This window comes from Marmota monax, unplaced genomic scaffold, assembly GCF_021218885.2.
Source record: "Marmota monax isolate L192 unplaced genomic scaffold, Marmota_monax_Labrador192_F-V1.1 WCK01_AAM20220418_F8-fsc00047, whole genome shotgun sequence".
NCBI classification, from domain to species: Eukaryota; Metazoa; Chordata; class Mammalia; order Rodentia; family Sciuridae; genus Marmota; species Marmota monax.
In genome coordinates, this window is record NW_026692072.1 from 10,554,976 (window position 1) to 10,623,173 (window position 68,198).

The window sequence follows — 68,198 nt, forward strand, 5'->3', positions numbered from 1 at the left end:
CCTAGATCACTTTATACGAAGTGGCAAGGCAGTACAACTGTAGTTGACAACAGCTCAAGAAATGGGTGCCTGGACTTGGCTGCTTTTTAACCAGAAGCGAATCTTATGCCTTGGCTCTGGGAGCCACGCTGTGCCCTGTGGAACAGATAGTGAGGACTGGGTGGATTGTGGGGAAACTGCCCCTGGAGGCTGGAGAATGAGTGACATGGGCTGGGGGGTGGCAGGACACTTAGCAAGGCTGTCACCCCAAGAAGCTGGTAGAATAGAACAAGTACCAAGTGAATTTATGGATCCCACTAACATGGAGAGAGAACTGTCTTCAACAAGGAATTGTGTGGATTTCAGGGCGCTGAGTGGCTACACGTGTGATTCATGGGAAATCCATCACGTTTGAGGGAATTGTATTGGTAAGAGAATCACTAGCTTGCATTCAAAAGGACGGGCAGTTCAGAATGGAGAGTCCCCCGGGCCCATGCATTCATAAGCAGGAATCAGACCAATATTTCTTACGGAAAAGAAGGATCTCAGAGGGCAGGGGCTCAGTGGGTGGAGGCGAGAACGGAAGAGCCATGGACTGGGGGCCTCCAGAAGCAGAGCCAGGCAGGGAACATATCCTATCCCCAGAGTCGGGGACCCCACCAGAGGGGCCTGGCCAGATTTTAGAATTGCTAGGGACCAGCGATTGTCACTGCTGACCTTCCTTTCCCGTGTCACCTCATCGTGGTGCACTCAGCCTGAGGGTTAAGACAGCTTGTCCCTTAGCTCTCAAGTCCTTGGATGAAGGGAAGCCTCATCAATGCCCAGTCCTGACCTAGACGTGACACTGGACGTTGAACCTGGGCTGTAGTTGGAGGAATATTACAGTGGCTTGAGGACAGACTTCACAGAATTTGCTGTGGAAGGAAGGTGAATGATTGGGGACCAAAAGGTAGCTGTGGGAGGATTTTTAATGGCTGCCGATTCCTCCCATCCCAATATCTCCACCCCTTTGCAGGGTGACTGTTGAGTCTCCCATTCAGGGATGGGGTCTGTTTTTTCATCTCCTCAAATCTAAACTGGCCTGAGACTTGCTTTTGCCAAGAGAAATCTGGCAGAAGTGAGCTTATGTGGGTCTTGGAAGCTAGACCTCAGGAGGCTTCTTAACTACGGCCTTCGCCCTCAGAATAGACTTGAGGTTTGGAGCTACAGCAGCTATTTTGTGACCATGAGACCTCAAGCGTCACCATAAAAACCAAAAAGCTAAGAATGTCCAAGAAGACAGATGATGATTCTGGACTCCAGATAGCATTTTTGAGGCCTAAACTACCTCCTTCATCACATACTCTAAGATGAGAAAAATAACTTCCTATTTATTTGGAACCTAAATTTCAGGCCAGTGGTTCTCAAAGCGTGGCACCTACTTGAAGAGCAGCATTAATAGCATGAAGGACCTGTCGGAAAAGCACGCTGTTGGGCCCCACCCAGATGTGTGGACCAGAACCTCTGAGCTATCTGGGCTGAACAAGTCCTCCGGGAGATCTCAGCCCGTGTTGGCATAAGATCCTTGTTAATCTGGAACTTATTTACTTGTATCTGACACGAGCTTCTTGCTGGCACGTCTCGGAGCCTTTGTGGACAGCTGTCTCCCTGCCCAACATGCCCAGTCCCCTCCCTGTCTTTTTCAGGAACTGAATTAATTTCAATCACAGAAACCCAGGATGGCAGAACATTCAGCTGCGGCAGTTTGGCCCCGTGACTGATGATTTCCGGGATCTGGCCTCAGCAGCCTCAATGGCCTGGGTGGGAGCAAAGAGCTGAGAAATTGCTCCATTTAGAGACTGTCCTGGTTCCAATTGAGAAACCCCAGGTCAGTGTCCCCGTCACACCAGACCAGAGCCCCGAGCTGCAGGCTCCAGATCCTTCTCTTGGCAGTCACAAACTGCCCAGGCTCTCCTCTCTCCAGGGCACAAGCGGTGGCTCAGGCACCGGGGGTCACTAATGTTGAGGACCTTTGTTCTCGTTAGATTTTGCAGCATAACCAACCACGCCAAATCACGGTTGCTTCACAGGATGATTTCCTATTTTCCCAATTCTGTAGTTGACTGGAAGTTCCTCTGCTGGTCTAGCCTGGGTAGGTGTGACGCTGAGCCCTTCTCTCTTCATGTCACCTTTCATCCCGGACCTCTGTAGGGCAGCCAGGTCTTGAGCAGAAACTTGAAGGGTGGGGAGGGCAGAAGAGAGCAGTCTGAACTCTCCCAGGAGGGCAGCCCAGTCCCCCCCCCATTGATGTCCTGCTCCCAGCACCTCGCCGAATCAGCTGGCCTGTCCCATACGCATAAGGGCCACCTCTAGCTATGCCGTGGGCTGGTGACATGTGGCATTCTCGCGACCATGTGTGCCGGTGACATCCAGGGCCGCGTGGCCTGGGTACAGTCTTGCTGGAGTCGAGTGGCGCCTGATGAGTGTGTGTGTGCACGTGTGTGAATGAGTGTGGGGGCAGCAGGGGCTGTGCCCGAGGCCCCTGCCCACGCTTGGACCACCTTGGACTCTCCATGGTTCTCAGTCTCCCTTTCTGTGAAGAGGAGCTGATCCCGACGTGAAGCTGAGATACTCCATACGAAAAGGTCCCCCTGGGGCCTGGGACTCAGGGGATGGGGTGGGCGGTGGCCAGCCACCTGCTGCTTTTCCTCGTCTCCTTCCCCCGGTGGCCTCCCATTCATTAGATGGGGAAGCTTTGGATCAGAGACCTCGAAGTCACCGGCCGGTGAGCAGGGAACAGTCCCCGGGCTGCCATGTGTCCCTGGGCACTGCTCTCAGCTGTCACAGAAGCAGCCGACGCAGAGCCCCCAGCTCGAGCAGCGTCCTTGTCCCGCCCTCACTGGGTCAGCCACCAGCGGCAGCCGGGCTCTGGGGACCCACCCACCGCCCCTGCAGTGCCTGATTCTCCCTGGAAGGTGCCTGTGGCATTGTGGCTTAGATGTGACATGTCCCTCAAAGCTCAGGTGTGAGAGGATGCAAGAAAGCCCCGAGGAGAAATGGACCAGGCCAGGGAGTTAACCCCCACCCGGGACTGACTGGGGGGACTGAAGGCGGGCGGGGTGTGGCTGGGGGAGGTGGGTCATCGAGGGTCCTCGGGGACCTGTCTTGTCCGTGCTCAACTGAGCTCACTCATGAGCGCTCTCTCTCCCTCTCTGCTTCCCCGCGTGGTGTCCTGAGCTGCTTCCGTCCACCCCACTCTTCTGCCGCGATGTTCTGCGTCACCTCGGGCCACGAGGAACAGAGCTGGCCTCCTATGGACGAAGGCCTCTGACACTGTGAGCTCCCCAATAGTCCTTAATTGTTACCGCCAGGTCTTTTGGTCACAGCAGTGACAAAGCTGATTAAAGCACAGGCTGTGCCCAGCAGGCGGGCTGCCCACTGGACCCTGTCCTGGCCCAGGCAGGAGGCTGACAGCACGTGGCCCAGCAGGGCGCAGGCAGGTGGAGGGTCATCAGATGTGGCCAGGGACAGCGCCTTAATGAGGAGGCTACTCTGGGCAAGAGACACTCAGGAGACCCCCACTTCAGTCACCTGTTGCTACCAGCCTCCGGCCCTGGGCAGGGTGGGAGGGGAGAAGCCACCCAGAATCCCAGCTTCTCCCGGGGAACTTCCGATTGTAATGACAGCGACACAACACAACCAACACACCCTGGCAGCGTCGCTCCACCTGGGTCTTCCCCAGAGGTGGTGGGCACCCTCCAGCCAGAGGGCTGCTACCCAGGGAGCCCCCAGGGTCCCCTGCCAAGCACCCGCCCCCCCGCACCCAGAGCTGGCACCCACAGCTCAAGACGGTGACTCACGCCTTCTCCCAGGAGCAGGCAAGGGAGGGAACAGAGACTTCCCAGGCGGGAGCAGCCAGCCTCAGGGAAGCCCCCATCTGGCAGAGGCAATCTGTCCATCTGGAGGAGGGCGGAATGTGCCAAGCACTCGAGCAGCTGTGCCCAAAGCCAGTGCTGCAAAGGCGAGCCACTGGCCCAGGGACCAGCTCCGCGGGAAATGGGGCAAGCCCCGCCCACAGAGCCCCAGAGCCCCGCCCCCAGAGTCCCGCCCCCTGAGAGTCCCGCCCCCCCACATTGTAGCACATTGAAGGGCCCAGGATCCCAGGGTGTAAAGGCCCTGGACGTCCCTGGCCTCATGTTTTCCCCGCATTCACACCTGGTTGCTGTTTAACCCCACAGATCTCAGGGGCACGAGTTGACCTCGGGGTGCCGCTTTGGAAACACGTGGATCCCAGCAGCCTGATGTCCCCACGGGGTCAAAGCCCATGCTGACAACGGGTCTGTCCTGCTGGCAAAGAGCGAGTCCATGAGGAGAAAGGGGAGCAAGTCCGCAGGGACAGGCACTGGTGTGCACCCAGGTCCCCAGGAGGGCTCACTGATGGCCCTGGAGGGTGACCAAAGCCCTGCCCCAGGCAGGCTCCAAATCCACCTCGATCTGGAAGAAAGATCAGGGCTACCGCTGAGCCACGAGCTCCAGGAAACAGTCCTGTTGTGAACTACAGGCCTGGTCCCCAGACTTGTGCGCTGTAGCCCTGACCCGGGGGGCATGACGCTGAGGTGGGGTGACGCTGGGTCCCCATGTCTGGATGAGTAGTGATCTTATGAGAAGAGGAAGAGAGACCAGAACTGTTCATTTCTCTCTCTCTCTCTCTCTCTCTCTCTCTCCCCCTCTCTTGGCCACGTGAGAACACAATGAGGACATGGCTGTCTACAAGCCAGGAGGAGAGGCTTACCCGCTGCCAAATTAGTCAGCACCTTCGTCTTGAACTTGCAGCCTGCAGAACAGTGAGAAATAAACTGCTGCTGTTTGAGCCGCCAGCCTGCGGCCCGGGGTCACCGCAGCCGGGCTGTAAGACAAGTCCCCTGGTCTCCAGGGATCTGGACTGGACCCAGATCCACTCCCACCTCAGCGAGTCTCAACCTCTCTGGCCATAACCTTGACTCCCTGGCCATTCTATGAGTGAGGTTTTCTTGTCCCCACTTTGTCAATGAGGTCTCTGGGGCCCAGATTGGTCGAGAGGACTTGCCCAGTCTTCCACAAGTGACAGACCCAAACCCAGGGACTCGGTTCCTGGATCCACGCGGTCACCCACGGCAGAGCCGGCCACATCAAATGTTCAGAGTGGTAACGGCCATTACTGTCCCCTGCTAGGAGGTTCCAGGACACAGAGCTGGGCGGAGCGCTGGGATGAGCCCGTCCGGTGCAGGAAGAGGGACAGGCTGAGCAAAGGCGGCCCCAGGGACCGGCGTCTGCTTGTCGGTAATGTGGTGCTGGGTGCCCCGCAGTCGGGCCTGGTTTCATTTCATAGTGGCCTCCCTGCCGAGGCCTCAGGGCACCGTAGGATGTGCAGCCTCCACCCAGATCCTCCCTCACCTGGAGCGGGGAGCCCACTGCTGGGCGCCAGGGGATGGGAGGTGCGGCGTGTCCGCAGGGCCCCAGAGAAAGGCTGGAGTGCGGCTCCTTAATTGGAGAGCTGACCAAGGGACAGGAGTGCGTGGGGCGGAGGGGCAGAGCCAGGGATGGGTCCCAAGCAGAGTCCCTCCAGCCGGTGGGACTGCCGGGCACTCAGCCTAGGAGGACAGAGGGGGCGTGGCCTCCTGTGGTGAGATTCTTCCGCGGGCGGTCCCCCGCTCCGCACGTCCGGGACGCCCTTCGGGGCAGTGCGTGGGTCTGTGCGGGAGACGTCCCGGGTCAGCAGGGATCCGGCCGAGGCCCAGCCATCCGCGCCAGGTAGGGCGGTCCTGCGCGAATACCGTCCACACCTGCAGGAAACGCACAGAATAAGCTGCAGTGTGCTGAGCGGGCCACCGCAGCTGTGGCTGAACAAGAAGACCGGGAGGGTCGGGGTGGTGCCCGGGGCCGACCGCGGGAGCCATGGAAGGTGTTTGAGCAGCGAAGTGCCCAGATCGCATCTGAATCTTGGACTCGGCAGGCGTGGGAGTGAGGGTGGCCTGCAGGGTGTGCAGGCAGAGGCGGCCAGAGTCGTTGCCCCAGCTGTCGTGTGCACCAGAATCTTCTGGAAGGCGCGCCGCCCTGGATCCCCAGGCCCGGGCCTCTCTAATGCTTCCAGAGGCTGCGGCTGGCGCCTGGAGCCGCTGAGGAGTCCGTGCGCATGCGCTGGTGAGGTGGCCCCCGGACAGCCCCCCCCCCCCCCAGCCTCCTCCCTTGACCTCAGTCTTCCCATCTGTAAGGGGCAGCGCATTGCCCCAGGGGGCTCCACGGCCTCTTCTGCTCCAGGTCCCAGGAGGCTGTGAGCCCAGGACGGCAGGGCGGGGGGACAAGGAGGTCGTCCCCAGTCCTGGACACCCAGAGAGAGGAACCAAGGGAGCCGGGCCCGCCCCAGGGAAGGGAGTCTCTGGAGGAAGTCCGCCCCCCCCCCCCGCACCTGGAGGAGAAGCAGTTCCTCGGGTCGTGGCCCAGGGCTGTCCACGGGCCTGGGCTCCGTCTGGGAGACCCTGGAGATGCAGGACGTGGGAGGGCTGAGAAGGCAGGAGGACCGGGCCTCCAGGGAAGCACAGCCAAGGGGGTCTGGTTGTGTGGCTCTCCACCCGGCTGGGCCCTTGGCTTTATTGCCTCTGTCTGGATTTCAGCCTGGTGTCCCAGGTCCTCCAGGTCCCGCCAAGCTAACTGGTCAGCCTGCCTCAGTCCTAGGGCCACCCAGGGAAAGAGGGCTAGGCGATCATAAAGGCTTGGATCAAGTCCTGTGTGGCCTCGAGAAAGACACTCAACCTCTCTGAGCCTCTGTTTCCCCTGCTGAAAAATGGGAACAATAATTACAACCCAGAATTGTTTCCAGGATTGAATACCATAAAGTTGATCAGCTGTGCCTGACAGGAGGCAGGACGGGAAGACGGTAACAACTGGCAGAATGCCCAGAGGTCTATGTGACACCCTCCTGGGTGTTAAATATCTTGTGTGGACTAATAATCCCCAGGTTTATTCCTCCGACCCTGGTGGGCAGACTGGGAGGGACAGCTACATGCCACGTCACCGCCTGGGTGTCTAATGTGCGCCTCGGACTCTACTGGGGCAGGACAGAGCTCTGGCCTCCTCACCTCCACCCACCCACGGCCTCTCCCCAGCATCCTCTTCGTCTGAATGGCCCCCACCGACCTGGAGGCCCTGCCAGAGCCTGAGGTTGTCCCTGACTCTGTCTTGTTGATGCCTCGAAGCTGATCCGTCAGCAAGACCCCCAGCTCTAGGCCCAAGGGCTTCCAGAATCTGACGGCCACCCCCCCTCCGCCCCCGGCCTCCTCCTCCACCTCCACCCCCACCTCCACCCCCACACCCCCAGCAACCTGGCTATGGCCATCAGGGCAGCTGCCCCTGCCTGCCTCGGCTTCTCTTGACCCTTCACTCTGCCCAGCCTTCAGTGATCCTGCTGACTTGGATCCTGCTGATCAGATCGTGTCCAACTGCAGCGTGACACCACCACTGATTTCCCATCATGCCTCATTCAGCCTCGTGCCCAGCAGGGCCCCAATGATCCTACTGTGGCCACACGTCAAGACTTATTTTGATCACTTTCCCTGGTCACTAGCCTTGCTGTGGTCCCCTCTGCTCAGTGCTCCCAATGTACCAACCACTCTCCCACCTCAGGACCATTGCACGTGCTGTTCCCTTGCCTGGAAGCCCATCCCCTGGTTCCTACAGGGAGCCTTTCCTCCTGGCTTGCCGGCCGCTGCTCGAAGACTTGCTTCCCTGACTTCCAAAGAGCATCGCTGCCTCTACAGCCCCCTGTCCTCACATGCCACCTCTGCCTGAGGGCATTGGCCTCTGCCTGCAGACAGGACCGGAGGGGAGTGAGGTGGCAGGAGTGACGGCCATTGGGACCGGGGATGTGGGGCCCAGAAGGGAAGAGGACATAGGGCTCCCCCCGCCGATGGCATCTTGGACCAAACCCCGGGGACCCAGTGATCACAGATAACGTCACCCGGGGCCGGCAGGCTCTTCCAATTTTGAACAAATGACAGCGTTTACCAGGGCCAGGGCCAGGCCTGTTCTCTGGTGGCCCTGGCACGGCCGGGAGGCTGCCTGGGACTGTGGGCGCCACCCTGACCCAGGTCAGCTGAGCAGGGACGCCCGTGCTCCCCGTGGCCAAGGGCGGCGCGGGCGGGAGGTGGAGCAGGGAAGGACAGGTCAGCCCGAGGCCCAGTGTCTCTGGCCACCTTCGCGATCATCCCAGTGATGAAGTCGCCGCGGGGTGGGGTGGGCCGGCGCATGCTGGGCTGCCAGGAGGTGTGGCGGGCACCTCTGTGGGCGCGGACTGCACCCTCCAGGGAGGCAGAGGGCTGTGCACAGAGGGTCCGGGAAGGAGGGGTGAGCGAGGGGAGGCTGGTGGGGGCGTGGGGTGCGGTCAGCGGAAGAGCTGCCCCTGCAGCCCTAGCCCTGGCCACCTGGAGGGGACATCTGGGCCTCTGCTGGCTCAGGGTCCATGTCCCTTCTTCTGGAAACTTCTTGGTCTTCCTTGAAGGGACTTCCCTGACTCCACTGTCAAAGTCAGAGCATTCGCTCCAGGCAGAGCTGACCCCAAGCCCCAGCCTGGACCACAACCCTGAGCACATGCCCGGCTCAGGGCTGGGTTGGCGCGGGAGCTGGGCCAATCAGAGTCAGCCTGGGAAAGAGATGGTCTTTGCAAACTGAGATTGAAATGGGCGGGGGGAGCCCTGAGGTGTGGACAGACTCTACCCCAGCGTGAAGCCAGTAAGTACAAGTGAAGTGGAAGGAGAAAGATGGAACAAGAAAGAAAGGATATAAATGACATCCCTTGAGCACCTGGATCCAGCTCTACCTGAAGCCCAACGCCCGGCCAGTTCTGAAAGCTGCCTTTCTATCATTGCAACCCAAAGAACTGATTCACTGTTTTCACTCCTACACTCCAGTCACGCAGTCTAGTTGCAAATTCTTAGAAGCGCTTAGACATCTTCCCTCCAGACTGTCCCTTCAGGCAGTAACGTCTCCCAGATCCCAGCCCCCCTCACAGTCTCCTCTTGAAACCCTGTGCTACCTGCTTGCAGGAGCCCCCAAGATGCAGTCACGAGGTGTCGTCCTTCCCGCCGTCACAGCACACTGGGGGAATTGCCATGGGCCCTGCTCTGCATTCAGCCCTTCCCTCCAAGCCCTGGGACACCTGCTCCCGAGGCTGCTCACCATCCCCCGTCCACAGGTGGGATGGACGTGGCCGCTGTGCTCCAGCCCAAGGCCCGGGGCAGTGCAGGCCTGCAGGGCCCCTCTCCGCCCGTGGTGCCTCGGGGCCTGCCGCGTCCTTCTCCCCAACTTCCCGTGAAGTGGTGGATCCTGCGCTGAGGTTCAAGTTCAGACTCTGCTGTGGGCAGCCGTTAGCCTTGGGCAGGTGACTCCGCCGAGCACCACCTGACCCTGTGGGTGACACTGTGATAAAATGCATTTGACATAAAATTTACCACCTCCACCACTGTCAGTGTGCAGTGAGTGACGTGAAGGACACTCTCTGAGGACGTCGCCCAGTGTCCGCTGGGTACCGTGCTGCGCCTCCCGCCTCTGCCTCCGGGCTCTTTGTATCTTGCTAAACTGAAATGACCCCCTGGACGGCCCCCGCCCCGGCCTCCCCCCTCTACCTTCTGTCTCCTGCAGTTAGTGCCCAGGTTCCCCAGAGAAGTGGGATCCCGCAGGGGTGTCCCCTGTGATGGGCTCCGCTCAAGGAACCGTGTCCTCATGGCGGGATCCCCCGCCTTTTTAAGCCTGAATGATATTCCAGGGCGTGTGTCACCCGCCATCTTTAAACTGAGGCTGGAACTGATGTCCTCAAGGAAGGTTAGCCACTCGGGAAGGGCTCACGGCCAGCCCAGTTCCTTCCAGGCCCCAGGAGGGAGGCGCCCGGGTGGAAGAGGAAGTCAAGTTCAAGTTGAGGCCCAGCCTCCACGGCCCCCCCAGGCCGTTGTCTCTAGGGAGAAACGAGAGGCGGGTTGGGGGGTCTGCGGTGGCCCCGTGGAACCGTCCTCCTCCCCAGTCCCTCTGTCGGCTCCGAGGACCTCCTCCGAGGCGGGAGCTAAGCTGGCAGCCACGGTGCCCCCTGACCCCTCTGCCTGCCCAGGACACTGGCCAATGGGTGCAGAGGGGGGGAGGAGAGGGCCCACCAGAAACTGTTGGCGGAGACCCCAGTCACAGGTGACACTGCCACTCCCCCGGGGATCTGCGAGGTGTCAGGACTGTGGGGAAGGGACATCAGGGACCAAGGGGCAGTTCAGGGAGCTGAGCTGGAGACCCAAGGAGGAAAGGCACGGAAGGGTGCCCTGGGCCCCGGGCGGTCCCTGGACTGCGCTGGGCAGGCCAGGCTCCTCCCGCAGGCTGGGACAGGGTCCGCAGGGCAGGAGATGCCCTGCCCACGCCCCGGGCCTGTTGGTGTCAAGGTCAGCAGGCGTCTGATGCCCATGAGCGCCTGTCCCTCCAAGGCCCGTCCCCAGTCCTCCGTCCCCTTCCCAGCACCTGGAAAACGGAATCCACCCCAGACCCAGCCAGCACCCGAGCTGTGAGGGCCAGCGGCTGCCGAGCGTCCTCCCAGGCGCCAGCAGGCAGGACGCCTGTTCTTGCTGCAGGGAGTGAGAAGGCGACCTGGCTAATGCGCCAGGCCAGGCAGCTCTGCCCAGGCCGTGCCCAGTGGGAGGTCACCCCACCACCCCCGAGTTGCTCAGGGCCTCACCAAGCTGCTGAGGCTGGCCTGGGACTTGCCATCCTCCTGCCTCAGCCTCCGGGTCGCTGGGATGACAGGTGCTCAGCACCGCGCCTGGCCTTGATGTCAGGTCCACCCTCCGCCGTGGGAAGAAGGCAGCCAGCCGGGGACAGTGTGACTAAAACCAGGAGACCGGTAGACCTGATGGGAAGCCCCAGCCCCAAGCCACACCTGACACTGCAGCAGAGACCAGGCGACGTCCCCTGCAGGGCCCTCGGTGACCAGCCAAGCCCAGACCAGGAGCGAGAGGCACAGGTCTCCCCCCAGCCCTGGACAGGGCAGTCTTTGCAGGTCACCCTCCTGGGACCTCGTCCCAACCCGGGGCTGGGGACCTGGGCCCTCCTTCCTTCCGGCAGAAGGAAACCCAGGGCAGGGCCGCGCCTGGGTCCCCTCCGTCCCAGCAGGACCCAGCCCGGGGCCTGGCTCTCAACTCAAGTGTCCAGTTGAGGTCCGTGGGACCAGCACAGCCCAATGTGCGCTGGGGATTCTGTCCCTGGAGCTGGGGACTCTTGAGTCCTCTCCAGCTCTGGAATTCTGGGGCTCTCTCGAGTCATGTGGTGTCCACAGGCTGAGGGCAGGCTGGGTGGCAAGGGGGGCACACCAGGAGGGGAGACCCAGTCGTGCCTGGTGCCACAGCGGGCAAGCCTCCCTCTGAGCCACAGGCTGCCAGGGCATGGGGAGCCCCGGGGGACATGCCCACATCCCAGCTGGCCTCATGGTCAGTCTGTTCCAAGAAGGTGAGGGCTTAGCATCTGGAGGTGACGGCCTTGTCCTGCTCCTGGTTGGCTGTGTGACCTTGGGCAAGCTACCTTACCTCTCTGGGCCTGTTTCTTTCTTCCACGTTCAAGGCCAGCCCTCCCTGGAGCCTCACACGACAGCCCCTTTCACCCACTTAAGGCTCCAGCAGCGCTTCCCGCTTCCCTTCCGGTACCACCCACTTCCCTTCTTTCCCAGGCCACCCTTGATGGCATCCGGCATCTGGCCATGTTGATTTCTCCAGCCTTAAAACCAAACAAACTACAACGGACCTCCTCACACCACCCCCTGCACCTGCTTCCTCTGCTGCCTCTCCTAGCAAAATCCCCTTGCAGAGCAGCCAGACCCGTCTGTGAAAAGCAGCTGGCCTCTCTTCCTAGCCTCTCTCCTGGCCTCTCTTCCCAGCCTCTCTCCTAGCCTCTCTCCTGGCCTCTCTTCCCAGCCTCTCTCCTAGCCTCTCTTCCCAGTCTCTCTCCTGGCCTCTCTTCCCAGCCTCTCTTCCTAGCCTCTCTCCTGGCCTCTCTTCCCAGCCTCTCTCCTAGCCTCTCTTCCCAGTCTCTCTCCTGGCCTCTCTTCCCAGCCTCTCTCCTGGCCTCTCTTCCCAGCCTCTCTCCTAGCCTCTCTCCTGGCCTCTCTTCCCAGCCTCTCTCCTGGCCTCTCTTCCCAGCCTCTCTCCTGGCCTCTCTCAGGTTTTCATCCTCATCCCTTCACTAAACAGCACTCTTGTCGGGCTGGGTGACCGTGGTCCATGTCTCCAGATCCAGTGTCACTTCTCAGGTCTCATGTCACTGGCCTTCACCCCAGCCACCACTCCCACGCTGGCAGGGCCTCTGTGGTCCTGCTTCCTGCTGCCTCCTGCTGCGGCTCTGCTCCTCCTCTGGTGGCCCCAGGGCCGTGGCTCCTCTCTGTCACACTCACTTCCTGGGGGTCGCGGATGCCACACCACTGCCAGCACAGACGCCAGCCTGGTGCCAGCTGATAGAACCTGGCGTCTGATGCCCTGCGGCCGGCAGCTCAGCAGGGGACAGAAGCCAGGCCCTGTCTGCTCCGCAGTCCTGGATGCTTCTGGGTCCCCGACCCCAGCCCTCTTGTCCCTGCTGCCCAGGCCGGGCTTCCTCCTCTCCTCCTCCAGGTGACCCACGACCGTCCCCTGCAGGGCCTCGGCGCTCAGGTCCTGGACCCTGACTTGCCCTGCCCTCTCCCCTTGTGAGCTTTGCTCCCCAGTCCCTCACCCTGATGGCCCCGCGGTCCCCGCAAAGCCTCGGGGGCCTGGTGGCTGCCCAGTGTCCCCGAGGCTCCGTGCTGGCTCCTTCCCCTGACCCCAGGCCCCGACCTCCAGTCCCCTCCCCGAGGCCACCTCTGCCTGCCGCTCAGAGCTCAGCGGGGCCCGCGGCACAGAGACATGACTGTCCCCGCCACCGTCACCATCTCCTTCCACAGTGGGACACAGCGGGGCCCAGAGACAGACCTGGCCCAGGCCACAGCACAGAGCTGCTGCCCCGGGTGGGATGGCCTGGGACGGCCAGCTGGCCGCTGCTGCAGGACCCTGGACAGCTTTGGAAAGGGCCGCAGCTGAGATGGCCACAGCCTCTGTCCAGGTCCTGGGCCAAGGTGAACTGGGCAGGGCTCTGCCCTGAGCCCCTCAGCCCTGACCTCTGTGCCTCTGGCTGTCCCCGTCGCACGAGGAGAAACGGACCCAGGAGAGGGTGGGCTGGGCTGGGGTGGGCGGGCGCCGCTGTCCTCCGCGACCTGCATCTGCTGACCTCCCGGAAAACCAGCGTTCTGCCCACGCTCTGCCCGTCCTGCCTGCCGTCCTGCCCACTTAATTGAAGCCAATTATTTCATACAAAAGAGCAGAGGACGGTGGTCATTCTGTCTTTGTCCCAGCCACAGGGCCCTGGACACGGAGCCCGCTGCCCTTGTTTCCTGAGCTGCTCATTAGAGACCAGCTGGGCCTGGCGCGGGCAGCCGGGGCCATTTGCTGGGACTTCTGGGGCGGGGCCTGGCTGTGGGCACAGGGTCCCTGATGAGGGACAGAGGGCAGCCGGGAGGCCGGAGGCCCCGGGGGCAGGATAGAAGCAGCCCAGGACCTTGAGAGCTCATCCGCCCAGAGGCCCAGCGTCCTGGCCCCGTGCCCAGGGTGGCCACGGCTCTGTAAGCCACTAGGTGTGAGTACCCAGCACAGCACCCGGGACTCGGAGGGAGCTCGCGTGGGCTGCTGGGTCCGATGGGATGGTCCTTGGTCACTATTGAAACAGCGTGGCCTGCTTTGGAGGCCGCACACCTGGTCCTGAACCTGTCCTCGCCTCGTCCCTGCTGTGTGACCTTGAGCCTGTCTGTGTGACCTTCAGCCTGTGGAGTGCCCTCTCGGAGCCCCGATTCCTCGCCTGTAACAGGGCAGTCACAGTCATTTGAACCCCAACGTCCTGCCCCAAGAGCGGCAGAGACAGCAGGGACACGCCAGGGGCTCAGGCGGCAGCAGGTCCTGGGCTGGGGTACAGCTCAGTAGCACTTGCCTAGCACGTGGCCACGGTCACCCAGGGTGGCCCCCAAAGGGCGGCATTGGTGCCTGAGTCAACGCTGGCTGGGTGACTGAGGCACGTCACTCACCCTCTCTGGGCCTCTGGTCCTCGGCTGGAAAGTGGGAACGAGGTCCACACCCTCAGAGGGACTGGGGCAGGCCCCGGAGGAGGTGGCATCGAGGGAGGGGTCTGCAGGAGGGGGGCCAATGGGAAAGCAGGGACAAAAATCCCAGAGGACAGGAGCGTGGGACGGGCTGGAGGCCAGCAGGCAGCCCCCTGGGTGGGCAGGGTTGGGGGAGGCGTGAGGAAGTCACCCGAAATGAGGAGGCCCTAACGCACCGGGGTCCTGGAGACCTGACTAGAATGGGCTTGGAAGAGCCACCTCCCAGCTCAGTGTCCACTGTCACTGCAGAGCGGCCCCCGGACACCTCCTTGCCAGGCCCCAGCTCTGCAGCAGAGCCCTCCGTGGCTCAGGGCAGGGCTCCCCACCGGGTCCTGCAGCGTGATTGCCAGCCGCTGGGACCGTCCTGGGCTTTGCAGGACAGTGAGCAGCGTCCTCGACCTGCCCACTAGACGCTGGTAGCATCCCTGTCCCCAAAACGTCTCCAGGAATGACAAAATGTCCAACCAGCGGGTGCAAAACAGCCCTCAGTGGGGACTCACTGGCCTGCGCCTGCCTCCCTGGCCCCAGGCTTGGTGTCCTCCCGTCCTCTTGGGGCGGGGCTGGCCTCATGCCCACTTCTGGTCCCCAGGGGCAGGTGGAGCCCGCCCTGGATCACATGGTCCCCAGCCGTGGGATGGACCTCAGTCCCCGTGGGAGCTTGTTCCTCCAGGACGGTGGCCTCAGCACCACGGCGGCCCTCGTCCGTCACTGTGCGGAGGACACACGCGCCACGCGAGGACCCGACGTCAATCTTGGTGATGATGATAGATAGCAGTGGTTTTCCGGGAGGTCAGCAGACCCTGGGCGGGGAGGGACAGGGAGTTGAACTGAGAGATCAGCCTCTTGCTCTGCCGGGGACCAAGCTCTGTGTCTGTTATTTTTAATTTGTCACAATTTCTCTCCTGCAGGCGGTGATGCTGCCAAGAGTCGAAGGGGTAGAGAACGAGGCCTCCGCCCGCGGTGCCTGGCGTGGATTTCATTTCTGCATGTTTGGCGGGGACAAGCCGAGCCTCCTGTGATTACAGCCCGGAGGACCACACGGCGGGGGGGGGGGGGGGGGCTCGCCTCGTGTTTGTATTTTAAATTCCATGAAAATATCAAAGGCATCTGTTTATGTGGCTCCACGGGTCCCGTCATGCCGGAGCGTGGTGTTGACCCAAAGTGCAGTTCCGGCCGCCCGGGGACCAGCTCCAGGCCAGGGCCCCTGTGGCCTGTGGCCTCGTGGACACAAGCGTCTTCCAGGTGAGGCTGGATCCTCGGGTGGACGGTGACATCCCGCTGCTTCCTGGGTACACAGCCGACCGCGGTGTTTACCGCAGCTGGGGCTTCGGAGGACGGAGGGCAGCCAGTTCCCTGGGCGGAGCTGAGGTCCTGGGATTTCCAAATTACAGGGTGTGCTCTTGGGGTCACGAGGGCCTGCGGTTTCTAAACCGAAGAATGCGACGTGTCCCCCAGGGAGGTGGTTGACATCTTGTGCAAGGTCACGAGCGCCGTAGCGGCAAAGGCCTTGGACTGCAAGACTTTCTGACCAGAGCACCCTCGAGGGGCCTGCGGAAGACGTGGCGTGCACCCCCAGGCCCCACGCGCACCACGTCCCCGGGGATGTGTGTGGCGTAAGCGGAGGAGGTGGCATTGAAGGAGGGGTCCTGCATGGTGCACGGGCAGCCCGGAGCTGCTGGTCCTCCCACCTGGGCCCACGCAGACTCCTCTCCCAAGGGGCAGCAGGCCAGCAGGCCACCCCTGTGGGCCCCTGCTGCCTTCCAGATGCGAGGCCCACAGGTGAACGGCCGATGTCAGCTGCCCCTCGAGGAGGTCACAGCCCATGGCCAGAGCCGGCCACATAGCAGCCATCATCCTTGCGCTCCCAGGTGAGGACAGAGCGGCCTCCCTGTCCCTTCAGTTCCCTCCCTGCAGCGGGCTCCCTCCCCCTGAGCAGACCTAGCGCCCTGTTTCTTGCTCTTTCTGTTGGGCTTCTGCGGCTTGAAGTGGCTGCTCCCCAGGATGCTCAAGGGCCACACAGTGGTAAGGACACGCACTAGAGAGGCTGCGGAGGACCTTAGTGACAGTGCTGTCAGCCAAAGCCCCAATACCAGTGGGTCATCCCTAGGCACCGAGGTGGGTGTCGTCAGATGGAAACAGACGCAAGCAAAGCCCCACACACACTGGTGGCCAGGCCCTGGCCAGTCTCACAGGCACCCGACGGGGCTCCTGGGGTCCTAGGTCTCTAGAATCTGGCTTAGAAAAGGGACTCCAGGTGGGCACGTGCTTTGGTCCCCGGGGGCTCCTCACTCCACACAGGGAAGCTGCTGGAGGAGAAGGGGAAGGATCCGTCGAAACGGCACCATCCAATATGGAGGCCCCGGAGCCTCCAACCGCAGCTGCCCACGTGGGGTAGAGCCTGGGCCTAGGAAACGCCCGGCCTTTAGAGACTCCCACTGGGACATATTACATCTCAGGAATAATATTATGGTGGTGGCTTGTTTAAATGTCCACTTGGGACACAGTCGACATGGAATGTTATTAAAGTCTGCTCCACTGTGTCTCTGTACCTTTTTTGAAAGGGCGACTTGAAAGTGGACACTGCTCCTCCTACTGAATTTCGAATTCAATTGCAGAGTCTGCTTTAAAAGTCGGCACCCAGGGCAGGGGCCTCAGGTTTGCAGGCCTCAGACGGGTGGTTCCCGTGCCACCCATCCCAGAGCCAGAGAAGGATGGACGGACGGTGGAACAAGGGGCGCAGACACAGCCACCGTAGGCCAGGCCCTGGTGGCCACCAACCTGCTGACCGCCGTCCTCCCAGACTCGGGTCACTGAGCGGTTGCATGACGTCTGGTCGACAAAGAACTGAATGTACAGACAGGCCTCGCAGGGTTACAAAAGCCAAAAAATCCCTCTTGCCGGGTGACGCCATCGCCGTCTTGCCGGATGACTGTCACATAGCGCCATGTCTTATTCACGAGCTTGCGGTGCAAACCAACCCACCGCGCTGCCGGACGGCGGGAAGCACCAAACATACAATTACCAGCAGCGCAGGGTATTGGGTAATGAATGGCTGGGCCGCTGGTTATGCACTTACCATACTTTTCATAGCTATTTTTTGAAATGTATTTCATCTACTTAAAAAAAAACAAAAAGCGTCCCTTAGAACAGTGCACTGCGGAACGGCGCCGGCCTCGTCCACCTCGGGCCCGTGACCCTCCCCTGCCCGGCTTTCTCTTGTGTTTGATTGAGCCTCCTGTCGTCTATCTGTGGTGGTCCTAGGAGCCCAGCCTCTGAGTTGCAGGTGGTGCCATCTGGGTTTGCGGAGGAGCACTCCGCGGTGTTCACAGGGTGACTGAATCGCCTAAGGACAAGTTCGCAGAACCTACCGCTGTCACTGAGGAACACGTAGTTGTGGGATTTATTGATTTAAGGATGGTTAGTATTTCCACAGGTGACCTCGGAAGAATAGCATGGAGGATTGCAAAAATAGCCAGGAATTCTTTCCCTCCCATCAGGAAGGGAAGTGTATCCAGGCAGGGTGGTGCTGCACACCTGGAATCCCAGCTCCTCGGGAGGCTGAGGAAGAAGGATCGAAAGTTTGAGGCCAGCCTCAGCAACTTAGTGAGAACCAGTCTCAAAATATAAAAAGGCTGGGGGATAAGCTCAGTTATGCAAGTGGTGGTTCAATTCCTGTACCCTATTGGCAGGGCCACATTTTTTGGACAATGGACATTACTGAATGTGACTCAAGCAAGGGCTTGAAAAGTGCTTGTGAGCTGGAACCTCCTTATTGTAGCTGCAGCAGGAAGTCTGTGCCTTGGGAAGAAGCCCCATGACCCCACTTGTTGCCTTCCTGTTCCCACTCACTCTGCATGTGATTTTGAAGTTCCTCCCATGGAGGGGTGCAGTGATTCCCCATCCCTGAACCTGGGCTGACTTGGACATTTAATAAGATCAGTCAGATGCAGTAGAAGGAGCTGTGCCTGTTCTAAGCCTTTGCTTTCTGCCAGCGGCCATGTGAGTAAACTTGAGCTACATCATCGCTGCAGGAAAGACCATGAACAGCAGAGCCAAGTCAGCCCAATTCTTCTCCATAAAGCTGTCCGAGACCAGCCGCAGCCAGCTGGTGCACTGACTGCAGATTCATGATCAAGTCCAGCGAAGATCAGTCACGCTGAGTCCAGAACATCTGAACTGCTCAATCAACCTTCAGACTTGTGAGCTAAATCAGTCCTTGTTGCATTATTAGTTTTGGGGCTGTTTGTTATGCAACAAGTGTTAACCAATACCGTCATACTGATACAGATGACATTTGAACCTGGATCTCTTGTATTTATCCCAAAACTGAAGATCTGAATCACCACACCCAGAGCTTTGGGGTGAGATGGAGAGAGCCAGCCTAATGAAGTCAGTATGATCACTTTCCTACCAGCAAGAAGAGTGGCTGCCCCATGCTAAGCCACCTTCAAAAGGCACGGCATCTGAACTTTTGGTCTCAGGATCAAACGTTAATAAGCAGCCTGTGCTGTCCTGGGGTGACAATGAGTCTTTGAGGTGTGGGCTCTGCTCTCTTCCTCATCGACTGTGATCAGCTTCATCCCTCTCTGCCTATTGTTAGGACCCAGGAAGGTGCTACCCGTCAGATCTCCTCCCTAATTACCCGTCCTGGGGGACCAAGCACCTCCCATTTTCCACTATTCTGCAAGCACCTGACATTTGCAAACCCTCCCCCAAAGCTCTGTTCATCCAATTCATCAGACTTGCTTTGGGGAGGAATCAAAAGCCTCTTTGATGATCTAGTCACCACGGTCCTCAAGGCCCTTGTCTCCAGGGTGTTAGAATAATTTCTAGATACGTACCTGGCCCATCCCGCTGCACCTCTGTGAGAGGTGGGAGTCATGAGGGGGAAAGAAGGAAGCGGGCTTCTCTGACTCTCTCTGCCTCACCCTAAGTGGGGCTCACACAGAGAGGTTAATTAAGTTTTCTGCTGCTGCACAGAGAGTTACTACAGATCTTGAGGTTGAACCCTGGACACGCCTCTGTTCTCTCGGTTTCTGCAGGTGGTAAGCCTGGACGTAGATGGCTCGGCTGGGTCAGCTCTGGGGCCTCGCCAGGCTGTAGTCCGAGAGGGGTGGGCTGCGGTCTCAGCAGAGGCTCACCTGGGGCAGAGCCGCTCGGCTTGTCCAGGTGGACGGAGCGGCTTCTCCGCAGCCCTGGGGTTGGAATCACTGTTCCTCTGCTGTCCGCCAGTCAGGCCGCTCTGGGAGCCCTGCAGTCACCCACCACATGCCTCCCTCTGTACGATTCCCAGGACGGGCAGCTTGTGGACTCTTCAAGGCCAGCGGGAGCCTCCTCTCCCCACTGGGGGCTAAGACACAGCCTCATCTCACGGAACACCAGGGGAGCCGTGTCCTCCCTCCGCCCTGTTCCCTGGTCAGAAGCCCCTGCAGGCCCTCGTCACGGCCTGGAGCCCAGGAGGTGGGATGTCACTGGGGGTCCCTGTGGAGCCTGTCCATCAAGCTGAGGCCGATGTCACACAGCAGTGGGCGCCTGGGACATCTGTGATCGTCTCTCGGGGAGGGGGTCTTATGCATGGGGCCCCTGGACACACCCACCCCGGGGCACCCAGGCCTGGCCCGGGGCATGCTCCTCAGCAGAGGCCACGATCCTAGGTCTTGGGTCTCGCGTCAGATGTCCAGGTGAAACCCCAGCAGGTTCCAGCTGAAGAGCGGCTCTCCTCCACTTAGGTGGCCATCAGTCTGTCCAATGAACACACCGAGAACCACCCTGGGGGCCCAGCGTGGTGGTGCACACCTGTAATCCCAGTGGCTCGGGAGGCTGACCACAAGTTGAAGGCCAACCTCAGCCACTCAGCAAGGCCTTGAGCAACTCAGTGAGACCCTGTCTCAAACAAATGGGGGGCGGTGAGGGGGTGGGTGTTGGAGCTGCCTAGGGGTTTGTCTGAGCCATCCAGGCAGGAAAGCTGCTTCTCTGGGAAGCCCCGGGTGAAATCCCTGGTTCCAGAAAGCCCAGAGCCCGAGGCCCTGCCTCAGCTCAGCAGCCGGAGACGGGCGTGACCTGCCGGGCACCAGACACCCGTGTCCCCGCTCCTGTCCCGTTTTCCTCAAGAAGCTCCTCTCTGAATCCTCTGGTGTGTCTCTCCTGGTTAGGGTCGGCCCGTTCGACCACCCGTCAGGCCCTGGGTTTTGTGTTGATTTCTTAGGGTCGTCATCTCCAGCGGCCACACCCCCAGCGTCACCCACTCCCTCCCCACCCGGGTGCGGGCAGAGCTGGGGACCTGGCCCCGGGTTCCACGCCCTGGGTTCAGTCCTGCGGCATCTCATCCTTCCTGCCGAAGCCCTGAAGTCCAAGTTCAGCGGACCCACACGGGACGCGGGGTCTCCGGCCTTGCTCTGGCCCCGGCACTTCCCCGTCTAGGATTCTGTGTCGGCCTGTCCTTGTCTGGGCTCTGCAGTCGCACCCCGAGACGCGGGGCTTCTCCTGGCTCGGCCCAGGGCCCAGCAGGGCTCTCAGACCCAGCGGTCCTTAAAGGCACTGTGTGAACAGACGGAGCCAAGAAGGAACAAGCGCATGGGGCATGTTTAGGAGCGGGGCAGTGTTGCCTGCTGGTTAGGGACCTGGGCGCTGGAGATCCCTGTTCAGCTCCTTGCTACCCTGAGGCCTTGGGCAGGCACTGTTTTCTGTGGCCAAGTCCACACCTGTAAGACCCCTCATGGGGTCGTTTTTTGCATTAAAGGAGTTGGATTCTCTACCGTGATTTCAGCTGCAATAGTATACAGTAAGTATCCAATTAATGCTAGTTCTCTGGCTTCAGTGGTGTTGAAAACTGGCCCAGAACCTACCTCTGGGGCTTGCAGTGTAGTGGGGAGGCCTGCCGAGGCCGTCACAGTGCGGCGTGGGATCGGAACCTGCTGTGGACCACAGGCGCCAGGGAGCTGGGGAGGTGGAGTTGGCAGACCTGGTCTGCAGGTGCTGGGACAGTGGTCCCCAGGAGGCGACATTTCAGCTGATGGTTGGGAGTGAACGGGGCAGAGGTGAGGGAAGAACTTTCCAGGCATCGGTTGGCATGAGCAAAGGCCCTGAGGCAGAACACAGGACTGAAGGAGGCCACCGGAGCCTGGAGCGGCAGGGGGCGCGGGCGGCGGAGCTTTGGATCCTTGCGTGGAAGCAGAGCGCCTCTTTCTTGGACTCCCTCAGGTAGAATTGTCCCCTCTTGTGCTCTCACAGCCTGGTTCAGGGAACCCTGTTGAATCACCACCTTGTTAAGTCACTGAATGGCGCGGAGGGTGATGCGCTGGACCGTGGCTGTCTGAGCAGGGCCGTGGCTGTCTGAGCAGGGCCGTGTGCTCCAAGGGCCTCTGGACTCCTGCCGGCCAGGCCAGCCTCCTCCAGCTCCGGGCGGCCACCCTGCCCCCCTCTGACTCACTGCTGCTCCCTCCTGGCCTCCTCAGCCTGGTCCACTTCTGCGTCCCTCACAGCCTTGGGGACACAGGACCCTGGCGCTTAGGGAGGAGGCTGGGGTGGCCAGCTGGAGCACTGGCCTATTGACCTGGCCAAGACAGGTTCCTGCTGCACAGGTGAGCAAAGCCCAGAAGGCCCGGAGGACAGCCGGGCTGTGGTGCGTGCTGGGGGCCTGGGTCCCCGCGGGAGGACCAGGCCGGGGGTGGGTCTGTTTCCTGTCGGCCTGCGGCTGCCTGGACAGGGCAGAGCTGGGTGCTGGGCCTCCGCAGGAGGCTCTTGTCTGAGCGCCTGGGGGCCTGGGGCGGAGGACGGCTGTGGAGTCAGCAGTCTGAGGCACGAGAGGCTAATCACAGATAATCACCGAGCAGAACCGACTCGGGCCAGAGGGCGCCTGCAGCCCAATTATGAGCAGAACAACTAATGACAGCCCCTGGCAGGGCCCTGATTGCTATTCTCACCCCCACCTCAGGGCTCCAGGGGCCAGCTGCTCCCCACCGTGGGGCTAGAGGCTGGGAGGCCTCCTCCGGCCTGGGGCCAGGGCCTGTGCAGCTGGAGAAACAAGCAGCCGCACAGCTGGCAGAGACCCAAGGCGGGGAACACAGCCCCAGCCATGTCCACCCGGGGCCCCAGCGCAGACCCAGCCAGGGCTCCGCCTCACCTCGCAGCCCGGGGGCCTCCCTCCTTTCCACAGCCAGGCAGGGGAGGGGAGGACAGACCGCCTGTCCTTGAGCACTTCATTACTCCAGGTAACTACAAATCTCCACACTGCAGATGAGGAAACAGAGGTTCAGAGAAGCTAAGTGCTGTTCCCCAAGTCACACAGCTAATAAGTTTAAGGAACCCAATTCAAGTCCAGGCCCCTCTCACTCCAAAGTCAGATTTTGTTTCAGAGTCTGGGATGTGCGACATCCTCGAGGGGAAAGGATGCACCGGGAGGAAACAGTCAGGTGAAGAGTTGGAGCCTCCTCCGGGTCTGTGGAAATGGCCCAGTCCCCAACCGGATACGGGGAAGCGTGGACGTGGTGGTCAGCGATCCTGACCACGGGGCAGCACCAGCCAAATTGCAGATGGCCATGAGGCCCAGCAAAGCCCAGCACAGGTCCAGGAGACCAGAGCCGGCCTCGGCTTGCACTCGGCCTAGACGGCTCTTCACCCTCAGGATGAAAGAGACAGGAAGAGGGGGGACGGGAGGAGGGAAGGATGAAAAGATGGTCTCGGGGCAGAGTTCTCAAATGAGCTGTTTCTGAAAAGCTCATTTTTCAAATGAGCTCCGCAGGGATCCTACAAGCCCACAGGTGCTCGGCCACTCAGCTGTGCGAGGCCCGGGGGACGCCTTCAAAACGGCTGACCAACAACCAGTGGACATCAACAACCAGTGGACATCATGCAGAGAGAGAAGGCCCGAGGCCACACCTGAAGTGCCCCGCCCAGTCTCCCAGCGCAGGTGGCACAGGTGGGGGGACCTGGGGGGACCTGCCAGGGCCAGGCCAAGAGCCCCTGCAGGGTGTCACAGGCTCTGAGGGAGTTGAGTCCCAAGGTCCAGGACATGCCCAGAACTGGAGCCGATGAGAGCCAGTGGGGGAGGGCATCCCAGGAATGTCCCCACCCCAAGGTGCCTTCCTTCTTGCTGGGCTCCGTGGCAGGCGGCCCCTCTCACCATCAGGCTTCTCTGGTTATTATCAGGCCTACAGCAACGGAGTCGGTCAGAAGCAGCAGAGTCACGTCAGTCCATGCCAATGGCTTCTCCTGGGTGCAGGAAGGGAGGATTCCGTTCCCTTGGCCATTACCTGGCTACCACGGGCGGGTGACAATGAGAGCGGGTCTCACAACAATGTGGACACACACACACACACACACACACACTAACTCTATACCGTCCCAAAGTGTATCTCAATCTTTTATATGTTCCTTGCATGGAGGATGTACCCAAGGCCAAGGCCACTCTAGTGTGAAGTTCAGCTGAGCTCTGGAGAGAGCCAGGCAACCACGTTCTCCAGGAGGAGGCCGTGCACAGGGACAGCCAGACGCTCCTAACACATCTTCGGGCTCTTGGACCACTGACTCCACCCCATTCAGGCAGGAGTGACAGCTCCTATATTGTATTTCCAGCCAATCTGCACGTTGTCTGTACCACTCGATTCACCAATGAAACTGCACCCTACACCTATTATGCAAATGAACAAGCCCTCTTGGGTGCTGATTGGAGAGGAGACCTCAAAACCTCAGAGTTGCCCCTGTGCATTGTGGGCTTCTGGTCAGTCTCTCAAATGCTGATCACGCATCCTGGGGTCTGTGTTCTTCAATCTCCCGCAATCTCCTACCATCCGACAGTGTAGATTAAAAGTAATTCACAAGATATGTCACACTGTCTCTCTGAAGTCTTCTCAAGTGAGTCACAGGCAATTTCACGCCATTTAAAGAAAAGAGCAAGCTCCACAAAGCCCAGGACTTGAAAGTGGCCTTGGAGCTGGGACTGGGGCCTCCGCTGGAGCAGAAGCTCAGGCACCGTGTCATTTAAAGAAAGAACCTTCAGGACTTTGGAGCGTGACACTGAACCGGACTTTGCATGCTCGTTTGAGTTTTGGAGACTCTTTAGCAGTAGTTGTTGTGCCCAAAAAGATTACTCAGAAATTGACTTTGAGCTTAAACAACCGGAGTTGAAGGTATTGAAATCGCAACCTAGTTCTCTCTTAAGGTTTCAAGTTCCATTACAAACCTTTTTCTGTTTATATGGAGCCGATTTAGCAAGCATGTCCAAGAGCTCTTTGAAGGGTATTCGGTTCTGGTTACAACATAATGAATTACACACAGCTCAGACAATTTATACTGAATTTATAAATTTAATGTTTTCACTGTCTGCAGGGGGTCCCTGGAGGGGTTACCCGGGTCCCGGTACTGTTCGCTTTCTTGATCAGGTTCCATGGGTACTCGGAACTCTTCGGAGTGTGAGGTACACCTCAGTACAATTTTTTTTCAAGTTATTTATTTGATTTTCCGTTAAACTCATTTGCCTGTTTTAACAAAATCTCCCTGGATACCTCATTAGCTTTCATATATCTATTAGATGAAATGTACAAATACCGTGAGCCCGGAATTCTCTTAAATATCCTATTACCCAGCATAAGCTTCGTAAGATTTCAACTTGAGCTCACACATCTAAGTTAATTACCCCATTGCTTTTCAAGTCAGAATGATGAGATTCTCGCTCTAGTAGGCTAACTCACCTTAGCATTACAAGTGAGCACACAACAGAAAATAGGGTAGTAGACTTAAATTCCCCCAAGTCCACCCAAACCCAAGCCCAGATCCTTCTGGAGGAAAAGATCCACACCGGCCAAGGGACCCCAGGCGCCTGTTAACTGGGGCTGCCCAGCTCCCCGGGAGAGGGACAAGCTCCATTTGGGGGCGCAGGGATGAGGACTTTCTCCCGGGCGGCTGGTTGGGTCACCTGGTGTCCCCAGAGCCCCCTTGGATCCCGTTTCCAGGTTCCATTTCATGGGGGGAGGTGCGGGCGCGTCTCCCCAGCTCTGCCTCCGGACCCTGGTGATGGATCCCTGCTGGAGTCACCTGCTCCCTCCCGCCGGCTGGAGGCCCACCTGGGCTTGCGCTTGCCTGTTTCAACTTGACCATGAACTCAGGCTTTTGCCCTTTGAACTCTGAGGAAGTGAGGAGGGTGAGTCTTGTACTGGGCGCCATCCGATGGAATTCTACCTGCTGGGCTGCAGGTCAGCTCGGATCGCTTCCCCGGGGTGCAGGGGGAAGCAGGGAGACTCTGGGCCTCCCGGAGCTTGGAGCAGGTGCTGACCGCCCCTCCTCTCCGCTGGCCAGAGTCCAGCCCACTGCCACGCTCTGTGGTGGAGCCTGCCACCGGCCTCGGGGAGCCTGCCCCCGAGCAGCGCCCCTCAACGCTCATCCCAGCGGACTCCTGCAGCCTGCGCCTTCAGTGCTGGCTGGTGGCCGAGTCCTTGACAAACTGTGGGCCCTTCACAGCTGACGACATCCAGAGAGGCTCTCCCTCTCCGCAGAGACTTCTCTCCTGACCACGCACTCACATGGCTCCTCTTGTTATTTACTCCCCCGGTTTCCAGCAAGACGGCCCATGCAGGCGGGCAGCTCTGCTACCCTGGGGACAGGAGGCGGCTGGTAGTCAGCGGGGCTTCAACACGAGTAGCAGCAGCAGCAGCAACACGTTCACTGAGCGCTTAGTATGTGCTAAGTGTTTTACATGTGCTTGATCCTTTCGTCATGAGAGCTCTGGAAGAGGAAGCTGAAGCACAGAGAGGCTAAGTAATTTTCCCAAGATCACACAGCCAGTGATGAGGTTGGCACCCAGGTTTCTAATTGTAAATGCTGTTCGTGTAACTCCTCAACTCTATGCTGTCCAATGAGGGGAGGCCTCAGGCTGAGCCCAGGGCCTAGCCAGGTAGCCACAGGGTAAAATGGGAGGGAGGGGCGTTCCAGTTGTACCCAAGGAGCAAACTTGGCAGAGATGGAGAAAGCTGAAGAGAAAAGGGTCAGAGATAAACCTCCAAGAGAGGAGTCCGTGGGGAAAGAGGCTGCTGACAGTCAGGACAGACGGCCTGCCTTCCAGGCTGCCCCAGGGCCCTGGCCTCCCTTGGTCCTGCATTCCCAGACCTCAGAATCAGTCTTTGAAAAACGTGGAACTGTCTCCACCTCCGTAGTCTTTACAATCCCCTAAAAGCAAATATTGCAAACAACGAACAGAAGCAGAGGAAGAAATCGGCACTTGGTCTGGGAGCTGCACCCCACCGCGTCCCCGAGAGCCCCCCGCAGCCCCCTCCCCAGCCAGGACTACCCACTGACTCTGTCTCTCAGGATGCTCTGAGGTCTGCCCATTCTAGAGATGGGGACGCTGACCCGGAAGTGACAGAGTTGGCTCTCCACGGAGGACTGTCACCTCCAAACCACAGAAATTCAAATCCCAGCTTTTTGCTGACCGTTGGGGATGTCAGCCTCTAGCTAACAGTCTACTCAGGTGACCAGAAAGTCATCCCCTGCTTAGTATCAGTAACGTTTGGTCGAAGCCAGCCGTTTGCCAGGTTGCCTATAAGAGGGAGAACAAAAGAAGAAAAAGGCTGAGGCTCAGAGAGGCTAAGTGATTTACCCAAGGCCACACAGCACATCCATGGTATCCTGGAGAGTGGAACACCCATCCCCTTGCCCCTGCCCGTTTCCCAGGCCCCCCACCTGCTGCACACCCTGCTCCTCGGAGACACCCGCCTGGCCTGCTGAGAAAGCCTCTGCAGACAGATTTGGATGTGTCTCGCTCTGCCTGGCGTGCTGCTTAGTGATGGTTCTCAGCCCGTGTGTGGGCTCCTCCACTCCCCCGTCTTCTATTTCTTTCTGCGCCCCCAGTGGGCCCCCAGCACCCTCAGCAGGTGTTCGACAGCCAGCAAAGGAGTGAGGCGCCGCCATCTGCAGGGGCCCACCCCCACCCAGTGCCACCCGGGCCGAGCAGGTGGGGCCTGCAGTGAGCCCGAGGGCACCTGGACTGGTGCCCGCTGGGTGGACGGAGAGGACTGGCTGCCTGAGGAAGCGGTCCCCGGCCGCTGTGCCCCAGAGCCGGCCCTGGCCTGTGGCAGGCCCTCAGGTCCCTGCCTCATCCTGTGGCACTCAGGAACTGTCCTGCTCCGCCGAGGGCACAGACCTCCCCAGCAGGCAGGCTCCGGGGCCTGGGCCCCCCAGAAAGGAGCCCCACACGGCCTGGACGGCCATGCTGGACAGGGCGCAGCGTGGGCTTCTGGGAAAGGAGACTCAGGCCTGGGCTTGCTCCTGGGGACAAACTGAGAGGGCCTGGTGTCCCCAGGGAGTCCCCATGGGGCTTGGGGGTGCCAAGCATCGCCCCCCTTAGGCGTAAAAAGACTTCCTGATTTCTGTGGCCCCGTGAGACCCAAGTTCCCAAACACCACTCTGCAGGCTCTGCGTGGGGGCGGGGTGCTGCCCTGTAGATCCTGTCCAGCCCAGAGCTCCCCGGGCCTTGGGGGAGGCCTGGGGGCCTGTGTTTGCAGAGCAAGCCCCTCCCCGGGGCTGGAGGCACCTCTGCTGATCTAGAGGAGGTTCCGCGGGCAAAGCTGGAGCCGCCATCTCCTTGCAGAGACCCCCAGCAGGGCCTGCGGTTCCAGAGGCAAAGGCTAGATGTGGCAATGGGTCCCCTTAGCCTGGGGCTGGCGCCTGGCCTCTCCCGACTCAGTGCCATGACCCAGGCTGTGGCTATAGCCAGAGGAGGGGGCCGTGCTGGAGAGGGGGCTGGCTGTCTCCCCGGGCAGCCTGTGGGAGGACTCGGATGGGCCTCCTCTGCTGACAGGAGCCCGGGTCCAGTGAGGTCCCCACTCACTGCGACGCCAGGAGCTCCGTCTCAGGAACAGTGAGCTCCAGCAGCACAGTCTCCGAGACCCTGGGAAGGACCCCGCAGGACCTGGGCTCCCTCTCTGCCACCTATGGTCAGGACACGGGGTCAAATCGGCAGCGGCCACAGCTGATGGTTGCGGCTGCCTTGAGCATCACCGTCCTGAGGTCCCACCACGGTTCGTGTGCAGCCTCAGGGCATCGCGCAGACACTTCCAGAGCCTGGATCTGGCAGCGTCCTAGCATTTCCCACCTACGGTCAGTCCTCCGCCCTCCCGCTCCATGGATGCCATCAACTGCAGATGGGCACCGAGTCCATCTGCTCGCCGCTCACAAGCCAACACCTGGGAGGTGAGAATTGGAGGGGAAATCAGGTTTACTCAAGGGTCAGCACCCTGAGAAGGAGACAGGGAGGTGTTACCCCCAAAAAGACCATCTCAGGGAACTTGGTATACAACGGCGATCACACAGGGAAGGAAGGAAGCGCAGGGGACAAGGGACAGGGAGAGAGCATGCCAGGCAGGGTGCCGTCGTCCAGGGAGGGCTTTTCTTTTTTCCGGCCGTAACATTGCAATTGACCTTGATGTTGGCTTCCTGGATAGGCCCTGTACCCTTTTTCTTTTTGGTACCAGGGTTTGAACCTAGGGGTGCTCAAGGACTGAGCCACATCCCCAGCCCTTTTTATTTTTTTTTATTTTGAGACAGGGTCTTGCTAAGTTGCTTAGAGCCTCGCTAAGTTGCTGAGGCTGGCTTTGAACTTGCCATCCTCCTGCCTCAGCCTCCCAAGTCCCTGGGGCCCCTGCACCTGGTTAGTTCCTATAACTCTTTAGACAAACATGACTTTTCTGCACCTTAGACCTCATGGTGGTTCACACGCGGCTGCGCAGGACTGGAGACTGGGGCGGCTTTACCCCTCGTTACTGGAAGGTGGCCATTTAGCAACCAGCACGCTCACCACTTAGGGGCAACTGTCCTTTAGAATTTCAAATGCTGGGCAAAAGGGGTGGGGAGCAACTCCCCCAAAGGACAGCTGCCAGAGGAAGCCACTGTGACCTCAGGCCACTTTATCTGAGGGACTGGCGAATCCACCGTCATCGTTACCTGCAGATACTGAGAGACAATAGTATTTATGTAAAATCTGCTGCATTAAAAAGCCCTCACAGGGGCCGGGATTGTGGCATGAGGCCCTGGGTTCGATCCTCAGCACCACATAAAAACAAAATAATGTGTCCACCTAAAACTCAAAAAGAAAATACATAAATAAATAAATATTAAGAAAAACCCACAAACCCTCACAATCCCCACAACATAGAGTAGATATTCCTGTTACCTCTGCTTTACAGATGAGGAGACCAACACGCGTCAGTCCCGCGCTGAACCCCTGGCTGCCCCAGCCCCATGAAAACCTTCCCGACTCACAGACAGCTGGACATACCAAATGAGCCCCACGTCCCTGTGTGCACCGGCATTCCCCCCCAGAGGGCACATGGCCAGGCCCTGCAGGGAGGAAGTGTCCAGGTGACCCCGCCAAGCCACCAGGAGGCTTCGCTGCTCCCGAGTGGTTTCTTCTCAGTCTCCTCGGTGAGTTCTCTGCTCTAAAGGGCCTTGATGGGGAAGGGGGACAGAAGAGGGGGCCGGGGGACCAGGACAGGTGGGGATTGGGGCAGCAGGCCAAGCCAGGACCCAGGAGAGGCACCTTTCAAGGTGGGGCCCTGGGTCGAGCCCGTGGCAGCCTCAGTGTGCCTTCGTGACCACCCAGGAAGGCCTCCCCAGTGACAGGGTGTCCGAGGGCCCAACCTCTGGGGCCCCCAGAATCAGCATCTGCACTTCAGTGAGGGGAAGGAGGGTGGGAGGGATGATGGATGGACGAATGAACAGATGGATGAATGCATGGGCAGATGAATGGAAAGACAGATGGATGGATGGATGGATGGATGGATGGATGGATGGATAGATGGATGGATGGATGGATGGATGGATGGACAGTTGGACAGATGGATGGGTGGACAGATGGATGGACAGATAAATGGATGGATGGGTGGACAGATGGATGGACAGACAGATGGATGGATAGATAAATGGATGGATGGATGAATAGATGGATGGACAGACAGATGGATGGATAGACAAATGGATGGATGGATGAACAGATGGATGGATGGACGGACGGATGGGGATGAAGCTGGAGGCGAGAAGTGCAGGGCAGGTGAGTCTCCGCTGGGAATATCTGTGGGTTTCCGTTTTTGCACTTGACATTTGACAATCACAAATTGTGTCTTATTTCTTCTCCTCCTACTTCATCTTCCAACCCCTGACGTGACGCAACACCCACATATACTCACACAGACAGCACACACCTACATACAGACCGCAGCCACCATAGGCAAATGGCACGCTCCATGACACAGTGACACCCATGCACTACACACACACACACACACACACATACACACACACCTGTTTCCTTACAAATGCACATCTTCCCAGGCACACATGGGACCTCACAAGCGGCCTCATACACATAGAGGCAGACATGCATTCACGGATTTGTGAACAGATGTGTGGCCACTTCAGGGACACACACTTCCAGTCACCGTGTTCTTCCTCTGCTCTTTCCCATTACTTTACAAAGTGCTTTCCTGTTGGTTCCCTGCCTGACCTTTTAGAGGGCGTCCTCTGCACTAGGTAACACACACAAAGATGCCTAGGACTCACCCTGCCCGGCGAGGCTCCTACTCCAGTGCAGGAAACGAGAGAAAGTGACAATCAAACCTCCTGGGATCATACAACTCGGAAACTGTTTCTTGAGCATGTATTTTGTGCTGGACCTGCGTTGGGCTTTGGAAAGGCAGAGGGAAGTAAGGTCCCATCCTCCTGGTCTCAAGGAACTTGCAGACTAAGGAGGAGAGAGACAGGCAAAGACATAATACCTTGTCCTGATGCACACGGGGCAGTGGTAGCCCAGAAAGGGGTGATGAACGCCTCTGGGAGAGAATCAGGAAGCACATCAGTCTGTGCCAGCCGCTGTAACAAAATTCCTTTATACTTGCAGCCGGTTCTACAGCTGGGAAGTCCAAAATCACCTGCAGACTGGGTGTCTCGTGAGGGCCTGTTCCTCATAGATAGTGCTTCTAAGTGTCCTCAGTGGGCCTTACCCTTGAGGGTGGATTCCTCATAACCTAAACTGCCACCTTTCAAAATTGTGGCAGTGGGGATTAGATTTTAGGAGCCACACGATGGAGAGCACTCAGACCACCAAGGAGCGCTCCACCCACCGCAGAAGGCTCCACCCACGGCAGAGGGCTCCACCCACGGCAGAGGGCTCCACCCACGGCAGAGGGCTCCACCCACCGCAGAGGGCTCCACCCACGGCAGAGGGCTCCACCCACCGCAGGCGCTCCAGGCTCCCGGGAGAAGGTGGTCTGGGGCTTGTGTGATGGCGAGGAGTTCAGTAAGGACCTGTAGCAGGGTGGCATTCGTATGCAACAAGAGCAGCGGCCTCACCTACTGGCGCCCAGTCTGGGCCTGTAGTGACGGTTGTGCTGGGCTGGGGTCTGCCATAGAGGACGCTGGAAGGACGGACAGAGGGAAAGAGCAGCGTCTCCAGTTGACACTGCAGGCTAAGGAGGCTCCTGCTGCCCCTGCTCTCTGAACGCCAGGCGGCTTGCTAGTGGCCACATGAGTAAAGCTCAGGCAGCTGTAAGGTGTCACTGCTGGGAGTGATGATTAGTCCTGCAGTCAGCTTGGCAGGGCTCTGCCTGGGTAATCAGCAGCTCAGCAGGCCCCGGCGGGGGCATTTGGGCCTCTGAGGCTGAGCGGCCCCCTTTCCAGCTACCGCCCCTCCCCCGCTCTGCCTGGGTCCCCTGCGCGGTGGCTGGCCGCCAGGCTGTGTCCAGAAGCCCCCTTGGGGACGCCCCCTCTCCCTTTCTGGTTCTTACCACCATGGCCCACCCCCAGCCATCCTCTCATTAAGCCACCCTCCCCCTCCCACTGCCAATTATCTCTCATCAGGCAATTAGCGTTTCCTCCTCCTCTGAATTTCTCCTTCCCTGGTCCCTGGTGGTGCAGGGGCTGAGTCACTTTCCTAAAAGGAGCTTTGTCAGAGGAGCCCTGGCGCCACCCCCGACTAGCTGTGTGATCTCAGGCCGACCACCTCCCCGAGCCTCAGGTTCCCGTCGGTGTGGGGAGGGCGGTGCTAACCCAGAGAGTCATGGGTACCAGGAGCTCTCTGCCGGCTCGGGGACTCCACTGCTTCCGTGTGAAACAGGGGGAGAGGTTAAGTCAGAAGCCTCACACTCCTGATGCCCGAGGGGCAGACTTCGCCATTTCCCCACCCCAGAACCTCACCTGGCCTTCAAGGGCCTTCCCAGTCCAGGGCAGGGGCCTGGGCGCCAGCAGGGGGCAGCACCCGTCTTAGTCACCTGGAAAAACATCGGGGGACAGTTAGCAGGTGTCAGCAAGTGTTTGTTGTAGGAAAAAAAAAAAAACTGGGACGCTTGGGGCCCAAGGTCAAAACTCATTTGAAACCCAGGAGGCAGGAAGGTGGAGCCCGGGAAGCCCCAGCTTAGAATAAAGATGGTCCTCCTTCACAAAGTTCCACCATCCTGGTGGCCTGCGTCGGCCTTCCGTGGTCCCCAGGGTGCAGAGGAGGCTGCAGCCTCAGCAGGGGAGCTGGCAGGACCCCCTCCCTGGAGACGCTTCCCTCCACCTGCTGGCCCTGGGCTCTCTGCCTCCCTCTTGTCACTCAATAGGAGTAGGAATCCAAGCTGTTCCCCTCCCCGTCTTTGTTTGCCTGTGTTTCTCTTTCTCTTCCTGCAATAATGTCTGTCTGTCTTTATCCCTCGGGGGGCTCCTCCTGGCTCTGTGCACCTCTCCCCACCTCTGCCTCTGCCCGAGCTGGTCTGTTCTGCCTCTCTCCCCATAATTAGCCTGGGTTGTAGCTCTCACACCCTGCTCTCCAGGCAGGGGCCGCGGGGGGCGGGGCAGGACAGGAGGGAGCCTCTTTGTAGCCTGCAGAAATTGGGCCAATTAAAGAAGGCGCTCAAGAAACCCCACAAGAAGAAAGCAAAAAGAGCCCCCGGTGAGGAGTCCAACTGGAAACAGAGGAACAGACTGAACGGGCTAAACAAGCAGTGACTGCGGGTCCAAGGTCACGGCCTGGCCTGGAGGGGGTGGTTTCCCTCCTCCCAGACCTCTGGGGGGGTGGCTGCCTGCTTCTTTGAGTGGAGTGTCCCCGCCTCAGCTTCTGTCCCTGCCTGCTTCTCTCCTCTTCCCTGGAGGTAGCCCGGGGGCTGCCGGGCCTCAGGGGAGTCCTGGGCTTCCTCCTGCCTCTCGTCCCTCCTCACATTCTTGGGCTGAGGTGGCAGCTGCCAGACGTGTCTGTGTCTCCTGCAGGCCTGCTGGGAGCTGAGAGCCAGGAGAGGCGGGGACAGGCATCCCCCCCTCCAAATCTAAGGCCAGGTTTCTTCCGCCCTCCATCCCCAGCCCAGGGCCTGCCCCTTACAGGCTCTCCTGAGCGGGGGACAGAGGGGCAGTAAGCTGGTGAGCCTGGCACCATCTCTTCTCCAAGGAGCTCAGAGTCCGGGGGGAAGCCAGCCGGACAGCTGTAGCCACCAGCAGGGTCTCCCAGGAGGGCCTCTTAACTCAGATGGGGACCCACCAGGAAAGGGCTCCTGGGAGCCATCTCCCCAACATGCCGTCTACAAAGGGAGTCTGCTCAGAGTGGGCGGGGGCTGCGGCTGCCTGGAGCAGGGGGGCACAGAGGGACCATTCAAGAAAATGAGAGAAAATGAAAATAAGTCCTTAGAGAAGAGGTGGGGGGTGAGAAAACAGGGGGAGCTGCTCATAATCCAGAACAAGGAGCTCGGGATTCATGTCCAGGACCCTGGGAGCCCCTCCTCTGTTCAAACCCCCAAATGGCTCCCTAGGCATAGGAATGGCTCCCAGACTCGGCGCTGACGGCAGCTCCCATCCTTTTGTCCCTAATCCTCTGCCTCTTTAGCCTGGGACGCATTAGGTGCTAAAACTCTTTGCTGGATGAGCGAGTTCCTCAAGGCACAGTCCTTGGCTGGTGTCCCCGGGAGGCTGGGCGGAGGCCTGGCTTCCTTGTCCTCTCTCCAGCTGCTCTGCTCTTGCTGCCCCGTCCTCCAGCTGGCCGGATTCCCTCCCCCAGCCTGGATTCCTATGACTTGTGTGCCTTTGATGGCTTTCCTTCTAGAATGGTCTCCCTGTTACAGCACTAGGATCTTCTGAGAAACTGAGGCAGGGCAAGACCCCCCTCCTCGAACCCTGATTCTTGCAATCAAGTCAGAAATATTTCAGACACTCCGCTCAGAGTAACAGGCAGGAGTGTATTGAAGGGACAGGAGAAGGGAAAGGGGACACTCTTAAGGGACAGAGTGGGTCCTCTCAGAGAGGGGGGAGACGAGGTGCCTCTCCGGCACTCAGTGTATTGTGGATCCCAGAGAAGTTTCCAGAGGGTTCACCCAGGTCCACCTCTTCATTTGACTGACAGCAAGATGACATCAGACTTTCAAATCCTTACTGCCGGGACAACTCTATGTCACCTTGTCCCATGCTGAAGAGTTCTAGTTGGATTCTTAATCATAAATTCTTACAGATTCTTATTTCCCTGAGTTTTGAGATCTGGTCTGTGAAAAGGGTCATGAAAGTCTCCCCCTCAAGGTGAAAGGGTAAAGTTTCTAAGCTGCTTCTAAACTGCAAAGCCTGAGTTAAAATGTAAAAGACCGGGCATTGTAAAGTTCCTAAGCTGCAAGGCCTGAGCTAAAAAGTGAAGGACTAGGTATTGTTAAGTTCCTCTGCTACACCCAGAACCTGAAATTCCTGAGGCAGTTAAGACAACACCCTACTGGCCATTTAGTTGATTAATAGCCTAGGGCCCTGTGCAGCTTGTCACGTAGGCATACAGGGCCCGAACCAATCAGTTTGAATGTGTACCCGGCTTAGGAGTGACCAATCACCCCCGCCCGTCCTGTTCCCGCCAATAAATGTACTAATCAAGTTTAAGAATTGTTGTTTGATTTTCCCGCACCTCATGATGATTTGTCCTGATGTATGCAAAGCCTCCGCCCTCCCTAAAAAGTGTACTTAAGCAGTGCTCAGCCCCTGCTCGGGGCTCTGGGCTGCTCTCCCTTCTTGAGTGAGCACGGAGCCCCAGCGCACTGGAATGGATCCCCAATAAATCCCCTTCTGCAATTGCATGAGTCAGTCTCTTGGTGGTCTCTTCCTCCGACGCTTCGCCGGACCCTTACAAAGGTAACTTGGGTTTCTCTTATTGACATTATTTGGGGCCTGCATTTCTCCTGCATTTAATGGGTAGTTTACTGAGGAATGTACCATATCCTGTCCATTTAGGCCAGGCGGGGCACAGGTACATGACTTCTTGGAAGAGAAGCTGGTGGGGTCAGCACAGTGGGTCCATTTTATAGAATTATTCCCTTAACCTCATGTTTGCAACCGTTCACACCTGTCTGTCCCTAACGTACCCAAACCTTACCCGTCCATCAAGCCCCAGTTCAAACACTGCCTCCTGCACCCGGCTTCCCCTCCCCCTCCCCCCAGCCTCAGAGCACATTATCCGGGCCTCTCTACTGTGGGCCACCCGGCACTGTTGTGCTACCCTGGCAGCCCCCTCAAAACTCAGCCTCTTTAGGGCAGAAATCTGTGTCTGATTCCATAGCTCTCCGGACGGTGCCAGGCCCCTTCGAGGACTGGAGGGAGGGAGGAGGAAGGGCAGAGGGGAAGTGAGAGTAGACCCGTGGACGTGGGGGGGCCATCAGAAGCCCCTGAGGCTTGAGTTGCTCTAGATCCCGCCAGACCTCCCTTCTTCCCTGCCTCGGCTCCGTGCTCAGGGCTGCCTGCATGCTGGTTCTGCCCTTCTCCTCACACCCCATCTGACATGAACCAGAAACCCTGACTTTCTTCTTTCACTGAGACTTGCTGCAACTCCAACCTCAGTTTCCTCCCAGCCACAGAATTGGGTGGATGGATGGATGAATGGTGAATGGATGGATGGGTGGGTGGGTGAATGGATGGGTGGATGAATGGATGGATGGATGAATGGGTAGATAGATGAATGGACAGGTGGATGGATGAATGGTGGATGGCTGGGTGGGTGAATGGATGGGTGGATGGGTGGGTGAATGAATGGATAGATGAATGGGGATGGATGAATGAATGGGTGGATAAATGAATGGGCAGGTGGATGGATGGATGAATAGTGGATGGATTGGTGTATGGACAAATGGGTGGATGGATAGATGAGTGGGTGTGTGGGTGTGTGGATGGATAGATGAATGAGTGGATGGATGGATGGGTGGATGGGTGAATGGATGCATGAATGGGTGGATGGATGAATGGTGGATGGATGGGTGGGTGGGTGGATGGATAGATGAGTGGGTGGGTGTGTGGATGGGTAGATGAATGGGTGGATGGATGGATGGGTGAATGGATGCATGAATAGGTGGATAGATGAATGGGCAGGTGGATGGATGGATGAATGGTGGATGGATGGATGGGTGGGTGGGTGGGTGGGTAGATTGATAAATGGGTGGGTGGATGGATGGGTGGGGGGTAGATGGATAAATGGATGGATGGATGAATAATTGATCGATAGATGGAGTGACTGACCCAATTAATGGCTAAGAGGAAACTTTCCAAGAAGCATGAAGGATAGACTATAATAATGTGATCCCAGATTTGGTGGAGCTCAATCAAATTCTGGCCATGTTCTAATTCATCCACCGGACATTAACAGAGCACCTATCATGCATGAGGCACCATGGTCGACCCTGGGGATCCTGCAGTGAATGACCACAGGGTCCCTGCCCTCCTAGAGCTTAGCCTCTAGTGAAGGAGAGAGACAGGAATCAGGAATTACCAAGATAATGGAGTGGGATGAGCATGAGGATAGAGAACAGGCAGGGGCTCTGGGCTGCTCTCCCAGAGCAAGGGGACGCCTTTTGGGAAGGTTTGGGAAGCTTTCTGAAAGACACTGCAGTTGTGCCAGGGAGAACTGGTGAGTAGGGGGGAGGGGAGGGAAGGGAAGCAAGACTGGCAGGGGCACAGCGTGTGCAAAAGCCCGGGAGGTAACAGCGCGGCAGATTTCATTTTGGAAACTAGAGAGGTCCGTTTGCTGGAACAGCAAGTGCTGGGGCCAGAAGACAGGAGCCAGGTCCTTTACCGCTGTGGCCCCTCCATAGCCCAGGCTCCAGCCAGGAACAGGGGACCCTCAACAGGTTCTCGGCAGGGAGCGATCTGATCATGAACTCAGGAAGATTTTAAGTTTTTAAAAAAGTCTACTGAAATGTTTTCTGTTTGTGCACAAGGATTATTTCTTCTGACGTTTCCCCATAAATAATGCTGTGCTAAATCCATAAACCATCGGGGAAATTAAAAAGCAGGGAGTCTTGCCCTGCTTTCCCTGGGTTGAAAAGCTATAAGAACAAACCAGCGCAGCCTCCTACCCCAGATTGAAGTTTCTCGTTGACCAAGCTGGTCTATTTTTTTTTTCTGTTTCAGTTTAGTCTAAAAATGACTCCATTTCGTATTTTTAAGCCAAAAGGTTAAGAGTTCAGAAATCAAAACTCCCGTCCTTTAAGATAATACTGTGTTTCACCGAAGAAAAATAACCAGAATGTCAAAGCTTGTTCTTTTGGTTAAATGATCCGTTTTCTGGCGTAGACAGGCGTTCACGGTAGCTCTCAGGAACCCGCTGAAGGCAGGATGGTTCCCACGCTCATGGAAGGACCACAGCCAAGAGCTTAGGCAAACACAATTTTAAAGTGAGCATTTGACTTTCTGGTGCAGCTAGAAAAGTAACCAGAAAAGAGAAAAGCTCTGGGGGCAGGGGGGCTCCCCCCATGGAGACCGACAGCTCTCTACTACAGCAGGTGGCCTCCTTCCTCCAGTGGCGTGATGGGGCCCTGGCTCTTCATGTCCCCGTCTGTACCTCAGTTCTTCTTCCTGAAGTGCGAGGTGAGGGGTCCCAGGCTGTCCAGGACTGTCTGTCCTCCCCGCCCCTCCTGGCCCGCCTGCCCTCTGGCTGCGGATGTCCTGGAGGTTGGGAACATGAAGTTAGCCGCAGGCGCGTGCATTTTTGAAAACCCAGCCATTTAAGGAAATCATGTCTCTTAGTGAACACTCAAGACTGCCCCCCTTTGTCCCCAAGGGAGGCCGTGGTAGTGCTGGGGGTAGAGATTCCCTTTAGGTGAGCAGGGCCCCAAAGGAGGGGGAGAGCGAGTCTTATCCAGGCCTCCCCTCCCCAGAGGTCTGTTCCCCGCCGCTGAGACCCAGCCAGACCCCCGGGCTGGGCTGCCTTACCAACGGTGCCAGCAGGAAGGCCAGAGCCACCTCGGGCTCTGTGGAGCGGTGGCTTCTGACTTTGCATGACTTTTTCAATTTTTACATTTATTATGAACACACGCAGGAAAGCATGGACTCTCCTGGCATATTTTAAAGTCTATGTCTATTTGTAAAATAATAATAATAATAATAATAACAACTAAGGCTTGCACAGTTGCCACCCAGCCTAAGGCACAATCCGGATGCCTCCCGTGGCGCTGTGGCTCCTCCTGCCCGGGTCACCCACCGGGTTGACAAGACCAGGCCCACTCCCGCAGAAAGAAGTCGCCGGGCTCTGCGAGCAGGCGCCAGGGGGCTGGAGCGGGCAGGCTCCGGGGCGTCTGGAGGGCTCTGGAGGGCTCTGGAGGGCAGGAGCCCAGTCTGCTGTCGGGGTCAGAGGGTCCCAGGTGGCTGGAGGTGCCCTGGTAAGTCAGCTGCATCTGTTCCGAGACACGGCACAGAGGACAGGGAGCCTCGCCATTTGTGGGGACCCCCAGTGGCTGGGCCTATGGGAGCAGCTCACGGTTCCCCGTTGGCGTGCGGAGCCTGGGTGTCGCGTGTTTGTGTGCAGACACTGTGAGGTAGACCTCCAACAGCAGCCCCACCGCCACCATCGCCATCGTGTCTGTCCCCACCCTAGGCAGCCGAGTGGGAAGTCGCCTCTGCTCACGTGTGTGGGTGTGGGTCAGACGTGGGCGCCGGGGTGCCGGCCAGCAGCCCTGAGGGGCGAAGAAGGGGCGACCGAGACCCCTGGGCCCTGCGGCCCCTGCCCTCACAGCCCCCAAGGGAGCGGCTAGCGCCCAGGCCAGCAGGGACCCAGAGCCAGAGGTAGCAGGGCTCAGGGCCTGGGCTGCAGGGGCATGACCATGGGGCGGAGCCACCCTGTCCTGGCGGGGAACAGCGTCCTCCCAGCAGCTCCTGTCCCTCCCGCGAGGCCTTCAACTGAGGACTCCTTCAGCCGTGGCTTCCTGACCTGGGGACAGTTGTGACCGGCCTCGGTGGCCTGCAGTATGGACTCAGTTTAAACTCTGCCAAGCGGCTGGCACGCAGCTGGAGCTCAATGGATGTCGGTCCCCTGTCTCCCTGGGAAGGCCTGAAGCCACAGTTAGCAGGTGGCAGAGAGCAAAGGGGAGACCCAAGGGTGTGCCCTGACCTGGGCTGGCCCTGATGCTGGACGGGGAGCAGGAGGCTGGGCGGGGGCAGAACAGGTGCGGCCCTCCCAGGCTGCCCAAGGGTCTGTCGTGGACTCAGGGCTGCTGCGGGGGGCGGGGCAGGGGGACAGGGACGGGACCCCAGTGTGCAGGGCAGGAGGGCGAGGGGAGGAGGGGAGGAGGGGAGAGGCATTACGGAGGAGGAATGAAGGAAGCACCTAGGGAAGCAGGGAACAGAGGAGGGGACATAGTGGGGGACAGAGGCCGGCAGGGAGCAGCCACCCTGCACCTGCCTCCTGCTCAGCGTCACCCAGGGGGGAAAGCAGAATGGACAAGCGGAGGACCACGGGCCACCCTCCCATGCCCAGGGGTGGCCCATGGGTGGGGACTGGGCATGCTGATCTTGCAGTAATCCCCATGGCCCCACAGAGTGACCTACCACCTTGCACTCGGCCCATTGGGAATCATGGGGACCTGTATCGAGCTGGATCCACTGCCATCTGTCCCCAAGGGGGTCGGTGACATGATGCCTCCCTTCCCTGGACCTCAGGGCCAGCTGCCAACCTCACAGAGGCTGTGGCCAGGGACCAGCTGTTGGGCTTCCCGCTGTCAGGCCTGTGCCCTTGGTGTCCCCCACGCCCACCCCTCACTCTATTCCCCAGCCCTCGGCTCACTCAGGGACCGTCCCCAGGGGCCTCCACATCCTGCCCTGCTCCCAGCTGCCATTTGCTCCCCACTTTGGGGACAAGCAGAGGGAAAGAGCAGGAACGAGGGCACCAGGAAGTCGGGGTGTGTGGATTTTGTCACCTGGGTGGAGAGGACCAGCTGTCCCTTGTTACCCCTACTCCCCTTCATCCTGATGAGTGGCACTCCTGACTTTTTGGAAGGCATGTGGCTGTTGGGAATAAAAAAAAAGACATTTCCCAGGTTCCTTTGCTCAATGTGATCATGTGACCAAGTTCTGACCAATGAAATAAGTCTGCAACCTGGGGCACATTTTCCAACTCTTGTTCAACCTTGTTGCTTTTCCTCTTTGGAATGCAGTCATGATGGCTGCAGCAGGGACAGCTACATTGGCTCATGAGGCAGAGTAGCATATCAAAGATGGGAGAGCAAATCAGGAGCCGTGGTCTCAGATGACCATTGAGCTTGCATCCAGCCCAGGATGCTTTCTCTGTTTAACAGAGAGAGAAATTTACTTGCTTAAACCACTGGCTTCGGGGCTCTCTGTCACTTGCAGAAGTTTGTAATCTTAACTGGCAGAGTCTCAAATTTGCAGTGTGACCTTGGACAAGTCACTTTCATCTCTGGGTCTTAGTTGATTCTTTTGAACAACGAAAGTTTTGCACTTTTAGAGCATCTGAGGACCTCCCTGCTCTGACATTTTAAGGTGAGTACCCAGGGCAGAGGTTCATTGCTGGGGTTAAAGGGGCACCTAGGGGACTGATTTCACAGACTAACAAGAGACTAGAAGGTAAAGTCACTAGAGCCAAATGTCTATCAAGACTGAGAGAAGGTAACAAAAAAGTGTCTCACTGAGGCCTATAGACACCTGCCTGATGGGGGCCGGCCCACCTCTCCCCCTTATCTCCTGTGATTCCCTCCCTCCAGCCACACTGGCCACTTTCCTGGGCCCCAGGCTCCTGTCCACCACAGGGGCTTTGCACTTGCTATTCCCTCCCCTAAAATGCTCTCCCACTGGAACTCAGGCCTCTGCTCACCTGCTCACTGTCACCTCTTCAAAAACAAAAAAAAATCCCGCCTCCCCCCCCCATCAGGCATTGCACCCTCCACCCATCACCGTAGAGGTGAGAGTTCTTCACAGCACTCGCTGGAGCGCGAATTCTCATTCTCTGCTAGTGTTTTTCTGGCTTTCCCCAATAAGATGCAAACGGCACGAGAGCAGGCCCCTGTGTGTTAAGGGAGCACCTGGCGTGTGGTAAGTCTCCATGAAGGATTAGGCCAGGCGGGCGGGAGGGCCCGGAGGGAATGGAGGTTGACTGGGGACTGAGTGTGCTTAGGTGAGTCGTCTCGCTCTCTCCTCTGGCCACTCTCAGGTAGAAGATGTCATCCCCCTTTTCAAATCTGGAACCGAGGTCATAAGATTCAGGTGCCGCACCTTCAGAACCAGGGCTCCCGGCAGCGGGGAGGGGCTCGGGCCAAGTGCGCTGGACCAAGTCACCTCCGGTGGACCTTTGTTCCTTTGGCTGGAACGGGGCACACCCTCGCTCTCCGAGGTGGCAGGCATCCTTGGACGCCCCAGGGCCACCGTTCAGCCATCCCCCACCCCTGTCCAAGCCACCCCCTCCCTGTGCCTCGAGCAGCTGCTCCACTGGCTTTGATCACAGCCTCCCTCCTGGCCTCCTGCTGGAACCCGAGGTGTCTCTCCCACTCTGGAAGGAAGACCGTCTCCTCCCGGAGGGAAATGGGGACGCTGCCACTTCCAAGCGCGTCCTCTGCCAGGCCTGCTTCCGGATCCTGCCCGCGCTGCTCCTGCAGGCTTCCTGCCGGCGCTGGCAGGGAGGCTGCTGTGGGCACGCACCCAGCTCCTTGGGCTTCTGAGCTTTTGCTTTCTCTTCTGAAAGATGGGGACAATGACGGTCCTAACCTGGGTGTGTGGTTGCGAGGTCAGTGGGTGAAGACAGGGTTTCAGGTTAAATCAGGAGCATCTCCTGTGGCCTAATAGAAAACGCCCTTCCCTCATCCCGGGGAGGCCCCAAACCTCCAAGGACAGCCTCCTGCCACCTTGACTCTTCAACGCTCCACAAATTTGAAGAGCCCGCTGTCTTCCAAGTCCTCCCACTTGCTGGCCAGGTGACCTTAAATGAGTCCCTTCACCTGGCTGGCCCGTTTCCCTCTCTGCGAACTGAGGAAGTTGGACTAGATTCTCTGGAGCTCTGAAATTCTAAGGCTTCCTCATCAAAGAAAAGCCCCGGGGACCAGTCCTGCCCTCTGGGGAGCATTTATCATGGCCAGGCAGCCTGGTGCCTGTCCTCACTTAGATTGCCCCATTTTGTCCTCCCTCTGAGAAAGCCACTGTCATTCCCATTCCAGGTGAGAAAACTGAGGCTCGGGGATGGAAGAAATCACCCCAGGCCACACAGGGCGAGGTCCGTCCAAACCCTTGAGTCGTTGAACTCCACGGGGTGCTCAGGACCTGGATTTACTCCCCCTCCACCTCTCGGCCCCCTTCTGCTTGGCTCCTCCTGGAGGAAGGGCCACTGGGGACCTTCCAGCGCTCGGGACCACCTGTAGCCGAGAGCGCAGGCTGCAGGGCGGGCGCAGGCGGGCTGGCATCTGGGCCACAGCTTACACTCCAGACTCTCGGGTGCACACCTCCGGGCGGCGGCGCGTTCAAGTCTGGAGATGTGTGCAGTGGTGGGAGGGACGGGGGGATGTGACAGCCATCCAAGGAATTCGGAAGGCAGGGAAAGAGCCGCACAGGCAACATCACGTCATCGATCGCGGTGCCAGGGAAATGTCAGAACGCGGTGTGCCGGCAGGGGATGGCGACGAGGACGCATCCTCGCTGCCCAAAGCAGATCCTTCGCTTCCCAGCCTGCGTCCGTGGCGGGGGAATTAGTCACTTGTCAGCTGCTTCAGCACCGCGGACAGCACCCGCCTCATCTTCCCGGGGGCCCACCCAGGCTCAGTGAAGGGCTCTCCCGCCAACCGAGAGTCGGCCTCGCCCCCTCGCCTCCAGGGGCCGCCATCTGGTCCAGGGAGGGGACTGGCACACGAGGAAGCTCATCTGGCGCCCGGTGCTCATTGGTGCTGTGGGAGGAGCCGCTGAGCCAATGGCGAACCTGTCCTCATTCATGCACTTGACTCTGAGCCCCGACTCTGCGCCAGACCCACGGGAGGAAGAACACAGATGGGCTAAGGCCCTGCCGCCCTAGAAAGGTCCAGGGTTGGTGGGAAGAAACAGTCACCCACGGGACAGACAATAAGAGCTCACACACCCTGGGGCTTCGCCTGTGCGCCAGGCAGGGTGCGAGGACCCCGCGCAGGAGGGTAGCGAGAAGACAGCCGCGGCTTTATGTCCCAGTGTACAGGCGAGGACACCAGGTCAGGTGACTTGTCCAAGGTCAGGCGGCCACAGAGAGGCAGAGCTGGGCTTGGCACCCAGGTGACTGGGCTTCAGAATCCCTGGTTATAGCCCCTTACCACAATTCTGAAGTGGGGAGCATTTGATTAAGCCTAACGGGGCTCAGGGAGGACTCTGGGGTCTTCCAGGCGAGGAAGTGGGGGAAAGGCAGAGAACAGCTTCGTGGGAAGCCTGGGAAAGGCAGCACCCCATCTCGGGCTTGAAAACACGGGGTGGTGAAAGGTGAAGCCCAAGGGCCAGACCTTAGGGGTGCTGTACTGAGCTGAGGAGTTTGAACTTGACCCTGCAGTTTACAGGTCTCCAGAAGGTGATCAAACTTACCTTCTGGGAAGAGGTTGACTTTTGTGGGGTGGATGGGACAGGGGCCATGGGTGGGTGGGATGTCCAGACAGGGTGCTGCAGGAAGGGAGGCGAGGCTGGGCTGGAGGGGACAATAGAGGGGAGAGGGTGACTCTGAGGACCTCATGTGAGAGACCTCACCCGCCTCTCCTGGGATCACAGCCAAGGGCAGGAGTGAGGGAGCGGCTCCAAGACCCAGTCTCCTAAAGCTGCGCACTTTGCCCAAGACCAGTGACCTTTACTTTACCCATAGACCCCACAGAGTCCAGGGCCTCAGTCCCAAACCACAGCAGAGTAGGAATAGGAAGTCGAATAGGACGGGAGAATGGCTCCGAGGCTGGTGTAAGGTAGCAGTGATACCTGACAGTGATAGGGGACATTAAGAACCAGAGCTTTACACACACACACACACACACACACACACACGCACAATGGCATCACTGGATGAATTTTGAAAACAGTGCAATTTACATTAATCACCAATTTAACAAAGTAAGGAAACAACTGGTCATCTTTTTTTTTTTAGATCACTTTTAATATTTATTTTCTAATTTTTTTCCCACTTTTTTTTTATTGGTGCAACATAGTTGTACCTGATGATGGGCAACTGGTCATCTCCTAAAAATATTTTCATCAAGGGAAAAATGCGCTTGTTTGTTGTTGTTCTCTTTAGTCACATGTGACAGCAGAACGTGTCTGGACACTTCATTCACACGTGGAGTATGACTCTCCACCTGTGGCTGTACGTGATGCGCACACGCCTGCCGTATTGTGGGTCAGCATCCACATTCAGAAAGGACATTTGGCCTTTGGTTTTTGGGGACTGTCTTGTTTCACCTAGTGTAACAGCCTCCAAGTTTAAGTAACGGACAGAGCGAACCTTCAGCTACCCAGACTGGCCAAGGGCACCAAAGACCTAGGTGACTAAGAGCTTTTTGGACTTTTACAACTGAGCCAACCCGGTCAGCTGTCCCGATGCTCACCATCACCCCTTGAGGATATCAGGCAGAAGGGTCACCCCAAGTCACAGATGAAGAAACTCAGATGAAGGAAACGCTTCAGTTTCAGAGTCAGTTTGGAGCAGGGCGTCCCAACTAATGGCCAGGGAGCTCTCCAACCTCCTTCGGCCTCCCCTCCCCTGCCCTCCCCTGCCCTCCCCTGCCCATACAGGCCACACCCACCGCCCGCAGGTGCTCCTCACCTGCGGCTACTGATTGGCTGGTGAGAGCCCTGAGCAGCAGCCCTCTCCTCCATAGGTCCATGGTGTGGTGACCTCAGAGGTTATTTGCATGCCCATCCGCCAATCAGCAGCTTCTGGCCTTCAACCACACAGTGCTGATGGGGCAGGCCTTTCCCTAAGGACCGGCTCCTTAGAAGCCGCCTCTCCTGGACGCTCAGGGGCCAGGCCTGCAGAGCACGGGTGGCCTGCTGTCTGTCACCGATGCGCCCGAGTAGGCTGAGGTAGAAGCTGTTTTCGTTTTTTTCAGTTCTCAAGTGTAGAAATTTCCAGAATTTAAGCATTTGCCCGCGGTCACACACACAGTAAGTGACAGCGATGGAATCTGAGCCCAGGAATGCCCGACTCTAGGGCTGGGTTCTTCTACAGCCCCAGCGACTTCCCGCAGGGACACGAGTGTGCCTTGGCTCAGGCCTGGGTGGCGTCTGAACAGGACGTGAGCCGGGAGGACAGCTCCTCTAAGTCCCCTTTACCTCCCCAAGCCACCCCTATTGCTAGGCCCAGAGGGTCCCCTGGGGCCTCCTCCATTGTGGAGGGGTGGGCAGAACTTAGAGCCAGCCAGGGTGTGGCCAGGCCACAGCGTGGAGACTGCCCTGTCCTCAGACCTGGGCCTCTGTGGGGCCTCTGGGGAGCCCTGGGCTCAGGCCAGCGGTGATCTTATTGCCATGGGGCCTGGCCATTGTGTTCCACGGGCCCACTCCTCTGCCACCCTGCCACTCCAGGGGACAGAGGAGCACAGGGGCCCACGGGGGGGGGGTCCTCCTCACTAAGCCAGGGCCTCCTTCCTCGCGCCCAGCCAGCCCACCAGGTTAGCCAGCGAGCAGTGTGCTCACCCAGCCTCCTGCGCCAGGACCCTGGCAGAGGCTGAGACACACGAGGTGGCCTCCGCCCCTGGAGGCTGCTGCCTGGTTCACCCCTGGAGGCCGCCCTGGTAATGGGCTTGTGCCAGGCAGTCAGGGGGGGCTGCCTGGAGCCCGTGGCAATTGAGGCCCGCTTGCCGGGTTGGCTGGTATGGCTGCAGCGCCTGGAGGGGAGGGCAGGCCAGGGAAAGGGGTCAGCCTGTGTCCTGTGTGGGGGACAAGACCACCCCTGAGGGTGGGCCGGAAGGTGGCTCAGGAAGTGTGTGACGGGCCAGGTGAGCACTGGTTCCTTCACTCCCAGCCCGGGCTTCATCGAAGTCTGAGCCCCAGCTGGCACCTGTATCCTCTCATCTGTCTGGTCATCACTGGACACAGCCTGGGATGGACGGGGGAATCACCCATGTCTGCCAGTCAGGACCCAGGTGGCCTTCAGCAACTATCCCCTGCCTACCTCAGCAAGGTCCAGGCCTAACTTGGCCTCCAGGGCCTTGGAGCACAGTCTGGATTCTGCAGGTGGTCATTTGGCGCCATCTGGTGGTCTATATACAAAACGACAACAGGTGGCTCTTCAAGGTGTGGGTAGGAGGGAGTTGTGTGGACGGGAGGCGGAGGAGGGAGCAGAGGAAGATGGGTTGACCACTTCATGGCCTATAGGGATCACCTTGTATTTTGCTAGGGACAGACCATCTTGGTCCTGCCCCTTAGCAACTATGAAAATGGGACTTTGGACTGTTCACAGCTCCTCCTAGAACCTCTGTTTCCTCATCTGTTCAATGGAAATTAAAAACCCCAACTGTAAAGTGTTCCCTCTGGTGAGGTGCTGAGTAGGCCTTCCAGGTGCTGGGAATGCCCTCTGTGTTGGTGGCGGTCATGGATCTTAAATGCCATTACCCCATACACCTCGGCCTGTGCCCTTCCCTGTACATACAGAGACTCTCCTTGTCCAGGGTTCTGCATCCACGGATTCAAGCAACAGTTGGGCAGAAAGGACTCAGAAAAAACTGCCCCTGTGGTGAACACTCCGGACCTTTTCTCCTGTCATATTCTCTAAACAGTGCAGTGCAACAATTCGCATAGCATTCACATTTTATTAGGTGTTGTAGGTGGTCTGGACACGATTTAAAGTAGTGGAAAGGTGTGTAGATTACATTGTGTCTGTGCCATTTTACATAAGGGATGTGAGCACCCACAAATTTTGATATCTCTGGGGGTTCCTGGAAGATATCCCACATCCCCCGCTGTGGCTTTTTGCCGAGGATTATAAAGAAAAAAAAAGGAATCAATATTATCTACCTGTCTTGTTGGTTTTGTGAGGACTAAATGAGACCACATCAAGATCTGGCACAGAGAGGGTGGTGATCCCCCCGTGGTCACCAAGCACCTTCAAATTCCGCTACATGTTCAGCTTTGCAACAAATCTGTAAACCGACTTGCTCCGGCAGCTGAGGGACTGGGGTTCAGTGGAAAAATATCACTCCATGTCATGGACATCATTCCACGTCCTGACTCTTCCACCTGAGCCCTGTCGTCCAGCCAGAGTGGGCCCAACAGGGTCCAGGGCCGCACAGCTGCCTGGGCAGGCCAGTCCTCCTCACAGTGTGGCTCCTGGCTTCCCCGGGTAGGTCCCCAAGAGGGCCAGGCAGAAGTCCAGGCATTGTTCAGATCCAGACTTGGAAGTCACAGGGTGCTGTGGTCTGGATCGCAAATGTCCCCCAAAGACCACGGACTGAAGGCCTGGCCTCCGGCTGGCGGCACTGTTGGGAAGTGTGGAGACTTCAGGAGGGAGTGGAAGTTTGGGTCGCGGGGGCGGGGACATAAGGGGACATTGACCCCGCCCATTTCTCTGACACTTCCTGTCCCCCATAAGTGACCAGCCATGCCCCCTACCCTGATGTGCTGCCTCCTCACAGGCCTGGGGTAGTGGACCAACCAGCCATGGACCGGAACCCCCAGCCCCGAGCCTAATGAGCCCCTCTTCCTGTCAGTTTCTCCAGAATTTTGTCACAGCCACAGGAAGTCGGCCAACACACAGAGCGTCGTCCTCCACACCTACCAGGCGGAAGGGTGCCAGAGGTCTGCCCGGGTCAAGGGAAGGGACAAGGGACCCACCACTTGAAGGCAGCGGTGGCAGGGTCACACATGAGGAAAACATAGGGACAGGGGATACTGCTGTGGCCATGTTTGAAACACACCCTCCACCCGCCTCGTGGCACCCAGAGAGGAGACCCTGCCCTTCAGCCTGCCGTCCCAGACCCCCGGACAGAGCGCTGGGGAAGGGCCACCGGCTCGGCTCAGGAGGGGGACGTGCTGCGTGGAGGCACCGGGCACTTCTGTCCCCGCACCTGCTGTCCTTGAAAAGCTCTAAGGAGGGGACAGCAGGGGGTGGTTCAGACCCAGAACGTCCCTGTTACAGTCTCAGTCCCCATGCAGCAGGGCTCAGAGGCCGGGCTTTGGGGAAGTGACCGGATCTTGAGGCTCTCGCCTCATTAGCGACGAGTCCATAATCAGAACGGGCTGCAGGAGGCCGCGGAAACTAGGAGGTGGACCCTGTTGAAGGGAGCGGGTCCTTGGTGGTGTGCCCCTGGGGACGGTGCCTTGACCCAGGTGTCTGTCTGTCTCTCCTCCTCCTCCTGCTCTCTCCATCCCAGCTGCCTCCCTCCACCTCACCCTTGTGCCCTGATGTTCTGCCCCCTCAGGCCCAGAGGAGTGGAGCTGGCCGGCTGTGGGCTGAAACCTGGAAACCCTGTCCAAAACACACCCTGCCTCCTCTAGGAGGTCCTGTCACCGTGTGGTCACAGCGAGGATAAGCTGACTAACGCGCAGCAGGTGCTTCCTGAGCCTCGCAGGGGCACTTCCTGTTGGGGCCAGGAGCTCTGCTGGGGCCCTAGGCTGGATTCTGGGTCCTGCAGGGGGTCCCTACACCCACGTGAGGGTGCCCGTCTGCAGGGCAGGGGTGCGGTGCCTGGTGTAGCAAGGGCCCCTCGAGGGCAGCCGTCCTGGAGGCCCTTGGACCCGCTTGGGCCTGCCTGTGGGTACCCAGCGCAGCGCCCCACGGGCTGTGGGTTCAGGGACCCTCCCCAGCATGTTCTCTTGCCCCCAGGGTAGCTGCTCAGGCCAAGCAGGAACAAAGGCCCCCGGAGGCAGCCGGCCTGAATCAGCTGTCACGAGTGTGAACTTTCTTTGAAGTCTGGGGTTCTGTCCCCAAAACGCGCAGATTCTGCCTCCTGATCAATAATGTCCCACTCTGGTGCAAATCCAAAACAGTGCTCTAGGTGACTTTCCCTTGCAGGGAGTGCACTCTCCTGGGAGAGGATGGGCTCATCCTGTGACTTCCCTGACTCCTGGGCTCCCTGACACGAACCTTTGGACACTCCAGGCCGGAATTTGGGAAGGTTGACCCCCGACCTCTGACCATGCCTAGACACCTCTCTGAGCCACCTTCACTTTCTGTCCCTCTGAAACCATAACAAACTCTGACCAGTGCCCGGGGCAAGGAGGAAAGAGGATCTTGCGTTCGACGGGCAGGATGCAGGCCTGGCAAGGCCGGTGACCCCTGTCCCCACCCTGCCACCCTGCCTGGGAATGAAAATAACGAGTCCAGGGAAAAGGATGCCCAGGGAGACCAGCTGCTGATGACGTCGTTCATGCCCCCAGCACATCACGGGTGGTGCCCACAAACTCCTCTTGGTCTCCCTAAGACATCAGAGCAGGGCTCTATCACTGACACCCCAAAGAGTCCTAGGGAGTCACCCCTCCCTAGAGAAGAGGCCCCTCAGAGGGGGATCTGATCTTTCTAGAAGGGGCAGGAAGAAGCAGATCTCCCAGGGCGGGTGCGAGACCGAGAAGTGAGTAGACAGCAGCAGCAGATGGCGGGAGGAAGCCCTTCCTGAGCCAGGCCTGCTCTCCCGTGGGGTACAGGGCCCGGCAGGTGGCTGCTCACCCTGTGAGACCTGCCCTTGGCATAGGCATAATGAGCCCCCTGAGAGTCGGGATCCCAGAGACTAGGAAAACCCGTGACCCACGGTGACCTGTGTCACACCCGATTTATTCTGTCATTTTCACACTTTGCAGGCACCCATCCCCCAGAGGGGCGGTGCACACGGGCGGGGCGGGGGGGGGGACTTTGGAGAGAGGTACCTTTTGTGTTTTTCCAGGAGAGAGGAGTGCTCAGGCGGCCAGACCCCAGAAGGGGCTCAGCGTTGGCGCAGGAAACGTGAGACCTGAGTAAAATGTCCTCTTGCAGGTCTGACGTGGCGTGAAGGTGTGAAACAGACTGGAGGGGGGCGGGGCGTTCCTGTAGCATTCAAATAAAGGAACCCAGCGGGGTCGTGAGGAGTTTCTTCTAGACACATCATCGTCATCGTGGGACCAAGTTGGAGAAAGATCCCAAACGCCATGTGCAGCTGCCCCAGCATCTGGTGGGCTGGTCAGATCCAGGGGGTCTTCCCTGATCTGTGGGCAGCAGTGACCAGGACAGGTGGTGCAGCTCTGGCCACCTGGGCACAGCATCCTCATCACACAGCTGCTGTTCAGCAGGGGCCAGCTGGCGGGGCCTGGCCTGCCGCCTTCCTCTGCAGGCTGGACAGTGCTTCAGCTGGGGTTGGGGGGTCAGGGACAGCGATCACACCCCAACAGGGTCACACTAGTAGAGGTATTACTCCAGTTGTCCACAAGATGGCAGCAAAGTGTGCCAAACAAGAGGCACCTTTTCTAATCTGCACAGATCACAGCTTCTGCCCCCAATTTGGCAGCAGCGATCTTGCAAAAGACTGTCATCTCCAGGCTCCAGTCTAAGGTTAAGTTTCACTTTTCCTATCTCCGTGGCCTTATCTCAGCAAAGTGACACATTTGCGGGTGTTAAATGTTTCTTCAAGACAGAACAAAACCCGGACACCTCCTCTTGACCCCATCCTGCCAGCCTCCCCTCCTATCCCCTGCACCTCCTGCAGGGTCCCTCCGCCTTCTCAAGCTGCTAGGACGGAGTGCTACACGCATGGCCTTTTAGAAACAAAAGCAGCTCATTTCTCAGTTTGGGGAGGCCAGAAGTTCAAGACCAAGGCTCCACCGTCTCACTAGGGCCTTTGTGCTACTGTCCCAGGGGAGGAAGGCAGGAGGGTTGGGGGAGGGGCAACCCCCATCCCTGCCATTATCAGGAACATGAATCACCATGATGAACCCACTCGGGGGATAACAGCATCCATCCGTCCACTGAGCGGAGCCCCAGGGCCTGCTCATCCCTCAAAGCCCCCCTCTTAACACTGATGCTTTGGAAGCCAGGTTTCTCACACATGAAATTTGGGGACAATTTCAAGCATAGCAGTGTCTCTTCTGTTTTTTTGTTTTGTTACTGGAAATTGAACTTAGAGGCATTTAACCATGGAGCCACAATCCAGTCCTTTTTCTTTTGGTAGGGGGGAGACAGGGTCTCAATAAGTTGCTTAGGACCCGCTAAGTGGCTGAGGCTGGCTTTGAACATGCAACCCTCCTGCCTCAGCATCCTAAATTCTAAATAGCCCTCTCACAGTCCTGGTCCTTGATTTCTCCATATTCTCCATATTTGGCTATGATAGAAGATGGGCTTCCACTCCCCCTCCCCGCTGCCTCCCAATCTAAACAAGCTCCTGGTCAAACTACTGTTCTGGATGTTTATCTGCATTTTGTTTTTTTCTACAACATTCCTGCCACCTCTGGATTTATGGGAAGCCGATTTGTCACCGTGGTGTTCCACCCAGCCTTGCTTCTGACCAGGGGACTCATTTCATAACAAATGGGTGACAAGGGTCTATGTCTGGCCTTACCATCAGCCCTCACGCAGGAGCAGCTGGCCTGGTGTGAAGGTGGCACTGCCCTCTGAAGTCTCAGAGAAGCGTCCACCCAGGGCACAACGTCCCGGCAGGCGAGGCTCTCTTACAGGACGCAGAGAGCGCTCGGATTCGAGGATCAGTGTAGGTTTCCCTCCCACCTGCATAGGAGTGGGGCCAGGGAACAGGAGTGGGGCCAGGGAACAGGAGTGGGGCCAGGGAACAGGAGTGGGGCCAGGGAACAAGGTGTGGGGACAGGGAACAAGGTGTGGGGACAGGGAACAAGGAGTGGCAGTGAAATTGAAATTTTCAGAGGAAGCTGACCCACTGCTTGTGCTGGAGGTGGGTCTGCACGGGCTGCAGGCCTCTGCGGCCCAGAAGTGTTGACGCTCTCAGGCCCTGACCACCAGGGCTGCAGTGGACCCCGCAGCTCACCTTCAATTTCTTCTTTCAGGACTCTTTTTTAAAATTTGTTCTAATCGGTTATACCTGACAGTAGGATGCATTCATGCACTTTGATATATCATACATAGATGGGATATAATTTCTCATCTTTCTGAGTGTACATGTTGCAGAATCACATTGCTCATGTAGTCACATGTATACATACAGTAATGGTGTCTGTTTCATTCTACTATCTTTTCTATCTCCACATCCCCTCCCTTTCCCCTCACATCACTTCCCTCTACCTAATCTAAGGTAACGCTGTTCTTCCATAGTGCCCCCTGCCTTATTGTGGATTAGCATTGGCATATTAGAGAAAACATTCGGCCTTTGGTTTTGTGGGATTGGCTTGTTTTACTTAGCATGATATTCTCCAACTCCAACTATTTACTGGCCAATGCCATAATTTCACTGTTCTTTAAAGCTGAGTAATAGTCCATTGAGTATATATACCACATTTTCTTTATCCATTCATCTATTGAGGAACACCTAGGTTGGTTCCATAGTTTAGCTATTGTGAATTGAGCTGCTATAAACATTGACCTGGCTGCATTACTGTAGTATGCTGATTTTAAATCCTTTGGGTATAAACCAAGGAGTGGGATAGCTGGGTCAAATGTTGGTTCCATTCCAAGTTTTCTGAGGAATCTCCACACTGCTTTCCGTAGTGGTTGCACCAATTTGCAGTCCCACCAGCAATGTGTGAGTGTGCCTTTTCCCCCACATCCTTGCCAACATTTATTGTTTCCTGTATTCTTGATTGCCATTCTGACAGGAGTGAGATGAAATCTTTGAGTAGTTTTGATTTGCATTTCTTTAATTGCTAGAGAGGTTGAACACTTTTTTACATATTTGTTGATCGATTGTATTTCATCTTTGGTGAAGTGTCTGTTCAGTTCCTTAGCCCATTTATTGATTGGGTTCTTTGTTTTTTTGGTGTTAAATTTTGTAAGTTCTTTATATATCCTGGAGATTAATGCTTTATTGGGGGTGTATGTGATGAGGATTTTCTCCCAGTCTGTAGGTTCTCTCCTTACAATATTGTTTCTTTTGCTGAGAAGAAGCTTTTAATTTGAATCCATCCCATTTATTGATTCTTGATTTTACTTCTTGAGCTTAAGGCGTATTGTTAAGGAAATCAGATCATAGGCCAACATGGTGCAGATCTGGGCCTATTTTTTCTTCTATTAGGCACAGGGTCTCTGTTCTAGTGCCTAAGTGTTTGATCCACTTTGAGTTGATTTTTGTGCAAGGTGAGAGAGGTTTAATTTCATTTTGCTACATATGAATTTCCAGTTTTGCCAGCACCATTTGTTGAATAGGCTGTCTTTTCTCCAGTGACTGTTTTTGGCACCTTTGTCTAGTATGACATAACCATATTTGTATGGGTTAGTCTCTTTGTCCTTTTCTGTACCATTGGTCTACAAGTCTATTTTGCCATTTTTGTTACTATAGCTCTGTAGTACAGTTTAAGGTCTGGTATTGTGATGCCTCCTCCCTCCTTCACTTTTCTTGCTAAGGATTGCTTTAGCTATTCTGGGTCTCTTATTTTTATAAATTTTGTGATCGCCTTTTCTATTTCTATGAAGAATGTCATTGGGATTTTAATAGGACTTGCATTAAATCTCTATAGAGCTTTGGGCAGTATGGCCATTTTGACAATATTAATTCCGCCTATCCGGGTGCGTGGGAGATCTTTCCATCCTCTGAGGTTTTCTTCAATTTCTTTCTTTAGTGTGCTGTAGCTTTCATTGCAGAGGTCTTTCAGGATTCTTGTCTCCTGAATTGGAAGAATGAATTCCACAGACCAGGATGGGTGGGTTCTTTATTAAAGAACAGGAACAGAACCTGGGGACACATCGCAGATTTCCTCCACCGGAGGGTGTTACTAGGGGTCTACTTGCAGCTTGGTCCATTGCTATTGGTCCAAACTTATGCTAATTAGGGTTTGGAGACCTATTAACAGCACGGATCCAAATTTATGCTAATTAAGGCTTGGAACTGTATTACCACCATTGGTCAATTCCCGGGTCCCAACTTCCATTCACGTCTGCCTGCTTCCATTTTCTCACGACAGGTCAGGGAGCCGGAGGTTGAGGTCACTGGATGGGGTGCTGGGGGAGCTGGCTTCTGCAGCTGGGGTCCATGCGGTGCCCAGGCCTGGCCGAGGAAGGACGACAGGTCCACGTGCCTGGCCACTGGCTAGCTGAGCCTCCGGAGCCACGGCTGGCCTGTACGGGGGCCCCTCGAGGCCGCAGGCTGTGTGGCAGAAGCTGCTGTGACCCACGCGGCCACCCCGCTGCCACTCCACCGCTCTGCAGCTCCGGGCTCCGCCGCTGCTTCTCAGCGGTCCGTGGCTTGGTGGCAAGGGAGCCTGGCGGCAATGGCTTCCCTCTCTGTTACTCTTGAACCACGTGGACTCTGCCCATTTGCCATCTTTGCTCCCAGCGAGACCACGAGGGTACCATTCCATTGACTGGAAACTCTGGGGGGCTCCTTTCACCTAACCAACAGGCACAGTGTAAGTCACCCTCTTGTCGCTGTGCCTGATGCTATCAAGTTTGCCGGTGGCCGTATGATGGAGGGACTGTCTAAATCCTGGATGGCTTCTGAGGGCGCGTCCAAACTCCTCCATGTCCAGGATCAAAACTTAGTGGGAAACTCCAGCAAGTGAAAGAAGTCCGGGGAGGAGAGTTGGGACTGCTCAGGAATCGAGTCTGGGGTCACCACGACCAGCGCAGGTTTGGGCGGAAGGACATGGGACATAGCACGGGTGTGGTGGAGGGGATCATTGAGGACCAACTGTGGCCTGGCAGCCGGTAAGAGAGGCACGGACTGTTCAGCTCTGCGTATTCTGCCCTTGCTCACTGTGTGTGTGTGTGTATGTGTGTGTATGTGGGTGTGTGTTTCTGAAGAAGTCGGACCTGTTCTTAATCTCCTCCTTGCTATCTCCTTCTCTCCCCTTAAGGATCGTTGGTGGTGGTTGATTTTGCCATTCAGTCTTAGGTCACAGAACAGACAGGCAGGACTTTGATTTAGTAACACTTTGGGGGGAGTGTTACTGTCACCTACAGAGGCCCAGAGGTCTGAGTGACAACTGTGCAGAGCCCCGCCTTTGAGGTCTGGAGATGACAGCACCTCTCAGGAGGTCTGAACCCCAGCTCTGTGGAACATCTCTTCCCCCAATACTCTCTGCCTCCTCCCCCAGCCCTGGGGCTGGTAGGGGTCTCCACTTGGCTGTGATTCCTCAGAGTTTCTCTCCGCCCCTTCCGCCCTCCAGTACCTGATTAACCAACTTTCTCCCTTTTTCTGTTTCTGTGATAAACTCGTGTGGTGTGTGTCTTCATGACTGGACCTCAGTGGATATAACCATGGGTGGATAAATATGAAAAATTCAAAATCTAATACTTGAAAGAGAGGGGAAAAGAGTATTCTCAACATTTCATAAAAAACTTATATTACAAAATATTTTGTGATGAAACGTACAAAAGTGATTAGGCTCCAAGTGAAGGAAACTACAAAATATTCGTGATCAACGTAACACATAACTGGAACCAGTGGAGAGACTCTATTATAGGGAGAAGGTCATATCACTGATACCCCAATTCTCTACTATATTGTGATAGTCAGCCTTTCATGGCTGTGACCAAAATACTTGCAGGAGCAATGCAGAAGAGGAAAAGCATATTTTGGCTCGCAGTATCAGAGGCTCAGCCCAGAGTCAGCTGGCTCCATTGCTCTGACCATGGGGTGAGGCCAAACATCCTGGGGGAAGGGCACAGCGGAGGAGAGCTGGGATCTCCAAAGAGCTTGGAAAGCCCACCTGATGGCCTTGCTGGTCGTAGCCCATGTGGATAGGAATGCAGACAGTGACGCCCATGTTTGGCTCTGTCTGCAGCCAGCAGCCTTCCCTAGCAGACCTTCCACATTACTGATATCTTTTAATTTTGGGAGTCCCCACTGTAGCTTTGACTTCCTTCTCAAAGCCTCATGAATTGCCCTCTCAGGTGCTGCCTGCAGAGACTCCAACCCTGCTTGTACTCTGCCTGGCCTCCAGGCCTTTCTTTGAAATCTTAGTGGAAGCCTTGATGCCTGCCTTCCTGTAGAACCACCATCATGTAGATGGGGTCAAGATCTGCTGCCAGCTCAGGCAGAAGCTGAGTCCCCCCGCCCCATCGTGCTGCAGTGGCCTATGAGTGCCTGGGCACCTGAGCATGGTGCACCAAATCCTGGGGATGTGACTTCTAGACATTCTTATGCAAGCAGGGTGCCCCCATGATCTCTCAAATTTGTTTTAACTTATACCCCCATGAGCCTGCCATGGGTATGGTCTTGCTGATGCCTGAGATGCCCTGAACAAATCTTTTGTCTCTGTGCAAAGTACTTAGCTTCTCTTTAGTGTTGGTAATCTCTTCAGCAACTATACCTTCCTTGGCCCCAATATTATGTGTCCTGCTTTTTTGGATAGACTGCGAGTTTTTCAAATCTTTTCTCTCGGCTTTCTCTCCTAATTCTCATAGTAATCCCGGTTAAGAGCTTCCAGCAATACCCATGCCATCACCTGAATACGGTGCTGCCTTGAAATTTCCTTTGCCAGATTAGTTAGCCAATCACCTTTAAATTCAACCTCACAGAAACATGGACAAATTCTCTGCCAGGATGTAACATGAATGACCTCTAGTCCAATTTCCAATAGAGTCCCTTTCAGGGAATTCCCCATTCAGAGAAATCTCTGAAACCTCGTGAGCACAGTCTTTACTGTCTGCATTCCTATCCACTTTCTGGTCTTCTCAGCTCCTACCAGAACCAACCATTAAGCTCTGCTTACAATATTCTAAGGCCTGTATCTCCAAACTTTCCCCAAACTCCTTCCCCAAACCAGTTCCAAAGGCTTCTGAACCATACGATCAAGTTAATAATAGTAACAAACCCACTTCTCAGTACCAATTTTTGTTAGTCAGCTTTTCTCTCCCTGTGACCAAAATACCCGACAAGAACAATTTAAATAAAACAAAGGTTTGTTTTGGCTCATAGTATCAGAGGTCCAGTCCATGACGAACCAATTCTATTGCTTTGAGCCTGTGGTGAGGCAGAACAAATGACAGAAGGAGATGGTGGAGGAAATTTTCTCACCTCATCGCAGCTGAGAGGGGAGAGAGAGAGAGAGAGAGAGAGAGAGAGAGAGAGAGAGAGAGACTGTGAGGATAAAAATATAATCTCCAGGGACACACCCCCAGAGACCCACTATCTCCAGTCATACACCATAACCCTACAGTTACCACTCAGTTAGTTCATTTTAATTATTAATCCAACAATGGGCCAATACACTGATTAGGTTATAAATCTCATAATCACTTCCACCTCCTTCCTTAACACAGGGGCTTTTGGGGGACACCTCATATCCAAACCAAACATATTAATTTATAAATAATATGGTATTTCATTCAATATCCCTACAGTATTTTTAATAAAGCACATCCCGATGAGCCTAATATTTAGAAATAAATTATCAACAGGCAATAAAATGCTGAAAATATGAGAAACCTACATGATAATGACTAAAATGCATTATAAAAAATACACCAATTAAAATAGTGTGGTTTGGTTAAAATGGATATAATTGAATTAAACATTCTTCCAGATAACAATTATACACTCTGAACAAAATATTTTTAAACTACTATTTTAAGAGCCAGAGTAATAGTAGCTACAAGTCAGAAACTAAAGAGGTATGGGTAATCAAAAAGATCAAAAGTCCTGCTTAAGAACCATGCTTATTTGTTTTTTACTTGTGAGCACTCCCTGGTCTGTGCAGTGTAGGTGGCTACCCCAGAGAAGAAGACTGCAGTCCTATTGGCTTAAGGTGTCAAATGACAGAATTTGAACTGCAAGAGCAAACAGAATGTGACAGAAAATCCCAGAAAGGATGAGCCATATAAAAGAGACCCACAAACTGGGTCTAAACTCCACAAATTCCTTGGCTGATCTCAGAGTTTCAGGGTCACTAGCAAAATGCAAGAAAGAGTAGGAGAAAAGAAAGAATCGATGAGTGATTTCAGCTGCTGCCCATTAGAGAGAGAGAGAGAGAGGAGACAGTTCGTAATTTGAGTCCAAAGATTGCTAGAGCAAATATCAACACTTTTCATAAGAAGAGGACACACTCTACTTTCTCTGAATGTACTGCTCACAATGTCCAGCATATTATTAAAAATCACCATACATGTATGAGGAGAAAGGAAAATGTGACCCACAATACAGGGAAAACATAATGAAATAGTAAGCAGCGCCTGTAGGCAATGTTAGAATTAGCACAAGAAAGTTAAAGCACATATTGTGCAAAGGCCCAAGGACCTAAAGCAAAAATGCTGATTGAGCAGATGAAAAAATCACATCAGAGAAATGGAGACTCTAAAGAAGAACCAAACAGAAATTCTAGAATTGAAAAGTACAAGGTATGAAATAAAAAATACACTGGATGTGCACAAAAGCAGATAGGAGGTGGCAGACAGTCATGAACTTGAAGCTTGATTGACAGGAACACTGCAATCTGAGGAAAAATCTGAAACAAACTACACAGGTCTCAAAATCTCTGTGGGGTGACATCAGTTGTCATCATGTGTCATTTGAGTCTCAACAGAAAAAACATTTGAAAAAATCTACTGACTACAAATGTCCCACACTTGGTAGAAAAGACAATCTACATACATTCATGAAGTCCTCTGAATCCCAGGGCTTGTTAACACAAAAGGAGGCCATACCTAGGCACACTGTAATCTAAAGAAAAAGTAAAGAGATCACATGTTAATGCACATCACAGTCTAAAGAAAACATGAAATGGAGCCACATCTAGGCACATCATAGTTTAAAGACCAAAGACAAGAAGAAAATCATGAAAGCAACCAGGAAAAACAAAAAACAAAAAACAAAACAACAAAATAAACTCCAAACCCATATTCTACTCAGAGAATATCTAACATCTACAAGTGATGGATGAATTGACATCAGATATAATAGAGGCCAAGACAAATGGAGGAACATCTTTAGTGTGTTAAAAGCGCGGGGTGTGTGTGTGTGTGTGTGTGTGAATAATTTTATATATATATATATATATTTTTTCAAGTAAACAAAAACCAAGAGAATTCATTGCCAGTAGATTGGTTCAACAAAAAATGCAAAAAGAAATTCTTCAGGTTGAAGGAAAACTTTATGCAATTTATAATTATGAGGTGGTAATGCACACGATAAAGTAAAATCAAGAAGAGGGAGAATTTCTGCAAGGTTGTTACCTTTGATGTGAAGTCAGAAAAAGCTGTGACAAGCTCAGGATGCATATGGTAGCAAGCAATACAAACTAAAGCTGAGAGGTTAGCCAAGAAGTCTGCAGAGAAAAGACCACTTAAAAATGTTTAATTCACTCCATAGAAGGCCCATAAGATGCATGGGGAAAACCAGAAAAAATAGCAAAGTGGACGGACCCACGTTCAACTGTATCAGTAGTCATCATCGATGTAAATGGATCGATCGAACACTCCAGGTAACAACAGAGCTGATCAGACTGGATGAAAGAACAAGAATCAAGTGTGGCCCATCTGCAAGAGGCTCTCTTTAAATCTAAGGACAACTGGGTTGAAGTCAAAGGTGAGAACAAGATGTCCCTGCAAATATTAAACGTTGGAGCAGTGGGGTCAGAATCAGATTTTATATCTTTTGAAGCCAGAAGTATCAGCTGAGATAAAGAAGAACATTTTACCATGTTAAAAAGACCAATTTTATCAGAAGGAGAGGACGGTTACACATGTGTAGGTGCCTTTAAAAAGAGGTTCAATTTATATGGAAAAAAAAAACTTGTCAAAACTAAAAGGAGGACAAGACAAGAGCTGAGTCATTTCTGGAGAAATGGCGCCCCTTTCTCAAAAGTTGACGGAATGAGCAGATCAAATGCCCCGTGAAGATATGGAGGTCGTGAGTGACACTAGAGAGGACTTTGATCTAGTAGTCGTCTATAGAACACCACATGTCGTTTGCAAGTGTGTGTGGAAACCTTGCCAAGTATTTTCTCTGTCAACAGTGACATGACATGAGGTGTCAGGAACAATAAGATGTCTATAAAGTCCCCAAACAATTGCAAATTAAACAACCCATCTTTAAATAGACTATCGGTCGAAGAAGAAATCAGAGAAAACTACAAAACAGTGTGGACGGAATATCCAGACAGTACGACTGTTAAAATGTGCGAAATGCCGCTGACGCTGAGCTTAGAAGTTTATACCTAGGACGGAGGGAAGCTCATTTCTGTTGCTTCAGCCACCTCGCCTGTGGCCCTGTGTGGCCCTGTGTTACAGCAACATCATCCAGACCTCTCCAACCCAGGGCGGTTGGACTTATGGTTTTTTTTTTAACTTTACAAAGGTACAAAAGTACTAGGCATTCGGTAGAAATCATACTTTGAATCTGGAACTGGGATCTTCTCCGGGACTAGCCACACGCAGTAGAGGCAGCTCCCCGTGGGCCATGTGACCGTGAGCCGTGGTGTGTCATGCTGCCAGCACTCTGTACCTATAGGCACTCAGTGAATCGCATGATATGTTTTACCATAAAATAGACTTTGTGTTAGATGGTTTGCCCCACTCTTGGTGCATGTGTTCTGAGCACCTCTGAGGTAGTCCAGGCTAAGCTGTGACGTTTGGTGGAGTGGAGATGTTAAATGACTTTGCTGGGCTCATCCGTACCTGACCCCATCTTAAGGTGAGAAGCAGGTGCACAATGTGACGTATTCCAATAAGGGAATCAGGGCTCCTGATTCTAGGATGGAGGGAGGAAATATATGAGATGAGCCTGGAACATTCTGTAGTCCTAGAAAGTTAAGAAGGACTCAAAAGGCAATCTCACACATACACACACTCACACACACACACTCACACACACACACACACTCAAACACTCACACACATTCACACACACACACATTCACACTCACATACACTCTCATACTCACACACACTCACACTCACTCTCACACACATTCACACACTCACACACATTCACACACACATTCACACTCACACACACTCTCATACTCACACACTATCACACTCATACTCACACACACTCTCACACTCACACTCACACACACACACACACACTCACACATTGATGAAGTATGTCAAAGGAGAATAGAGACCACTTAACAGAATCCTGATGTCCTGTTGGCTAACTCTGGAATAATTTGAGCAATAAAATTAATAAAGTGCTATTGGGTGACAACAAATGCATAAAATAAACACTGATGTAAATCAATGATGCAGTAAATTAACATGTGGGGGAAACAGACAAACCTCCATCAGAGGATTCGATCCGTCATTGATGGATGGACACTGCCCCCCAGGAGAAGCACGGCTCCCCACCCCCGGAGTTGGCGGGTGGGGAGCTAGGCCCAGGGCTCCCCTCCACTGTGTCAGCACAGAAAGGGGGAGAGTAACTTCACAACAGAGAATCTGACACACCCTGCCCAGCCGGTGACCAAGGACAACACCAATGGCCGTGAACGATGCTGATTATACATGTACTTGGTATGACGTGGCAAAAACAGTCCTCGATAATCATCATCCAGTCTTACTGCAAACACTGAAAGGCTGAATATTTAAACATGGGTAACTAACTTCACTTAGTCACCACGTACAACCTCATATGGATTAACCATGGAATGAATGCTCTTTTGAGATTCCTGCGGAAGGTTTATAGACAGACAATGTTAGCAGCTAATAGCGACTGTGTGAGCCTCAGAGCAATTAATGAAAACGTCAAAGCCCTGAAAATTATACCAAATATACTCTCTAATTGGAACGGAATTAAATTAGAAATCTACACAAAAAGGAAATGAGAAAAAAAATCTCTAAATGCTTGGAAATCAAGCAACACACTGCTAAATAGTCCATGAGCCAGACAAGAAATCACAATAGCAATTAGAGAATATTTAAATTAAAGGATAATGAAAATGGTGAAGTGTTTCTTAGGGCAGAGTGAGATTTCAATGTTTGAGTAATTAAGAGTCAACATTCAGCTATACCGATTCCCTAGCTCTACACACGGACTTACTGTACCTAAGATCCAGGTAATCAAGACCAGTTCGTGTTTATTGAGCAATTATTATTTTTTAGGAATTGTGCTGGGAGCTTTTATGTATGTTATCTAGTTTAGTTTGCAAAAAAAATATGTTAAATGAAGAAATTACTTGAAAATCCAACTTCCCATTTGAGAGGAAGTAAAACATTGTTGTTTGATATTAATTTGAAAATTGAATCTGTCACTTAAACTCCTTCTGGAAAGAAGCTTTGAGAACCACAGAGCTCCACGGGTGAGTTCCACACATATTTAGGGAGAAGCAGTGTTGGTCTTCTATAGATTCTTTGAGAAAATAGAGAAAAGGAAACCACTTTCCAACTTGTTTTTATAAGGTCAACACAATGCTTATAAAGATCTGACATTTTCATTACCATATTTCTCAGGAAAGGAAAGGAAAATTATAGGCCAATGCCTCTCATTAACATAAATATAAAAACCCTAAGTAAAATATTAGCAATTCACATCCAGCGACACATAAAAGGATAATATATCATGAGCTAATTATGTTTATTCCAAGAACACGAGGTGACTTGAACATTCTTTCATATTAGCTGAGTAAAGGAGAAAAATATATCATCATGTTGATCGATGCAACAAAATGCAACACTTTTTATGATAAACAATCAGCAAACAGGAACAGAAAGGAGCATCCCTAATCTAATACAAGGAATCAACAAAACCCCGAAGGTAACATATTCCCCTGGGGTTAGGGAAAGATAAGGCTTTGTCATTCTTTCTGTTCAGCGTTGTGCTGAGACTTCTTGCCAGTGCGATGGGGCAAGAAAAGATCTAAAAGGTATAAGACTGTAAAGAGAAGAGTAAGACTGTTCACAAACAGCAGGATATAGAGAAAGTTCAAAAGGACCTCTGAGCAAACCATTACAATTCATAAGAAAGTTTGCAAAGGTCATTTAAATAAGGTGACTTTACCAAAATCTGTTGTAGCCATGCATGGTGGTGCACACCTGTGACTCAGGAGGCTGAGGCTGGAGGATCACTGGTGTGAGGCTGGCCTGGGCAACTTGGCAAGACCCTGATTCAAAATGAGAAATAAAAAGTGCTGGGGTAAAGTCCCAGCCTGGTGGCTCAGTCAAGCACTGCTGCATTCAATCCCCAGTACTGCCAAAAAAAAAAAGAAGAAGGAGGAGGAGGAAGAGGAGGAGGAGGAGGAGGAGGAGGAGGAGAAGAAGAAGAAGAAGAAAGAAAGAAATTAATTGTATTTCTACATACTATAAAACCAGTTGGGGCTGGGGATGTGGCTCAAGTGGTAGCGCGCTCGCCTGGCATGCACGAGGCACTGGGTTCGATCCTCAGCACCACATAAAAATAAATAAAGATATTGTGTCCACCGAGAACAAAAAAATAAATATTAAAAAAAAACAATTGAAAGTAGAAGTTTAAAAACCTCCATTTACGATTGAATTTTAAGCCCAATGGTTCAGATTGTGAAAAACTGAAGCTATCCACACTGAAAGCTAGAAAACATTGCTGAGAGAAATTAAATGAGATGAAAATAAATGGATTGACATTCCATGTTTATTGATTAGAAACCTCAAGTCCGTTTGGCTCATTTAGTGCTATTTCAACCAAAACACCAGAACTAAATTGAAAAGCTGACTCTGAAAATATCCACAGAAACGCAGAGAAATCCGAATGGCCAAATGATGTGCACAAAGGTATTAGTTGTTAATCTCCAGCGCAGTGGTAGGGAGACTGTGGGGGGCAGCATACACACACAGAAGGAGGCAGTCATGGCGTCTGGGGACACCCCACTTGATTGACAGTGGGACCACTCAATGCAGGGGAAAGGTTGCCTTTCAAATAAATACTCTGGTGTTCTCAGACCCCCATCTGTTGGTATGGGGAAGTGCTCCTGGATCCCTGCCTCACGCCATATACAGAAATGATTTGAAACGGTGTTAAGGTCTGTAAACAAGTTAGGATGGCACCTGGCATTTTGCCAGAGGGAGTGGTTTGTGAAGTAACTCCAGCAAGCCACTAAGTGTGGAGATTCCTTATTGGTTGACTGATGTATCGAGTTTATGTTAATTAGATAAGCTGTGTGGAATGTATAAATACCCCTCCTGTCCTACAATAAACGGCTCCCACTCCTGCTGTATCAATCTACACAAGTTGCTCGTCACCCCCCCGGTTATTTTGCTGCAGCCGGACTGCGGCAAAACGGATCATGGATCTGAGTGTGGCAGACAAAATGGTGAAACTTCTGGAAGCCAACGTTTTAAAATAGAATATTTACAAATGCCGTGCTAACCAAGCAAGACGGTGACAAGGCAGGAAGGAACGGGCACGCGCCTACTCTGCTGACATCATCATGACCTCGTTCTATGGTCGGGATAGGGCTTGAGTGTGAGCTGGAAGCTCAACCCAGAGCGTGACGGTGCTGAGCGATGGACCATTCAAGGGAAGGGGCTTAGAGGAAGACAATCAGGCCATGGGGCTCACCCTCCAGAATGGAATGATTTTATCCCTCTGTGAATGGGCCAGGTCTGGTCAGGATGGAGCAGGTCCTTGGAGAGAGGGTTGCTAGAGAAAGAGTAAGCCTGGCCCCTCCCTAGGGTCTTACTTTGTTGTTGGGATGCAGCCAGTGTCCCCTCACCAGTATGGCACCGTGGTGTCTGGACTCTCAAGCCACCAGAACTATGAGCAAATCAAACCTTTTTACTTTGTAAGTTACTCACTGCCAGTTATTTGTTATAGCAACAGAAAACTAACTGAAACACCTTGGGATAGGCCACAACTTGTTAGAATACCCAAACCACTACCCATAAGATCAATGTCATTAAAATTAAGAACTTCTGTTCACTTGAACTTCAGGGAATGAAACGACAAGCTGCTGGGAGCCATTAGCCAAGTAGGTATGACAATTTCCTTGCCAGCGTACCCCATGTTGCTGACATGTTGCAGTGACATTGAATGTAGGTGACCTTGCTCAAGGACCAAGGCGGATTAGGGTGTTCCCGGTTTAAGATAATCGTGTTTAGGGCGTTCCCAGTTTAGGTTCCAGGTTTAAGGTTTAAGATTATTCCTGCTGGGAATAGGGCGTATCCTGCTGCCTGAGTTCCCCTTGAGTTCTCATGGGATTCAGACAGTATTTTTTGAGAGATAGAAGCCCAGTGGATGTGGATTTGGGCAGAGAGTGTGGATTTGGGCATTTGGCGTCCCGTACGGGGAACTTCTGAAGCTTAGAGGTAAGTAAAATTTCTCACCCTTGAGGAAGAGAGAAAGAATGGGTGAACATTTCAAAAAACAATGTGTTATTGTTTTGATTTATTTTGTTTTTATTTCAAGTTGCCTGTTCCTAGAACTTTCTCAGACAAAATGGGAAAAATGGTTGACTCAAGGTTTGAAGTTGTTCGCCTCCGAGCAAGAGAAATTGTTAGAGGAAGGAGGCACCCCAGTAAGACCAAGAACAATTAGGGCATATGTTGATACAATACAAAAATGTAGCCCATGGCTTTTTAAAGACGAGTTATTAAGTATATCAATGGGACCATCATGGTATCCTGTAGAAGGATTTTTCTTCAAGAAAGAGATGGCTAATTCTGTTTACTACATTTGTCTAAGATCTTGGTTTTTACAGACATCTAATTAATTTACAAAGCTAAAGTGTTAAAATATCAACCACTAAATATGAAATCAAGTACTCTTACTTATTAAGTTCCATAAGGTAATGTATTTAAACATTATGTGTGTTTTCATAAATTTGTAAATGGAAAAATGTTTAATATTGCTTTGTGTCTGTGTCTTTGCTGAAACAAGGTTACTAAGAGTTAAGATTCTATCATGTGTAATTTATATACAAAGAGTAGAAAAATTTTCAGTTGGGTTTCAATTATAGTATTATAGTATCATAAAAAACATGAAAGTCTTTCATCTTATTAAAGTGGAGTAATTTGTCTAAATCAGAAATTTTATAAGAGTTGTTTCAAAATGTGAATTTATAAAAAGGGTTAACGGTTAAAAAAGAGAGAAAAAGATTCAAGATGTGGAAATATATTTTAATATAAAAGGTTAAAGAAAAAAAATGTTTCTAAATGAGATAATCTCTGTGTGGTAAAGTAAAAAGTTGTAAAATGCCATTTAAAAAGATTTTGAGGAAACTAGACTTACTTTAAAAGCTTGAGAAAGGAAGAAAGAAGAAAAAGGTATTTGTACATGGCAGATTGAGACAAAGCTTCTCAATGGAGTTAAAAAAAAAGCCTTTGGTTGAAGGGCAGCCATGTAAACTAACATTGAAGCGATTTAAACAAAATCTAAGCCTCGTTTAAAAGAGTGAAGCTGTAGGTGGTGAAAAAGTACATTTAAAAGTACAGTATAGATGATAATTAAAAGGCTTTAAAAGGTTACATTGAAGGTGGTTAAAATGCCTTCATGACGGAGAAAGATTGCGTCATTCGAAGCCTAGTTAATCTTAAAGGCATTACTTAAAAAATGGGAAGATAATAGGATAAAAGATATTTAGATAAAGGAAGATTAAAAATTTAAAGTGAAAAACTTTAAAGACTGAAGTATAGGAAGTTAAAAAAAAAGATAAAGAAGATGTAGAAAGATAAAAAAGATGTAGGAAGACAATAATTTTAAACCCACAAAATAGGAAACAAAAGAAAACTAAGAGGAAATAAAGCAACTAAGGGTGAATGTACAAACCTTAGGAAAAAAAAAACAAACTACAAGATAGAAATAAGATAGAAAATGGTTGAAAATGTCAAGTAAGGTATTTCAGATAGAAAATGCAAAAAGCTAAGACAACTATTAGATACAGACATATACTTATTAAAGCAAAAAGAGGGAATTGGAAGGGGATATATATCCCCCAAAGATAAACTTAAAATAACGCTTTTTACTCTAAACTTTTTAAATTTGGATTCATCAGGACTTAGTGCTGCGGAAAGGCATATGTATCCAAAAAATGTACATAAGCCTAAAGTACTTTGGAAAGATATTCTAACAGGACAATGGAAAGGTCCTGACCCAGTGATTGTCTGGAGTCGGGGGTCTGTTTGTGTTTTTCCACAGGGAGAACAGCAGCCGATTTGGATTCCAGAGAGATTAACTAAAACAGTTTCTACAGATTGAAAAGAAGATGATTTGACTCAAATCCATAACAGCTGATATCCAGAACTCCAGCTTGGCCATTCTTACATCTGCGACAGTGATTAACCAGGATGCTTTTTTCAATAGCTATTTTATTATTGCATTTTTCCACATCATAAGGTTCTATTTTTATTTTTTGAGCTCATACAAACCTAGGTTAATGTTTTTCTGATCAGTTTTATTTTTTGACTGTGGAGTTTTTAAACATTGCAATGGAGATTTCACCCAGGTAAAGCTACAAGGCCTTTACTATTTTCTTATGTGTTGTACGTTTGTGTACACTCTTGTGTTTTGTGTTGTATGTCTGTATGTGCGTATGTCCATATTTCTTATATGAGGAGTGCTCATGAGAAAATGGATCCGAATTATTATTATTTTTTTATTCACGTGATTTAAATGGTTTAATTTAAATTAGGTAAACAGCTGTTAAGGATTGTTTTTAAAGTAGGTTAACAGATCTGTTTGTTTACTAATTTAAATTAGGTAAACAGCTGTTAAGGATTGTTTTTAAAGTAGGTTAACAGATCTGTTTGTTTACTTTCACCTTTCCTTTTCATTATATTTAATAATTCTTTTCAGGATAATGTCTCTTTAGCATCATTGCCAGAATTCCTATCTTCATCCCAGTGCCAGTGAAGACAAAGATAAAACCAAACTACAGC

General features: G+C 54.4%; 3 long non-coding RNA genes across 6 annotated transcripts; 1 reads left to right on the forward strand and 2 right to left on the reverse strand.

The window, feature by feature from the left end:
• Positions 1–929: 929 nt before the first annotated feature.
• Positions 930–7,238, reverse strand: LOC124100868 (uncharacterized). 2 transcript variants are annotated; one of them, XR_006854451.2, is made up of 5 exons: positions 6,404–7,238; positions 4,751–5,780; positions 4,174–4,302; positions 3,819–3,917; positions 930–2,192 (listed from the first exon to the last, which is right to left on the reverse strand). It is a non-coding gene; the product is annotated as an uncharacterized LOC124100868 (long non-coding RNA). The 2 variants fall into 2 exon arrangements; XR_006854448.2 differs by having other exon boundaries at positions 4,174–5,780.
• Positions 7,239–7,312: 74 nt separating this feature from the next.
• Positions 7,313–11,870, reverse strand: LOC131424668 (uncharacterized). Of its 2 annotated transcripts, XR_009228060.1 has the most exons (4): positions 11,541–11,870; positions 10,697–10,844; positions 9,615–10,586; positions 7,313–9,408 (listed from the first exon to the last, which is right to left on the reverse strand). It is a non-coding gene; the product is annotated as an uncharacterized LOC131424668 (long non-coding RNA). The 2 variants fall into 2 exon arrangements; XR_009228059.1 differs by having other exon boundaries at positions 10,697–11,870.
• Positions 11,871–21,486: 9,616 nt separating this feature from the next.
• On the forward strand, positions 21,487–24,455 carry LOC124099693 (uncharacterized). 2 transcript variants are annotated; one of them, XR_006854049.2, is made up of 2 exons: positions 21,487–21,747; positions 22,510–24,455. It is a non-coding gene; the product is annotated as an uncharacterized LOC124099693 (long non-coding RNA). The 2 variants fall into 2 exon arrangements; XR_006854048.2 differs by having other exon boundaries at positions 22,522–24,455.
• The last annotated feature ends 43,743 nt before the right edge of the window (positions 24,456–68,198 follow it).